The sequence below is a fragment of the Ursus arctos genome, unplaced genomic scaffold (genome assembly GCF_023065955.2).
Source record: "Ursus arctos isolate Adak ecotype North America unplaced genomic scaffold, UrsArc2.0 scaffold_4, whole genome shotgun sequence".
NCBI classification, from domain to species: domain Eukaryota; kingdom Metazoa; phylum Chordata; class Mammalia; order Carnivora; family Ursidae; genus Ursus; species Ursus arctos.
In genome coordinates this window covers 86,225,106-86,281,823 of record NW_026623056.1, presented here as the reverse complement: position 1 = coordinate 86,281,823, position 56,718 = coordinate 86,225,106, and the positions used below count along the sequence as shown (strand labels likewise).

The following is a 56,718-nucleotide window of genomic DNA, read 5'->3' as shown; positions in this document are numbered from 1 at the left end:
CAATCTGGTAAAAGGAAAAAAAGCGGTCCCGCAGGACGGGTGGGGGGGCTGTAACTCTGAGACTCGCCCGAGACCACCCTGTCCGTCACTGGTATTCTTTCACACGGAGTGTTTGAGAGCCGTAACCTGCATCAGGCCCCGTCTCCGTTTCTGGAGCTTCAAGCATCAGCAAAACACAAACTCTTTTCGGGCCCCCTGTAGTCATGTACGCAAATAATTATTTTAAAAAGGAATGTGGGGGGGGAATGTGTAAGGAACAATGTGTTCTTACAGTTCTGAGGACGTGGTTGTTTTGATATGAAGGCTCAAAGGAAGTCTGGAAGAGAAGAGGGCATTTAAAATGGGCTTCAGGTGATAGAGTTTTGGATGAGCAGCTCTGGGAAACGGGAATTTAAGCTAAAGAAACTCACAGCTGACAACAGAGGCACAAAGGGGGAGTAGTGGGACCTGCAATGGGAAAAGATGGATGGGGCAAAAAGCTGGATGCATTTAGACGTGAATGAGCAGGTCATATGGACATGTGTGTCTCAAAGGCAGTTTTCTCATTCTAAATTAATTGTAATCCTGCATATATTAGTCTGGGAACTTGGTTGAGACAAGATGACGGACTCTTGTGCTAACAGCAGGTTTCTGGGTCTTCAAGACCAAGGGACTTTGCAAAATGAGTGCTGCCCCGTGTAACCCTGCAGAAGGGAGCCTGCCAGCTTCCCCCGGGTGGCTCTCCCTCCCCCTACCTTTCCCCTCTTCTCTCTCCTTCCCTCCTCCCTCTCCCTCTGCCCCCCTCCCTGGATATCATTGCACTTGAACTTAACCAGGTTTCTTCTTCCTTTTGCAAACACAAATTTAGAATTTTGTTTTTTTATATATATTGGCTTTTAGAACATTTTGGAAAGTTCAAAGCTAGAGGGGGTCATTCTATACCTGGATTGCTTACCTTATACATCATATTGCCATAAGCAGATGTGGTCATAAACACTTGTTAAACACATAATTTGACATTTTCAAGAAAGGTTGTAAATCAGAAGCCAAAACTAGATGCAGCAGGCCTTTTGAAATGGGATAATTTTCCAAGCGGGACAATTTATCAATGAGCTTCCAAAAAGACGGCCAGGAAACAAATATCTTGGGATGCATAGCTTTTACTTAATAAAAGGAACATATAGATTCATCTGAGAAGCGAACTCCTCTTTTTTTTTGGAAAAAGAATGACGTAGGTTCTTATATAAATGCTGGATGATGCTTTTAGCCAATTTTATGAAAGGTATAGAATTTGTCTGTAAGTGGATGTCTCATGTTGACAGGAATGACTGGAATCTCCTTAAGCCTGAGTTTTAAAGGAAACTAAGAGAATGTAATGCAGACATGTAGCTTTTAGATGTTCTCTCTTAAATCATGGCCAGGATTTAGAAAGCTTGGACTGAGAATGACTAATGTAGGTAATCTGGCTGTTTCAAAAGTTCAGATTCCTGGCCCTACCTAGGCCCACTGATTCAGAGTATCCAGCGGGGGGCGCCACTGGAGGGGCTGCATTTTCTCAAGATCCAGGTGAGTGATAATGAGTCTCCTTTGGACCCAGGGGTTCAATGTCTCTCATAACCACCAGGTTTCTCCACATTTCTGACAAATGCTGTTGGTTCACAAATGAATCCTCTGACCATCTCCCAGAGTGCCAGGATTCTAGACTGTAGATTAGAACAACAACAACAACAACAACAACAACAACAACAACACAGGTTTAGATACTAAACATACATGAAGGAGATGGCTTTCTTGGTGAAAATTGGGGGGGGGGGCTTGACATCAATACTTGCCTGGTAAGCCACATGGTGGCCCAGAGTGGGAATCTGAGATGTGTCAAATATTTTCAAAAAAGAAAGGAAAGAGGGGGGCTCCTGGGTGGCTCAGTCGTTAAGCATCTGCCTTCAGTTCAGGGCATAATCCCAGGGTCCTGAGATCAAGCCCCGCATCGGGCTCCTCTGCTATGAGCCTGCTTCTTCCTCTACCACTCCCCCTGCCTGTGTTCCCTCTCTCACTGGCTGTCTCTCTCTCTCCCCGTCAAATAAATAAATAAATAAATAAATAAATAAATAAATAAAATCATTAAAAAAAAAAGGAAGGAGGGAAAGAGAGAAGGAAGGAGTGAAGGAGAGAAGGAAGAAGGTAGGAAAATGTTTGGAGGAGACCTCAGACTTTTGCACCAAGATTACTGCAAGTGATTCCAGCTATATCCACTTTAGGCCCCAAGCATTGATTTTAGCACAACTGCCTTACTCTAAGGGGACCACAGTTATTTGGTCTCCTGAGAACTTTTTTATAGTGAAAATTAATATAAAGGGAGTAAATCTTAATCTGACTTCAAAAACAAAGATTTCTCCGAATGCACTTTACTATAGCTTCCTTTTCTAAGTGTGACTGCTCTGGAATAAAAATCTGAAGTCAGAGTACGTTCTAATAAAACATTATTAAAGAACAGGAAAGAGGAGTTCACTGAAAATTTAACAGCAGAAATTGAAAGTTCAATACAGAGTTAGGAAAAGATATTGAGCAAATTTTATTGGAATAAAAAGAGGGAAAATAGGAGAAAAGGAAAGTAAGAAATTGAATGCACAGGACCTAGGCGAGCACACTGCTGGTACAAGTGTAAAATGATACATCTTGCTGCGGACTGAATCTTTGGGTCTCCCCTCCCACCCAAAAATTCCTATGTTGCAGCCTTAATCCTCAATGTGATGGTGTCTATGGGTGGGATTTAAGGGGGTAATTAGGTCTGGATGAGATCATGGGGGTGGAGCCCATCATGGGATTGATGCCCTTATAAGGGGATGATGAAAGTCAAAATTCTTTCTTCCTCTCTCTCCCTCCGTCCCCACCCACCACCCGTCCCAGGTCTCCAAGACAGGAGGAAGCAGCCATCTGCAGACTGGGAAGAGTCCTCACCAGATACCAGATCTGCCAGGGCCTTTATTTGCAGACTTCCTCGCCCACAGAATTGTGAGAATTTAATGTTATTTAAGCCACTCCATCAATGGTACCTTTGTTAGATCAGCCTGAACTAAGATACAAATACTTTAGGAAACATCAGCAGTTTCTTTAAGTCAAAGATTATGTCTATCCTATGGCCCAGCAATTTCACTCTTTTTTTTTTTTTTCTTTCAAGATTTTATTTAAATTCAAGTTAGTTAACATATAGTGTAGTATTTGTTTCAGGGGTAGAATTTAGTGATTCATCGCTTGCATATAACAGCCAGTGCTCATTACATCGAGTGCCCTCCTTAATGCCCATGACCCAGTGACCCCATCTCCTCACCCACCTCCCCTCCAGCAACCCTCAGCTTGTTTCCTAGAGTTAAGGATCTTCCACTCTTAGTGTCTATGTAAGAAAAAATGAAGGCAAACTTGCAGGAGAATGTTTATAGCAGCTTTGTTCATAATAGCCCAGATTGGAGACACCAAATATCCACCAATTGAAGGAAAGATAACCAAACCGTGCCATATTCATACAATGGAATTCTATTCAGTGATCAAAAGGAAATCTTGCAACAGCATGGTGAAGCATTATGATGAGCACAAGAAGGAATTATTGCAAGTGATACACAGAAATGGGATAATATCGCAAAGAAATCCTATGGTTAGAAGTGATAGTGGTATTGATACACATATATATGCATACATATATGTTTATTGGGAAAAGCAAATAACTATATGATATGGTTAGGAACCAAGATTTCCAGCAAAAGAGAAAAGACTAGAAATCTAGATATATAAAATCTAAGAAGATGAATTCTCTAAATTGGCAGTATTGGTATGTATTCAATATATAGTTTATCTTAAAAAAAAAAAAAGAATAGGATTTCCTAGGGCAGTCCACTAAAAAGGCCTAGAAGAAATAACCAAACCAGAAGCAATGAGTGTGTCTGTGCCTAGATTATGGTCTCTAAATAGCATTTCCCCTGAAAAGAACCACCTCCCTGGAGGAATGGCTGTTCACAGGTCTAGAACAGGAAATTTATTAGACGAGCTTGAAATACTTTATTATACCAGAAAGCAAGAAAATAATCAAAGACTACTAGGATTATGGAATAAGGACATAGGAGCCAATTCGAAGACCTGTAGCCAAAGTGAGACAATTTAACATTGGAAAATTGCCACAGTGGATTGAAACACATTAAATGCTAAAATTCACCCATACATAATGATATTAACAACAACAAAAAGCCTCACTGGTTACCTTTGGGAAACAAGGCATGAGCCAAATATTTATCCTTCCTGCTCTATATGAACTATATGCCTTGGGATAACTAAATAGGTTTTCTTTTTAGATGCCCCACAATTCAGAAGGAATGATAAAATAGAAGTACCACCATTTCACAACCCCTAGTAAAATAATAGACCTAGGTGCAATTATTAATGGATGCTAAAATCGTTAGGTGAAGACTGATAGGGAACTTTATAAAGGATCGTTTAAGATGACAACACGTGAACTGAAATAATTAATATAACAAAAAGGGATGAATGTATATAATGCACCTCTTGGTGTGATGCAGCACAAAGAACGTAATACCACCTACGAAGGATTCTTCCAACGAAAGCAAAATAAAACCAAAGAACTTGAATCTGATTAACTCTGTACATCTACCAGCTTAGAGGAGTACAAGATTTTCCTAAAAATTAAGTGATATCAAAAATGAGAATTCTCAAAGAAAACTGTTCTGATTTCTTCAACAACTATAAAGTAAGGAAACAGAGGAAGAAAAACGTACAGATGTAAAGAAACCTCAGAGACCTATCAACCAAATGCAACTTGTGGATTTTGTATGGATTCCAACCTGAACAAACCACTTGGGAAAATAATTATGGAATGACCAAAGACATTTGAATGCTGACTGGATTTGATATTAAAGAATTATTAGGGGTTGCCTGCGAGGCTCAGTCAGTTAAGCGTCTGCCGTCGGCTGGGGTCATGGTCCCAGAGTCCTGGAACGAAGCCCTGTGTCAGGCTCTCTGCTCAGCGTGGAGCCTGCTTCTCCCTCTCCCTCCGCCTTCTACTCCGCCTCCTTGTGCCCCCTTGCTCTCTGTTAAATAAATAATTTCTCTTTTAAAAATTGCTGAAAGAAGATATAAATAGATGGAAAGACATCCTATGTTCATGGATTGGAAGACTGCTAAGATGTCAATGGTACCCCAAATAATCCAGATTCAGTGTAATTCCTATCAGAATCCTAATCGCATGTTTTGTAGAAATAGAAAAACCTGTCCTAAAATTCATATGGAATCTCAAGGGACCCTGAATGTCCAAAACAATCTTGAAGAAGGACAAAGTTGGAGGACTCACACTTCCTGATTTTGAAACTTACTAGAAAGTTACAGTGCTCAAAATGGTGTGGTACTGGCATAAGGACAGACATAAAGACCAGTGGACTACCCAGAAATAAACCCTCATTTATATGGTCAATTGATTTTTAACAAGGATGAGATGATTTTTCAATGGGGAAAAGACAGTCTTTTTCAAAAGATGTTGCTGGGAAAACTGGACATCCACGTGCTCAAAAATGAAGTTGAAATCTTACACCATATACAAAAAATTAATTCAAAATGGATTATGACCTATTAGATATAAGAGCTAAAACTATAAAACTTTCAGAAGAAAACAGGAAAAAAATCTTCATGGCATTGGATTGGTCAAGGATTTCTCTTGGATAGGATACCAAAAGCACAGGCAACAAAATAAGTTCAAATTTACCAAAACTAAAAACTCAAGACTGGAAAGACAAGCCACAGAATGGAAGAAAATATTCACAAATCATGTATCTGATAAGGGACTAATATCCAGAATATATTTTTTACAAAATCATATCCTGCAAATCAACAGCAAAAAATAAACAAGCAAGCTAAAAATGGGCAAAGGACTTTAATAGACATTTCTCCAAACATACAAATGGCCAGTAGACACACAAAAAGAAGCCTAACATCACCAGCCATTAGAGAAATGCAAATCAAAACCATAATGGAAACCCTTCACTCATTAGATGGCTAATTAAAAACAGAAAAACCCAGAAAATTCGTGTTAGAGAGGAAGTGAAAAAACTGGAACGCTTCTGCATTGTATCTTTGTGGAAAATAGTTTCGCAATTCCTCACTTACATAATTACCACATAATTCAGCGATTCCACTCCTAGGTATGTTATCCCAAAGAATTAACAGCAAAGACGCAGATACATATCCAACAACATTCATAGCAGCATTATTCTTAATAGTAAAAAGGTGAGATCACTCCAAATGTCCAAGGACAGATAAATATCAAAATATGGTACATACATACAATGGAGTATTCAGCCTTAAAAAGGAACGAAATTGATAAATACAAAACATGGATGAGCCTTAAAAATGTTATGTAAAGTGAAATAAGCTGGACACAAAAAGACAAATATCCTGTGATTCCACTGATATGAAGTACCTAGAATAAGCAAATTCATAGACCGAAAACAGAGGTTACCAGGGGCAGGGAGGAACGGAGAATTATTGTTTCCTGTATACAGTTTGTTTGGGATGAGAAAGTTCTGGAAATGGATAGTGATGGTTGCAGAACAATGTCAATGTACTTAGTGCAACTCATACTTAACAGACGATTAAATAGGAAATTTTATATTTTTCTGCAATAAAAAATGAGTTAATATTTGTAACACACACACGAAAAATATTACGGAAGGTGTTTAAGTAAATGGGGGTATAAATAAAACAAGATTGACCTTGAGTTGAAAATGTTGAAGCAGGGTGATGGGTACATGGGAGTTCATTAGAATAGTTTCTCGATTTTTTAAAAAGATTTATTTATTTGAGAGAGAGAGGGAGGGGGAGAGAGGGAGCACGCGCGCACGAGCAGGGGGAGGGACAGAGGGAGCAGACTCCGGCTGAGCAGGGAGCCTGACACGGGGCTCCGTCCCAGGACCCTGAGATCATGACCTGAGCCGAAGGTAGATGGTTAACTGACTGAGCCACCTAGACGCCCCAGTTTCTCTATTTTGGTATAATTTGGAAAGTCCCAAAACAGAGTTTAAAATATCTGATACTGAAAAAAATCAATTTAAGAACACAGCAAATTAGTGTGAAGTGAGGAACTATTGTTTGAGTGATTACAGTGAATAGTGTAGAATACTAGGATTACATATTTTATAACATAATTATGTATTATAATTACTACTTAATGATATATAAGAAGTTATTGTGCTAGACCCCTGTGTTTCCCTACCAGGAAAAGAGGTAACAGGTGTAGTTACGTGAGACCGTGTCACTTCTCTTGCTGTTGGCTGGTTAGTCAACTCGCACCCCTGGAACTCAGGATCTCACAGCAAGTTTCCATTCGGCAGTCCATGAACACCTCTCCCCCAGAACCATCTGCCAGAGGTTCTATAGCAAACTGGCAACAATGCTCTGCAGTAGCTCAGCTACCTCCATGAGCACATTATAAACACAAACTACTTTAAGTCGGCCTTGGTTTAGATCACAGTACTGACTTTCAAAACACTGGCCACAACTGTCAACAGCATTTACCAGGAAAACCATAGATTAGCAAGGCTGTTGACTCACATACTTTGTGAATATAAAACACCATTACATTTTGTTATGAAGATTACAGCAGAATTCTGGATAGTTGCATAGTGAAGACACTCATAACCTAAGTATTAGTCTGGTTGGGGTAAAAGTTACTGAGTCAAATTTAAACTTGTTCTATATAGTGTTACCATGATATTGAGTCCCGACTGCTTTGCAAGAAATTCACAAGGAAGCCTTGGGTTAAACTTGTACATGTGTGAAATAGAAAACTGCCTTTACTCACAACTCATGATTAGAATGTTTGCGTACAAAACTAACTTACTGGAGTTGTGACTCACACTCCAGTCTTAGAAGAGCTAATTCCTTCTCTGTGACTGCACTCATTTAATAACCACCTGTGTCTGAATGGCTTGATTTACCAAGACTCTCTCCTCTGGTCTTGACTTTCTCCCTATAGGCCAGGATATGGAAATTAACTCTGTGATCACAAAATTTAATTTTAAGTATCACATATACAGATGTCCTTCTACACCAGGTGGATATTAACAGCATTCCTTTTCTGAACTGTGGCCAATATAAAAAAGACAAATATATGGAAAAACATAAACCCAGTGGGTCTCTCACTCCTCTCCAGTATTTGAGACAGTGTACAAAGATTTAACCTACTGTGAATTTCCTGAAAGCTAGTTGTCTGGGTGGTGTTTGTGGCTACATTAGCACAGGCTTTTAGCTTCTTTAAAGCAGTTAAGACAAAGAACCCAATAGAAAAGAACAGGCAAACAACATGACATAGTACACAGAAAAAAGAAATTACAATGGTCAATAAAACATGAAAGCATGTTCAACTGAGACAAAGAATGCAGGCTGTCATTTTTTTCACATGTCAGATTAGTAAGTTTGATGGAGAGAAGAAAAAAACACACTCATACATTTTTCATGGGAGTTTAAATTCATTTTTGCATGGTAACATTTATTAAAAGTTACATAGCATACACCCTTTGACCTATCAATATTCACTGCAAAGAATTTACACTCTGGGTATACTTGTCAAAGTGTGTGTGGTGTGTACTGATTTTCACGTAGTGTATTTTGTAATGTCAAAACATGAGAAATAAATGAGTGTTAGGAGCATATGCAGATCATAGAATGTTACCAAACCTGTTTAAAAAAGTAACATGGAAATGTCAAGATAACCAATTATATAGTGTACCACCTTTGTGAAAACTTGAGATTACAAATATATAATCAAATATAAAGATACAAAATTGAATATAAACTGAATGCATATATATGAATGTGTATATGTATGCAGCTAATATTTTCTGGAAGGACACACAAAAAGCAACAGTGGTTAAATTTAGGGAAGCAGTGGGTAAGTCTTTTCACTTACATTTACATTTCTAACTTGGGCACCAACTCTGCTTCCCTTTCCCCTCCTTGCTCGCCCCAGTGAGAAAGCGGCCATGCAAATCCGGAGTTTGCTTCAGGAACCCACTGAGTTCAACATCTGTAAACAATCATCACCGGAAGGTAAAGATCAATGGTTCTCAGCTCTGATGCCACACTGGGAGGCCTTAAAAAAATACTGGTATCTGGGCCCAAACCCAGACTCTGACTTAATTTGTATGGGGTGCATCCTTGCAGGGGGAGTCCTAAAAACTCCCCAGGTGATTCTAATAGGCAGCCAGAGGTGAAAACCACCAGATGTATCACTTTAATTATTCTTCAACGACAAGTAATGAACTAATGGGCTCTTGATCGAAAGAATTAAGCGTCTGAGACCATAGGCAGAGTCCCCAGCAGTACCTGCCCACATTAGGAATTTGAGGCCTAAACAAAAGATATAACAATACGCCACACACCACTCCTGCTGTGTGAATGTTAATGACAGTGGGTCCTGTTTGCAGGGATTGTGGACTATGCTAGTTTACTTCCTCACACTGTTTTTGTTTTAAAGTAATAATTAGTTTAAACACCACTGTCCTCCCACTAGCCTTTTACAAATTTAACTTAACAACAAAAGATAGATATCTCTACCTAAATATGATACATACATGAAAGCCCATGTTGTTGTTCTGTTAAATTTTGTTAGCTACATTTTCAAACAATCGTATTTTGACAATATTTTCTTAAAGGATGAAAAATATGTAAGTACTTCCAAAGAATTGATATAGCAAGCAAATTTACTATTCCTGTGACTAACTTTCCTATTAAAAGCAAGGTAACAGCCATATAAAAGATATATTTTTGCAAGAATATAGCTAACTCAAAGGACGGGAAAAACAGCAAATTCCAGAAAGAACTGCTACATAAATATTCACAAACTCAGACATGCTCTACATTGTGGCTATCATTTAAGCAAGGTTTCTTTAGGCTAAATGATTTACAGAAGAAAGTCTCTTCTTGAGTGTAAAATACACGTACACACGCACGCACACACTCTCTCAAGATGAGCTCAGTTTTTAGAGTCTTAATGGAAACTGTCTTGGTCTCCTGAACAGAACTTGTAATTAATACAGATTTTAAAATGAGCTCAACTTGAGGGTCTTCAGTGGACAGTTTCAGTTTCCAAAATATAATCTGAATATAGAATTCTTTAAAAGTAGTATCTGAAGAGTTAGCCATCATATATATTTTTATTTTATTACAAGATATTTTAAAATTTGGGCAGATACAATTAGGACAGAAAACCAGCTTCATACCAAAAATACACTTTCAATTACTTTATCAAGCAAATAAAAACAAACTTCATTTATTTGCTTTTTCTAGAAGTTAATGTACAGTAAAAATTTAATATTGTATATGAAAGACATGTAATTAAGCATACATACAAAAGAAACATGTATTGAATGTTCAGAAACAAAAGTAAAAATAAATAGCAATGATAAAACTTTGAAAAAAAATAATGCACATTTCAGTTGTGGAAAATATGATTCTTAATTATATATACATAGTTATACTTAATAGAAAGCCATCTCTTTAAAATTGCACAAACAAGGGACCAATAAAGCGTAATTTTTATGGCATGTAATACTATAATCCCAGGGCAGTTTGCTGCTTACCTCCAGGACATAAAACACTTAGCTCTTAATATAATGAAAAGTATCTGTACTGTTTGAGAAAGATTGTCTTCCTCAACTCTCACTAACCTGTAGTAATCCTACAAAAGGCTGTACAGGAAATTTCACAAAAAGAAATATTAAACAATTATTGTGCCCACTCCATGCTGACTAAGCAGCCAAAAATGGGCTTCAAAGTAAACGTGGTGGAACATTTAATATTTTTGATGCTTTTTTATACTAAAGATCATTTCTTTGTTCTGTAAAAACACTGCATTTAACCATGATTGGCAATCTCAGCACAAGGAAAATCCTGACAAAATGGATGGAGAGTTTCTGCTTACCTTAATTCCACGAACAAAATATTTTAGGAGATAAGAATTTATAGAAAAGAAACATTAATGATCAGTTCACTTACAACTTATCAGGAGCGTAATTCCATTTTTTAAAAATCCTGTTTAAACTTTTCTGTAAGAAAAGCAAAGGTAACATTTCCATTTGTATATGGCACGGCCCTCACTTCAGAGAAAAATACACTTTGGGAACCAGAAAAAAATTGCACAAAGGTTAAGGGCAACCTGAAAAGCTCTTGGTGAAAAACACTTAAGTCCTCTAGGGTAATAAAAAAATATGTGCAGACTTAATTACAGTATTTACACTTCAAAACAGAATCATGAGTTAGCTGTTCAGCCGTTCAGTAAGAATGATTCTAAGGAATTTCAAAAGGTGTGGTAAGTGTGCCCACAGTACTTGTGACCACACTTGAATGCATAGAATACAGTAAAGATCATGGTTCTTCAGTCTGTCACCTGTCATATCTATAAAACAAAAGTGTTTCCATTCTGAAAGCTATACAACCACAGGACTGAACAAATATTTTTATTTTCTCACATAAAACAGACTTTAAGTACTACTGATTTCACTCATTTGTTCGACAACTTGTCCTAAAATTTCATCAACCACATCAACGTCATAATTCACTTGCTGAAGATCGAGATCAGGTACGATCATGGCCAACAGCTGTCCTACGTTAACTCGAAGAGATCGAAGCTTGAGGCTGCAAACACAAATATTACGTCTATTAGATGAACATTATAACACAGTTTAATATTCACGCGGGGCCTCAAATTTAAGCGAAACAAGAATTCACTTACTTTAATGATCTGTGATTTAACTTAATAATTAAGTATCTCTTGGTAAGTAGAGTGTTTTTCATAAACCTAGTGGCTCTGTTTGGTTCTAACTAATATGATTTTAACTTGCTATTGGAGAAATCATGGACTGCTAAAATACATATAATTACAAAGTGTTATTTATAATATAAAATATTGTCACCTGGAAAACAGCAGTGATATACTAGTGAGAACACTGGTTTACAGAGTAAGAATGCATTTCCCTGAATTTCAGCTTTTGAAGAAAATAAAAACTGACCTGTTTTCTAAAACATGTTCTATGAGATATCTACCCTTGTGTGAAAGAGAAATGGTTCTGTGGTCAAGTAAGCTTACAGAATTTTGGGCTACATAATTTTTTTTTTAAAGATTTTATTTATTTATTCATTTGACAGAGAGAGAGAGACAGCCAGTGAGAGAGGGAACACAAGCAGGGGGAGCGGGAGAGGAAGAAGCAGGTCCCAGCAGAGGAGCCTGATGCGGGGCTCGATTCCAGGACCCTGGGATCATGCCCTGAGCTGAAGGCAGACGCTTAACGACTGAGCCACATAGGCGCCCCTGGGCTACATAATGTTAAACAATTTTTTAAATCAAGACTTTTCTGAACCTTTCACATATGCTAAAGTTCACTGATGATCCATTTTACTATGTGTTTATAGGGAATGGTGCTTTACTGAAAACACTGGGAATCCCTGGATTAGATGATCATTATCATTCCTTCTAAATTTATACACATGTATATATCTGAATATCAACATCCTACACTTTTTTTTTTAAGTCTAGATGGGACCCAAACTCACGACCCTGAGATTAAGACCTGAGCTGAGATCAAAAGTCGGATGTTCATCCAACTGAGCCACCCACGCACCCCAACACCCGAAACTTTTTGAAGACCTATAACCATTCAGCAGCCTTTGCTTCAAAGACTGAGTGAAACATGGGAACTGAATGTTAGTTGCTCTTATTCTGCCCCTCTCCCAAATATAAGCAGCCCAAGTTTAGCTTAGATACTGATCTAAGATACTTGTCTGAAGAGGCAAGATGTTCATCCCTAAGTTGACAATGCACAGTAATGTGATTTAAAACCTGTTTTGTGAGCTTGGATTGTAAGATTCCATTGGTCCCTGGATAAAAGTTTACATCATTCCCACTCCAGCCATTTTTTTGTTTAAGCTTCCTCACTCATCTTTGACCAGAGGCCCATGGTTCAAACACTTTTCTGCTTTGCTTTCCAGAAGTTGTTATCCATCCTATATCCTTACCAAGAATGTCCCGAATTCTTGTAACCACAAACTATCTGAAAAGTACATAAAAGACTCGTATGACCCAGTGATCCTCTTCATCTCATTTCCTTTAAGTCTTTTGATTGTCCCTAGCTAATTTTCCTATCCACGGGACCTGCCGCAGATTCTTATTTTTAGTGTACAGAACAGCACTGTCCAAGAGAAATACTGTGAGCTCCATACGGAGTTTAAAATGTTCACACAGCCACGGTCAAAAGCAAAATGCAGCTGTAAATTGAATTGCAGTTCTATATATTTAACCCAGTGTAACTAAAATATTATTTCATCACAAAATCAAAATACTATTATTGAGGTATTTTATATTCTTTTTCTTACTAAGGCTTCAAAATTTTATTTTTTATTTTATACGTAAAGCACATCTCAATTCGGACTAGCTAGATTTCAAGTGTCCATAGCCACATACTCCTATACTACTTTGGAAAGCACAGGTTTAAAAGATCAGTTTAAATAAATAAATAAATAAATAATCGATCATCAGTTACCCAAACGTCAGTAAGAGAATTATCTGAGATTGTTTAAAAGTTTCCAATTTAATAAGCTGCCCTGTGGGCCAAGCATCTTCATTTTTACAAGCACCACAGATGTTGTGGTTCCCATTGTGAGAAACACCACTTGGGATTTTCTTCTGACTGTAACCCTCTAGACTTTTATGTACTGCTCTACTCCATCTCCATGAACAGCTTTACTGAAACCCTTCAAAAACTTAACTTAAAAAACAAGGTAATAATATAATTGATGTCAAGTGAGGATGGTAGGAGATGATTTTTCAACAGCAGTGCCTTTTAGGTTTGAAGTCATGCTGTATGAGCAGGAAGAATTGCCCAGTTTTAGGCTTTAGTGACTACTTGCGGATGGTAAGTCATCAACACACCAAGAGCACCACCATCCCTTCCCATCTGAATGTCTGCCTCCCCCATGCTCAAAATCAAAACAAAACCCCAAGCCCATTTTATATATTACTAAGATAGGGTATTGTCTTGTTTTACAGAACTTCTTCCTACTGATCACCTGTACTACAAGCAATTTCTAGTAATTTTGTGATTACCTAAAAGTTGACATTGGGGATGGCATGTAGTAAAATGAGGACAGAAAACCATAAAGAAATGGCAAGTACAAAATTAAAAGAAATCCAGGTGAAAAATTAAGTTTCATGAAATAGTCCCTTGTCTTCTAGTCATGGCCAAATTCACCACGTTCTTTGATATCTAACTCAATTTGCACTTTTCCCCATGTAATATTACCTTTCTCCATCAGTGTAATTTACAGACTCCTCAATGTTACTTGAAGTTGAAACATCTGCTCCTAACTGCTGATTTGTAGATTTTAATTGTTCAATTTCAGTTTTCAGTTCTTCACATTGTGAACGGATTTGTGATTTTTCCATTTCCAGTAATTCAACCTGACAAAAAAAAAATCATAACTGTAAAATTAAAATAAACTTAAAAATTAATAAAAATAAAACTTAAAAATACTAATGCTAAAATTAAACTTAAAAATACTAATAATGACAAAGTACAAATTTAAGCTAAGAAATGGCGAAAATCCTGCTTGATGAAAATTACCATCAAAAGAGGGCAAAAAACCTACCCACAATAGCTTTCTGTAAACAAAGCTTCATTTTAGTTTCACCTCCACTCTTGTCACATTCAAAGAATATGAAATGTTAATTACCACTTGACTGTAAACAAATGGTACCAAAAACTGGAAAACCAAGATAAAAACGCCTAAATTACATCGACGTCACAGTGGCTTTCATTTCTTGCGCATTCATCACCTCTAAGTTATAACCGAAAGCTCATATGGATTTTTATATATTTTGTCATCTAACTCTAAGCCAATACATCAAGATGAATGTTTGAATGAGCTTCCAGAAGGAGCAGTACAGCACCATCCTGTTGTTTCCAAATTCTTTGGAAGAAAAACCCTATCAAATACATTAATACAATTATATAAATACATGTTTCTAAAAGGGGCTCTCCAAATCTGAATGGAGGGTATACAGGGGCTACTACCGGTCTCCTAACATCTACCATTTTTCTCCTTCCTTCCTCAGTAGAAGGACCCCTGAATAAACACTACACCATATTAGCCAGGTGACTAAGTTCTGACGGTGGAATATCAGCAACTTTTAAGAACCTCGTCCCTCCTCTTTCCTGCTGCTTGGAACATATATATATGAGGAGTGGACCTGGATGCCACCTCTGACCATAATGGCACGCTGAGAAGCGAAGCAACAACGCAGGAGCCTGTGGTCTTGGATGCCTGTGGAACTGTCACGGTTCTATAGTGTTTTCTGTCACCTGCCAATGGACCTAATCATAACTAATACAGGGTGCATCTATAAAATGAGGACACCATCACCTACCTTGTACGGTTATTGCAAGGTCTATTACTAATGGATGTGACGTTCCTTATATTTAGCAACTGACTGGCTCAGTGGGAATGAGAACAGTATTTGGACCAGGACAATCCTTCATTACACAGCAATTTCCAGTATGCTACAGGAAATTACCATACCTGGTCACCACCCATTAAATTCTAGCAATGCCCATCTCCTCAACACACATTTATTTCCATGTGCCCCAGGAGGACCAGTCCCCAGCTGAGAAGCAGCAGGGCAATACGTAGTCAATACTTGGAAATATTAATTTATTCCAATCTAGCAACTGGCAGTTCTTTGGTTTAGACACCGTGGGACTCCGACTCTCACCATGCGGAATCACACACTCACCTCACTTTTATACTGGTCCCTCTCCACAGTGCACTTGTCCAGCTGTCTAAACACGTCATCAAGCTGCACAACCATTTCGTCCACTTCACTTTTGCTCTCATTACTGGCACACTGACTGCATTCAGCCTTCACGTGCTGCAAAGCACTACACTGTTTTTTCAGCCTTTCTATTTCCTCCAAAGCTTGCCGATACTGAGACACCACATGGTCTGGACTTTCAGATTTGCCATTAATACTTTCAAGTAAAAACACAGCATCAGTTTCGGTAGACTGATGGCAAGTTTCCTTCTTCACGTATTTGTCGTTCATTTCCAGTATCCTCTGCTGTAACACTTTGATTTGGTCAGTAAACATATTACACTGTCTTTTATAATTTTCTCTTTCTTGGGTAACTAGAAGCAGCTCATTTCTCAGTTCATTTAATTGGCAACTAGCATCACCCGCAGATTTATCAAAGGTTTCCTGGGTTTCCTGTGTCTTCCCTTCGGCTTCCACACAGGCTGGCGGCACGGCAGTGTCATTTCGCGCATCTATCTCATCCTCAAGCGCTTCTTCCTTTTTAACAACTACACTCGGGGCTTCAGTCTGGGTGGCCGCAGTAGTGCCCTGATCACACCTGGATGATGAGACGCCTGATGAACCAGTCTGGGCACAAGGTTCCTTATCAGCCACAGGCTCGACCTGATGACCACTTTGCTCAATGTGACTCTGTTCTGACTTCACTTCGATGTCATGATCTACCGCAGGTTTGGGAGTACTGTTTTCTTCTAAGATGATGACATCTTCATCATCATCATCTTTATAAGCTGAATTTTCAAATGCTTGATTACTCAATCTCCGAGTCTTGGCATTCAAAATGGAGGAACGAGTAGAAAGTCTCCGTTTCAGGCTGGAAATAAATTTAATATATAAAAAATAAGACTAAAAAATACAGAAATGAACAAAATAGATGACCTTGAAGTAATCAATCTTGAAATTCTAAGAAATGTCCGTGCTCATTTAAAAAAATGGTTACACAGTAGTGCTCGATTTAAGGTAGAGAGGACTTTCTCCTGTACAGCCAAGGAAACAATTAGACTACTTAGCTTGCTTAAAAGTAGCAGCTCTGCATACTGCCAAACATCTCCATCCCTTCACTTGATGTCCTCTGGGCACCTCAATATATACACGGCCAAATGGGAATGCCACCCACCCCCCCGCCCTGGTTCTGCTCCTTGTGGTCCAGCGCTTAGGGAAGGGCTCTGCTGTTCCCATCTGCTCATCATAATATTTATCAATGCTTGATGATCAGAGGTGAGCCACAAACCAAACCAGTACACCCTATCCTTCCATTTTCTTGGCATTGAAAACTGCCTCATTTCCTCATCAACTCAGTTTTCCGTGAATTTACCACCAATTGATACTTTTGGCCTCCCTAAGCGGGTTATCTGCACTGGTTTGTTGTTTGGGCCCTAAGTGTGAGCCCTCCCCTCCCCTCCATCTCAGGAAAGGTTCTTCTGTTTCTTGGCTTTATTCTCTCAAATCGAGGGGGCACAATCTCCAATAAAATCTTGAGAAACTGTACACAGGACATAAAAAATGTGAAAGGTTACATGATGAAAGTGTCTTTACTCACTTCTCAATTTTATTGCTGGCTTGGTTTTTATATAGACTTCCAGGTTGGAAATTACTTTCTCAAACTTTAGAAGCAACATTCCATTGTTATGTACCATTTGGTGTTCCTGGCATTCTGATTCCTGATCTTTTTGAAGGTAACTTGTGTTTCCCCCTCCCTAAAAAAACTATTTTCCATGGTGTTCGAAAACTTCATGTTTCTTAGAATGGATCTTTTTCCCGATGTTTTTGCTGTGTATTTAGTGGAAGTTAAGTCATACTATTTTCTCCCCTTTGTTTTTTCTGATATCCCATCCTGAAATTCCCTTATTCAGATGTTGGCCCTCCTGTACACTGTCTTTTCCTTTTTCTACCCTCTACCTACTTACCTTTTCTAAGAAATGTGTTTGTTCCACACCCACCCACTCCCAGTAAATCCCACAGGGTCTCCTCTATTCCCTAGTGATCTCTGTTTGTATACCTAGTGATGTCTGCCTATCTTTACATTTCAGGCTGAGACCGACTAGAAGCAGTGAGGGCTGGCCCTGTGATGCCAGGGGTGTTCCAACTGTCAGCACCACCCAGGGTTTTTCCCCTGGGGCCCCCATGAGGGGAAGTACGGTGGGAAGAGTTCTCATCATTGAGTACTCACTTTCCCTTACCCCTCCTCTTTCAAAACAGTGGTTCACCCACATCTTCAGCAGTGAAATTGCTCCAGAAGGAAAACATCCTACCTCCTGACAGAGGAGGAAAAGCCACATCACCAGACTTGGCAGGTTATGAAGAGGTCTAAAGAACTACTCTTCCTTAAACTCTCAAACAAGCCTCCTGTTCTCACCCATTTTTCTGCCTTAAGAAGTACCCAATACTTCTGAATTTGGAGCATGCCTGGGTTCCATGGAGTTAATCACTTAACTGGGAGCTGCCCTATTATTTTTCTTACAAGGCTAATTCCCATGTCTTTCTCAAGACTTAGTTTAGGTGCCACCTTTCCACAGTCTTTGGCTTTATTTAAAGCTTATATTAAAAAAAAAAAAAAAAAGCAAAAGAGCTTGTATTTTTCTCAAATTCAAATTTCAAATTCTTCAGGCTTTAAAAATTAATGAAAAATTTCTCTATTTTCTTCTTCCACTTGGATGGAATAAATCACTTTAAAGAATAAATTCCAGGGGCACCTGGTAGCTCAGTTGGTCAACTGTAGGACTCTGGAATTCAGCTCATGTCAGGATCTCAGGGTTGTGACACTGAGCCCCCCCCCCCCCCCCCCCCCCCGCCCTGCTGGGCATGGAAGCTGTTTGGATTCTCTCTCTCCCCCCACTCTCACTCTGCCCCTCTCCCTTAAAAAAGAAAAAAAAAAAAAAAGAAGAAGAAATTCCATTATCTTTTATCTGTAAACTTCACAGACTTCACTTTTTCTTACTTTGTTTGGAACCATCTTTAAGAAGAAAAGCCAAGAACATTAAGGGGACTATTTAAAAAAAATTCACACAAGTTCTTGTGTGCTACACAAGTAGCAATCCAGCCCCAAAACAAGCCCCTAAAAGGTAGGCTGCAAACAGCAGACTATTTTAGAACATGCCCTCCTGATGTATATATGCATAAAAGCAGTTATTTCTAATCCTTTTGGAGGTCAAAAATCCCTTTGAGAATTTAATGACGGCTACAAAACCGCTCAGAAAATCCCATCCTCTCATCTCAGGAAACCTGGTTTCAATGTTTATCTTTTAACAAAAAAGACCACGTGTAGTCAGTCTGATTCCCTAGTTCACTGGCACCATGTTTTCTTCTCCACCTGTATTCATTCTGTTCCCTCTGAACAGGCCGTCCGCACAGAGTACTGCTTTCAGAGTTTCAGGAACCAAACCAAGTACTATCTCATCCCAAACCTTCCCCGACCATTCCAGTCAAGAGAGCTAACTGTTCAATTTACATATCACTCATACCTTTCTTTCTCCAACCACTCATCCAAAATACACAGCCTGCCACAAGCAAAGAACTCCTGGGTCACACTTTACATTATAGTGTTGTACTATTAATTGCTTTATGTTTTTCTTAAGATACTGGTAATTTTAAAAGCAGGAATTTCTATACTATACAGAATTTCAAAGGGGTGAAAATTTGATCAGATTCCACAATGAATACAACTGGAATTTTAAAAATTGATTTAAGTGGGTGGCATGAGTGGGGTGAGGTAAGTTTAAATAATAAAAGTGAATTAACTTATCCTTAAGACTTTTTACATGCATATATAAACTACAACTTCTTAGAAGTGCATTACTGCCACAGAAGTGTCAAGTAAAGGCTCTGTTCAATATTCATTCCCCATTGGAAAAACATTTTAGCCACTGACTTGTTGCTTTCAGGTTCAGACTGGGGTGAACCTCGATGATTATTTATAAGTCTTGTTGCATAAGTATTTGCCACTTCTGAAAGATGTCCTCTTGGAACACTTTCCTTCACAGGAGAAAAGCTTTGACCTGACACGGGGGTTGTCCGAAACAAGAGTTCAGCATTAATCTGTTGGAAGAAAAAAAATCGACCTTAAAGGACTTTTTTTTAATGTGCCATGCCCCAAAACACGAGATATTCTTTTCCCTTTGCCCTGTATCCCAAAAAACATTGAAAACTATCCTAACCATGTAAATTCTTTAGGCTATACTAAAGAGCCACTATCAGGCCAATAAGCCAAATCCAACCTGCAAGTGAGCACAATGGTTTTGCATTTTTAAAGGTGTAAACAAAACAACAAAACGAAAAATACACAACAGAGACTGCATGTGGCCCACAAAGCCTAAAATACTTACTATCTGGTCTTTTACAGCAAGATTTACTGACCCTATACTATATAGGACTTACTAAAATACAATTAAAAACTTATATTTTTAAAAGAAAGAAACAGAAAATAAAGTCAAAGATACTGCCTTTAGAATAAGCCCACTATTCTTTTTCACCCCGTTCTGTTCTCACCTCCAAACCCTCAGCCTTTGCCCTAAGACAACATTTCAATGTAACTAAAAGCAAACATACACATCTGCAGCAGACCAAAACTTCCTTACACAAGAAGTACAACTGCCTACCCATATACTCAGAAAAAGATCCTTAACACCACTAAGCACTAAGAAAACGGTCAACAAAAAGAGAAAAACACTGTAGCTTTGGTCCAGGTTAGTACTAGAACATGGCTCCCCAGGGCTTCCTGTGAATTTTTCCTTAACTGCCTATGTGACAGAAAGATTCATTTTTTTTCCTTTTTTTGGTGGGGGGGGGGGGGCGCAAAGGGAGATGGGGAGACAGAATCCCAAGCAGGATCCACGCACAGCAGAGAGCCCAACTTGGGGCTCCATCTCACAACCCTGTGGTCATCACCTGAGCCAAAACCCAGGGTCAGACGGTTAAATGAATAAGCCACCCAGGTGCCTGGCTGGTAAGATTCTTAATGCCTGCCTTTCCTCAGAAGATGCCCAACTAAATAATAAAATTGAACAGTTTGAATGAAGTTGTTGGGCTAGGAAGGCAAGGAGGGGCATAAGAAAAGGAGTATGTGAACTGAATGAACAAAATCACTTCAATATGTTATATAACTGCTAAGTTTTAAAACTATTTGTTAAACTAGCCACTACCCAATAATAATACACAGCTATAAAATGCAAGGTTTCATTAATTACCCGAGGGATCATTTCCGGTTGTCTGATCCTGAATTTTTCCTTGTCTCTAAAACAAAAAAGGAAAAAGAAAAAAAAAAAAAAAAAAAGACGAAAAGTGAACATATTTAAATTTAATTATTATTTTTCAATGTTTCTCAATGACATACTTGGCATTTCACTACTGAGTCACTCACATATGTACACTGAACTCTGCTTCAGTTTCATCACCATCAGTGGTAAACCCTTAAGCAGGGAAATACTTTCTACCTTTTAGATCAGTGATGCCCTATATGTCTGCCTTAAGCTTCCCAGCCTCACCAGCATTATTCTCAGACCTCTGAGCGAGAACATCATACACGCTTCTAATTGGTCTCTTTACTCACAGTCCTGCTGCTGGATTTAACTTCAAAAACTGTGCACTCTAAATCAAAACCACCTGGAAGTTCTGCATGCCCTGGGCCTCTGTGTGTGGACACTAGCCTATAGGTCACCAGAGTTGACTAGCCTTCATTACCCAGCTTCCTCCTCCCTCCTCTATTCTCCATCATGCCCATTCACGTATTTGCTCTGAAGCTGAATGAATCAGTTTCCTGTACATCTGCATGTAATCCATCCTTCAAGGCCTATTACACAAATATCATTCATGAACTTTCCTGATCCAGATTTCCCTTCCCATCCCCACCCAGAAGTCATCTCTCCTTACGGACTTCCCAACAGGACTGGATCCTACCTTCTATGGTACTTGTCAACTTCTCATTGGTAATGCGCATGTCTCACCTTCCCTGTTAAGACTATAAGCTCCTATCAGGCAGTACTCATTTATGATTCATCTGTGTGTGGCCCAAAAAGACAAACTATTCTGTTTGCAAACTATCTTGCAGATAGGGCAGGATAAATAGCAGGTGAAAAAAGAGCAGGTATCTGAGGTATAAAGTTAACAAAAGCATCTGATATTACACATCCCCATCAAAATCTTTTTGGGGGTCATAATCTTTTCTGGGTTGTACTAGCTTGATCTTGGAGAAGCATCAAACTAATGCTGCACACCCACCATCGTTAATAATTTGGGCATTATTTCCCCGCCAATCACTAATACAACACTCACTTCTTTTTGTAGGTTTTTTCATAAGTAGGATGCACCAAATCCTCATCCTCAGGCTCTTCTGGAACATCACAATTTCTAGTCAGAAAAATCACATGGGAATAACACGTCACCAGCGCCTATTCATACATCTTAAACAGTTCTTTCTGCCTTTCCAAAAAGGGTTCTACCAACTATATGGTACCTGAACTGTGGGTCAGGGTTATTGGAGCAATACCATTTTTCTGGAAGTTGATCTATTCCATCTGGTAATTTTCGCCACTTTAGACAGGAATCACATTGAACCCATGTCTGATCAGGACGTTTCCTGTAACAAAATGATGTAATATTAGTATGAAAATGCAGATGCAAAGTATACCTCATTAGATCTTCTACATCATTTCTACTGCAAAATGCCTTTATTATTTAACTCTGTTCCTGAAATGCCTGCGATATAATTATTGTTGTGCAGCTAGTTAAATTTTTAAAAACAACAATTCTGGTTACCTTCAAAAGGTTAAAGCTAACAGGCCAATTTAAACAATGAGACTTAAAGGTCTTGTTTAATAGCATACTATTCAATTTATTCTCTGGTAATAAAAACGCAAACAACTTAAGAAAAGATTCCAAATGCCTTGCTCTGAAATTTATATTAAGTTAGCATTTGCAATGTCCAACCTAGTATATTTATGAGCACAATAAAATACTCAAGTCAGAAAATAGACAAGCTATTGTTATTAATTTAAGCATTTTTAATAATTCTATTACACTTTCAGCCTTTACCATAAGCATATCTGAATATCTAAAATTTGTATATTCCTTTAGTTTATAAAATGCTTTATAGTTTTATCATTTGAAAATTACAATGACCCTAAGAAGAATTTAGGGATTCATTTAACATTTCACTTAACAACTAACAAGTCATTGAATACTGAATACTTCACCTTAATGCCAATAACTTTTTAAATCTAAATTTTTAAAAAAGCATTTACATAGTTACATGAACTTCAAACAACCCAGAAATTTATTTATTTATTTATTTATTTTTAGAGAGCGGTAAGGGGCAGAAGGAGAGGAAAAGAGAGAATCCCAAGCAGGTTCCAGACCCAGTGCAGAGCCTGATGCAGGACTCAGTTTCACTACCCTGAGATGATGACCTGAGCCGAAATCAAGAGTCGGTCAACCTACTGAGCCACCCATGTGCTCCAGAAATTTATAAAGTAAATACAAACCCCTTGTTTCAGGAGCTTAACACTGTTCATTTTTTTAAACCCTGGCAGAATTTTCTGTGCTTGCAGAATTATGCATGCGTATATGGACACTTTAAAAAAATAAAATGGGAAATACATTGAATTGCATCTTTTTTGTTCCTCATTATACATCTTGGTCATCTTTCCATCAGTACACAGTTGTTATTCATTCATTCACAATATTGGTACTGTGTGCTACCACGTTACTGAATGCTTGTTAGGCATATTTTTTAAGTCTTGTAACTCTAGGAGGTGAGTGCTACCACTGTTCCCATTTTTACAAGCAAAAAAAAAATGGAAGCTTACAAAAGGCCAAGTAACATGTTCAATGTCACATCATTATTTAAGCAGAACTAGAATCTAAATTCAGGTCTGGCTTTAGACCCGTGATCCTAACTATTACACAAGACCAGAGTTTTTCAAACTATGAAATGCAACCCATTAATGGATCATGAAATCAATTTAGTGGGTCAAGACTTTTATTTTTTTAAATGAATTAAGTATCAGCATGCAACATATGGATAAATACTGCTTCGTGAATCTTTTGTGTGTATATATAAATGTATACATGCACTGGCTCATTTCACGGTGTGCTGATTGGAGTTGTACAATTTACTTCCTTTTTTTTTTTTTTTAAAGAATTTATTTATTTATTTGACAGCGAGAGAGACAGCCAGCGAGAGAGGGAACACAAGCAGGGGGAGTGGGAGAGGAAGAAGCAGGCCCCCAGTGGAGCAGGGAGCCCGACTTAACGACTGAGCCACCCAGGCGCCCTGCACAATTTACTTCTTACTCTGGCTTAGTTCAAAGTTTGTGTAGCACCACTATACCCTTCAGTATCACATCTTGATATCAGAGTTGGTTGATATTTTTTAATGTACTTACTGAATATCTTCAACAGGCAAATTTAGAGGATATTCTGCATTTTTCTTCACTTTCATTTCATTCCAGTAATCATTCAGCTTTTCTCCTAACGCTGCTATTGTCAGTCTAAAAAAAGTAATCAGAACCAATTTAAGGAAAAAAAAGATAAAGCTCAAATCTTTGTCAAAAACACAGAGAAAGTACAAATGACTTAGTAAGGATCTTGTGGACACTAGAGGGGAGGGGAGCTTGAGGACTCCCAAAGGTACAGTTAGTAAAGAATGCTCTAATGGCAATTTTCTACAAGGACATTTTTAAGTTCCCAGAGCAGAGCCAGGATCATCTTTGAAGATACAAACAGTACTATTTTATGTCCTCTGTTGAGAAAGTATGTTGCAGACCAATTACTGGGAGCACCACAGGCTCTCTGAATTCCAACCCCAACTGATAAACTTATAAGCTTCAATTCAAATTAGAACTCAAACTTTTAGTTTATAGAAGTATGCAATCATCACCAGCAAGGATATTTCAAAATAGCTTCTGTCGTACAATTAAGACTGTTACTTTCCCCCCAATAAGATATTAATAAAAAGCAAATCAGTGGGACCTAAGGCCACACTTCAGCAATCATTTGAGTTAAGCACATACTGTGCCAGAACTACACACACACAAGCTACAGTCAGTGTAACACTCTAAACTGAAAACAAAGCTTTCAAATATCAAGGCTTCAAATTCTACACTGGCAGATGAACCAGACACTTCTATCCCCACCATGATCTCCCACTAATTTTTTCTCCACTATTACATCACATGTAAGTGTCCAAATGAGAATGAATCTTCCTTCCCAAACATACCCTCCCTGTATTTCACTTTTTCAAGTCTTCTTCCTCTCTGTCTCTCATCACCACTGCTCCTTAGCCCAAGAGACTGAGCCCATTTGTGTTGAGAATATACCGAGGAGTGAAACTGCAGGGTCATGGGGTGGGCACTGATGTTTGGTTTTACTCAATAATCTAACAGTCCTCAAAACTGATCGATTTTCATACCCACCAGCCATGTGCAGGGGCTCCAAATGCTCTACATCTTGCCAACATTCTCTGTCTTACTCATTTTAAATAATTTTTCCACTTTGCCCATTATGATCAATTCTTTTTGCATCTTGTTTTAAAAACTTGCTTACTAAAGGTTTTGAGAATCTTGTTCTCATTTTCTGTTTTTGCCTTTCTTATTTAGGTCTAAAATCCATCTGGTATTGATTTTTTCTTCATTTAAGGTAGAAGTCATCTTATCCATACAAACAGCCAATTGACCCAGCATTTTTGGAAAGATGATCATTTTCCCACTATACTATGATGTAATCTTTGTCATAAATCAGGTAACCAAACGTATAAGTGGGGGGTTATTTTTGGCTTCTCTATTTCAATAGACTGCTTATACTTTAATTAATACCACACTTAGTTACCATAGCTTTACAAGTATTGGTATTTAGTAGGTTAAGTTTTCTTGCTTTGATGTTCTTTAATGATTGTCTTAACTATCTTGGAACTTCTGACTTTCCACACAAAGCTTAGAATAAGCCTATTAGTAATATCAACAGCCATACAAACTGGCAAAGATTTTATTTTTTTAAAAAACTGGAATTGTAGTAAATTATTTTAGAGAAAAATGGACATCTTATAATAATTCAGCCTTCCAATTTTTGAACCTGGTATGCCTACTTATTTGGGGCTTAAATTTCACTCTACAATATACAATATTTCATAGTTTTCATTGTTTATGCTGCATATTTTAGTTACTCCAACGTTCTTGATTTTTTTTTTGACACTTCTCATGAAATTTTTAAATTTCATATTCTAGTTTTTAGTTGTTGGTAAACAGAAATACAATTAATTTCTGAATACTTTTTATCCAGCAACCCTAGAATACATACCATTAAACTTGTTCCTTTATTATTTCTAGATTTGCAGATTATTTTGGACTCACTATATACTCAATACTTATTATCTTGTACAAAAAAGTTTTATTTCTTCTTTTCCAACCCTTGTAACTTTTACTTCCTTTTCTTTCCTTATTATACCGTTTATTTCCTCAAGAACAATGGCGAATAGCGGGAATCCTTATCTCATTTTCAACCTTAAGGGGAAAGCTATTAATAATTCACCATTAGGAATGATGCTTGGTGTTTCTGTAAATGCTCTGTATTGCTAATATGCCCTTCTATTAATGATTTTGTAAGTGTTCTCTTTTTTTTCCTAAATTACAAATGGGCGCGGTGCCTGGGTTGCTCAGACTTTGGCTCAGGTCACGATCTCCTGCTTAAGATTCTCTCTTCCTCTCCCTCTGCCCCACCCTACCCCCCACCTCCACCCTACTCACTCGTGTGCGTGTGCTCTCAAATTTAAAAAAAAATTACAAACGGGTGTTGTGATTTATCAAGTGCTTTTTCTGTACCTATGAAAATAACCTTACGGTTATTTTTCTTTTCTAACATCAATGTGATGAACTACTTTGATTTTGGAATATTAAAATGTCATCTTGGAATATAATCCAATTGGTTTTAATGTATTAATTATCCTTTTTACATAACACTGGATGGTATTTGCTATTGTTTTAATTAAAATTTTTATATCTCGATCATGAGACACATAAATTCCCTGCCTTGTAATATATTTACACGTTCACTACAAAAGTTATATGCCCTCATAAAGCCTTTAAGATTGTGTAAGATTGTGCTACTTCCTTCTTAAATGTTTGAATGTGGGAAGTTTTCTAAAAATTGATTCAATTTTTTTAAAGGAACGTGCCATATCATCTAAGACGGTAAAAAATTGCTCATGCTATTCCTTTGATGATTTTGCATCTGCCTCCTTTTCGTTTCTGATCTTGATGACTTCTGTTTTCTTCTTTTTTCCCCTTTTATTGCCCCTTTACTAATCTTATCAAAGAACAAACTTCGGGCTTTTTGATATTCTTCAGTTATGAACTTATTGTCTATCAGCTCCAAATCCAGTCTTCTTTGCTCAGTTTTGTGATTCTGAAGCTTGATCATGTAAACATTTATCCTTTGGCAGCCTGAAGAATGCTGAACTGGATTAACAGGTCAAAGAACCTGCTAGGTGACAGCAAGACATTGTTCTTCATGTTCTGGTACGTATTATTATTATTATTATTATTATTAGGGAGCCCAGAGGCCCCCAGAGGAGCTCCAGCTGTGCTCTCTAGCCACGCTCTGCCCTCCAGCAGCCCACAAAGTCCGGCAAGAGACCAGTTCCAGGGTGCCCACATCCTTGGGCAAAGACAGGTCCCTCTACAGAACAGCTGCAGCCCACCCACAGCCTCTAGCAATAGCAGGTCACATCTACAGACCAGCACTGGCCAGGCCTTCTTTTTCTGGCAAGAAACTTGCAGGTAGCTTGTTCCTATGTTTGTCATGACCACTACAAGATCTGAATCTCCGACTCTAGGGGCAGGAGGACCTCTCCTAGTTCCTAGTCCTTTTCAACCTTGAGGGAATAGTTAGTCTTTCATATCTGCTAGTTATGCGCACCTACTGTCCTCTTTCACCCCTTCTAGTAATCAACCTCTAGTATCCTAGTTAATAATAGTAATCACCCTAATTCACTAGTAATCACCCTATTATCCTTATTCCTTATATTAAATTATCCCTGTTCAACTAACAGGAGTAGCCTCTGCCTAAGGAGTGAACTCGAGAGTATATGCTGATTTTCTGTATTAAATGTGATTCCTAATTCACTGATTTTGCTCTTACCTTTATTATTTTCTTTATTCTACTTTATTTGTTCTTTATTTGAAAAAAGGGTCTATGACATTATCTTTGTCTTTATCACCAATGTTCACATGACTTATGCATTCTACTCCATCATATGTGCTCATTAGGGGAAAGTGTGCTTCCTAAATCTACAAGTGAAACTGATGGTCATATTCATTCTGTGACTTCTAACCACTTTTAAAAGATCGGAGTATTTCTGTCTAAAGTACACAGGACTAAATTACCTTCAAGTTCCCATCTAATAAGTACAAAGTTTCAGGATATTACACAGTAAGTGTTGACACCAAGAAAGCACAAACATCCTCTATTTTTACTATAAATCTCAGAAATACTTCATCAATAAAGACAGGGGAGGATGAATTTCTACTGGTGATGGAGTAGAATGTAATTCCTAGGTTGGGAGAAGATGGCTAAATGTGTTTTCTATGTAAGCCTCTAACCTACCAATTTTCTTAAAGTTCTATAATATAAAAACATCCGCAAGACAGAAAAAAAATTCAGCTTAGGAAAAGAAATGAAAGTATTTCCAAAATAAACTGTAAGAAGTCAGGAACTTAAATAGGTAACATACCTATACTCGTTAGTATAGTCAAAATCTTGTTTGTTATGAGTTGGCTTTAGGAAATTACATTCTATAATTCCCACTACTCCAACACCCATATTGTTTGCCTGAAAAGGAAAATGAAATCAGTGTTTTAAGCATAAGACATGATGCTCAAAATAATTATCTTCCACAAAGATTTATAATTTATATGAAACATTTTCCTACAGTTCATGTCATTCTAATGAAATTTAGATTAAAAAATAGTGTCTGGTAGGTATATTTTACTTTTCTAGAAGTTAATTCCTAAATGTATTAGAGCCTTCCTCCAAAACCACTTCCACTGTTGTCAAATATCCATTTAGACAAGTATTATCATCCCCACTTTTATACAAAAGAAAAAAAGACCACCTCTACTGGGATGCATTTCTTAGATAGTGGAAACCACAACTCTTTTCTATAGCCACAGTATCTAGCAGAGACTCTAGCAATAATATTCCAAAAGTTTGCTAGATAAAAATTAAAATCATTTATCCAAAGTCACATCCAGTTGCTAATGGCGATGAAGTAAAAATGCTGCTAGCTAAAATATTGAAATCAAAGTATATGAGTCATATATTCTGATTATACGTGATTAGCAAGTATATTTTGTTCACAATTGTAGCTGAGTCTACAAAGGGAAAAAGTGAAAGTGAAAATTTTCAGAAATATAGATGAAACCATGCAGATTTAATCATAATCCCACTCTGTTAAAAACCATCAGTGGCTCCTCATCTCATACCATTAATAAACCACAATACCCTTCAATTTGTAGTTCTTGTTCACCTTCTTTCCGGCCTCATCTTCTTGTCTCTTCCCCATCACTCTCCTGACTTAGTCACACATGCCCCAGCAGAGTTAGCTACTCCCTTAATGAGGTCACATTCTCTGAAGCCTCTTTCCCTTCCTTTGCAGAGATTTTTGTCTGCCTGGAATACCCTTGCCAGACTTTTCAAAACAGTGACATCAACTGAGAGTCCTCTCAATCACCACTTTCTCCAAGAAGCTTTTTCTGATGCTTCCAACTTGTACCACATTTTCCCTCACCAGAGCTCTGAGAGCATGCTCTGTATCTTATCATCTTCTTATTCTGAGCATCAAGCACGGCAATTCATACCAGGTATCTGACACTTATTTAGTAACTGTTTATTGAATCCACAGAATGCAAATACTATGCCCAGTCCATCACCTGGTAAAGAAAAACAATGTAAGAGTTGGCTGTAAAAGCCTATTTTTTACAAGATCAACCTTAACCAGAAATTACACACAACGCAAATTTAACTGGGTTGGAAAAATGGGCTGTGTATCTTAAGTCAGATTCATAAATGATAAAAGAAAAAACTATTTTACATTCTGCTGCAGATACATTGTTTCCTTTGAATCCCAAAGCACTTGAGAAACAAAGCTTATTACCAAAAATGCAGTTCTAATTTTACCAAATTCCCCATAACTTTAATTATAGGATATTTCTGATGAAAATTACTAGTCCAATTATAAATGAAAATTAACATTTTAAATAAAAGTTATTGACACCTTATATCATGGTTGCCAGATTTCTGTATTTAGCTGTTAACTGAAATTAGTGGTTACCCAGAAGAATCCAACAAAGTTTGCTTACTTTTGCAAAAATGCTATATTTTGGGCTCATGTCATGTAAAATATATAACCGAGTTACAACCCCTGTTGAGCAATATTCAAGAAAACCCACACTATTACACTGTGTAGAGCTCACAGCATTCTACAAAGAACTTAGAATGAAACAAGATGAATAGAAAATGAAAACCATAAACTTGGAAAACAAGATATGCCTAGACTTAATACCTTTAACAACCTTGACTTTTAGAATTTATCACTGAATTCTTAACACATACACTCTGAAAAAAACTTTCTATGAAAACATGTAAAGGATGAACAGCCTAGCATAGTGGGCAATGCTCGTCATCCTAAATTGAATTCTACAACAACGGAAGTGGTTTAGGAGGAAGGCTCCAATGTATTTAGGAATTAACTCCAAAGTAAATCACCTATATGATCCTATTTTTCTGGCTATTGAGTCAGGATGAAATAAAATAACCAATTTCATCCCAGGAATAATCAGGGATCCATATCCAAATGCAATCAAAAGATCTGCGTCTGGATCTAAGAACCATACTCATTGTAGGTCTAGCACAAGTTACTTAACTTCTTAGTCCCATTTCCTCATCTGTAAAACAGAGATAAAATATTCTGTCCCCCTCAGAAGATTATTTGGACCAAATGAAAAATTAATATAAAAGTATTTTAAGTTCAAGTGCCATACCAACATTATTAAAAACACTGACATTTAAAAGTCATTAAGCAACGCATATTATTTCACATCTGACCAAATAACATAATATTTTAACTTTTTATAAAAGATAGACATTTCAGATACAAAACTTACCCTTAACTGACACCCAACTTTTTCATAAGCTTTGATGAGTCTATTTCTGTGATACATCATTATCCCATAATGGTCTTTATTTCTGCAGTTGAATCCGAAAGTAATTCTCACCGTTTTAGTCTTAAATGTTAAGGAAAATTCTGAACATACCACCTTATTCCCCTCAAATCACCCTTTCCAAGTCATTCTTTAATGAGTCAGAAAGTGTATTAAAAAACAGCAAAGTTGGAGAGGAGTAGACTCCATATCAGGATAGGAGGAGAAAGGGGGAAGAGAAATACACTTTATAAATGTATCTTTATACAGCATTATAAAAAGGAAAATAAAGGACACCAGGGTGGGTCAGTCAGTTAAGCATCTGCCTTCAGCTCAGGTCATGATCCCAGGGTCCTGGGATTGAGTCCTGCATTGGGCTCCTTGCTCAGCAGGGAGCCTGCTTCTCCCTCTGCCTGCTGCTCCTCCTGTTCCTGCCCTCCCCTCCCCCAAACCAGACAAGAAATAAATAGTCTTAAAAAAAAAACGGATAATAAAGGATACTAAAAATTTAGGTCGATAAACATCACGTTCGATGTAGGCAAGACTCTTTGAAACCAGCTGTGTCTTCACTTTCTGTCCACGTAAGATGATCTGCATTCTTGGCTTTAGGTATAATATACTGCAGTAAGCCTGCAAAGACACACAACAACATCTGTCCTTTCCAAATAATTACCTACAAATTCATTCAACATTACTGATATGTGTATTTAAAAAGAAACCAACACTTTGCTTTGATATAAGAACCCATGAACTCTTCAACAAAAGAGACTATAAAGCTGTTCATTAGTTAATATTTGATTGCTTTTCTTTAAAAATAAACTCAGGGGCCCCTGAGTGGCACAGCGGTTAGGCGTCTGCCTTCGGCTCAGGGCATGATCCCGGCGTTATGAGATCGAGCCCCACATCAGGCTCCTCCGCAATGAGCCTGCTTCTTCCTCTCCCACTCCCCCTGCTTGTGTTCCCTCTCTCGCTGGCTGTCTCTATCTCTGTCAAATAAATAAATAAAATCTTAAAAAAAATAAAATAAGAAAATAAAAATAAACTCAATATACTACAGCCAGAAAAATGGTTTGCAGAAAACAATCTACTGACCTATATAAATATATTACAAATAAAATTTTTTAGGAAGTTACAAAACAGCATATGTGAGATCTCATTTTAATTTTTAAAGAATGTACATATGTACAAAAAAGGACTGCATTTTCTGACTCTTCTGTCAGGTTCATAAATTACTATTGCAGTTTAAAAGTAATGATAAATTTTATTTAGGCAAAATAACAAGCAAAATCTAATATAGACAAAAAGGTCTACTGTACACCTGAAAACGAAAATATAAATACACCAACACTTAAGCCAAGTAGACACACTTAGTATTTTTAAAAAACTGAACTGTAACAATCAGCACTAATCTAAATGTATTTTCAATTCTAAACGCATGAAAGTTTAGATATTGGAGTGCCTGGGTGGGTTAGTCAATTAAGTGGCCGACTCTTGATTTCAGCTCAGGTCATGATCTCAGGGTCCTGGGACTGAGGCCAGCATGGGCTCTGCGCTCAGCGGAGAGTCTGATTGAGATTTTCTCTCTACCTCTGCCCCCACCCACACGGCATGCTCTCTCTAAAATAAGTAAATCAATCTTAAAAAAAAAAGAAAGTTTATATACTTTACAATTTTGACCGAAGTCTGTATCCTAAAACATGTTTAAAAAAAAAAAATACTGTTCTATGCCTGCCTCCAAGCCATCATGTACCTCTAAAGAAATGAATAACACAAGACAGATGAAAGGTTCAACACAAAACTAAAATTTGAACATTTCTCTTTATTTCCTGATTTCAAAATCAGTGGTGTTTTGTCATTTATAAAATTAACGATATTTTAAAACCTTTTACTTCATGGTATACTAAAATCCACACCACCTGCTCTGCCTGCCTCTAGACCCGTTTCATAACTGAGCAAGATTTTCTTAACAACTAGGACATACTTCAGTAAGGTTTTGGGTCTATAACTGCTAGGGTCTCAGAAAGTTATAAATGTGTAAATGTCACATGTATCCTCAGATTGGGGTTATGGAATCATCTTAGCACAAAAAAGAAAGGGAAGTTAGTACTATATGTCTTAGAGTGACTAAGAAACAATATTCTTATTATCATATCAACACTTTAAACAGTATTAATTTCTTCAATCTCAAAAACCTATTTCTAAGGTCAAATGTGGAGAGAGATTTATCACAAAATTATATTAATGTGTATGATTTGTAGTCTACGATTTATTTGCTTTCGGATATAAATTAAGGTGCGTGTTCTAGAATATTTTACACTAAAAAAGAGAAACACTGAATTTGTTGTTTTTGCCTGAATTAATTAATATGGCTCCTACAGGACATACTGATTCTAGTATTCCTAATGCAAACAATCTAATCACACCAGGAAAGAACCTCAAGTGCTGTTAGACCTGATGACTTTAAAATTAAAAAACTGTTTTCTGAGCAAATAAATCAGCGTGCTCATGAAAAGTTAAATAAATTGGTTCCTGTCTGAAGTACTTTTACTTAGAGATCACTGACAGCATTTATAACACAAGTGGATAACATAATTTCCATTATTTGATGATCTTCTCATGTCCAGAAAGAGAGCTGAATACATACCCTCAGGGAATAGTCACTCTCGGGAGCAATTTGGTCCATCCTTTCTTGCTTCTTGTACCCTTTCTTCCCTGTTGTCTCATCTAAATCTTCAGGAATTCTGATGTCATATTTATCCTTATCAAAATCAAACTCTGTTGCATTTTTGTAGCTATAAAAACAATTTTTTGAAAGAGCTAAATTTTAACTTCACAGCAAGATAAGCAAATATACTTAATTAACAAAACAAAACACCTACCCTGGTTCAGGGGAGGGAGGAGCTGAAAGCAAGGGAAAAACAAAAAAGGAATCCAGGAAGATGCAGAAAAATTGCATACATTCACACACCGCTGGCAGAAAGTCAAATGGTAGAGCCACTCTGAAAAACATTCTGGCAGTTTCTTAAAAAAACCAAACAGGCAAACTACCATTATGATGAGGTCGTGGAATATACGTGAGGTTGAGTGGGGTGGAGTCCAGAACCGACGACCAAGAAAGAATTCTTGAGGCGTCTTCGGTGCAAAACTGGTGGTTTATTAAAGCATGGGGACAGGACCCGTGGGCAGAAAGAGCTGCTGCCCTGGGTTGTGAGAGGTGGCTGATTATATACCATGGGGCTGGGGGAGGTGAGGAAAAAGGGAGGCTGAGAAAGCACTTTCATATGTCAAAGAAGACTCATATGTCAAGTTAAGGTGGTTGACCCCCTTAGAAGGTGTTAATAGTAAGATAGTGGGTAGCTTCCCTGGAGAATGTTACTTTCCTCCTATCACGTGTCCTTATCAATGGGCTGCAGGTCCGGAAAGAAATTCCGTTTTATTTACATTTCCTTCTGCCTCAGCTTCCCTCAATTTTATGGAGGGGATGGTAATGTTAGGGCTTCAGGAAATTGAATTACGGATCTCTGGAAGTTAGGCTATTGATAAGAAAGCTTCTTCCTTGTAAATCACTAGGACATGTGTAAACTGAGGGAGACCCAGGCCTCCCAGGATTGTGATCTCTGTCAGTTAATCATTTGTTTTTTTTTCCTTTCCTTAGTTTTAGGGCAGCCAGGAGTGCCGAGGAATGTCACATACATGGGGGGGAGGGGGATTTGCAGGGTGTCAGCTTCTGCTTTGTCTTCAGGCAGCCTTCTGTTCCCTCATCAATATGACCCAGCAATTACACTCCTGGGCATTTATCTTAGAAAAAGATAGATTATATTTCCACAAAAACCTGTACACAAATGTTTACAGCTTTATTTGCAAAAACTCAAAATGATAAAAATCTATATGAGCTTTAACTGGTGTATGGTTAAACACATGATGGTCCATCCATACAATACCACTCAGCGAGGACAAGGAAGCAAACTACTGACACATGCAAGAACCCAAATGAATCTCCAGAGAAATATGATGAATGAAAAAAGCCAATCCCAAAAGCTTTCACACTGTAGGATTCTACTGATATAACATTCTTAAAATGATGAAGTTACAGAAATGGAGAACACGTTAAGAGGTTGTCAGGGATTAAGGAGGGAGTGGGTGTGGCTATAAAAGGCCAACATGAGGGATCCCGGGTGATGAAAATGTCTGTCTCTTGACTCTATCAATATTTGTATCAATACTACTGTACTAGTTTTGCAAGATGCTGCCACTGGGAGAAACTGGATAAAGAACACATGAGATTTGTGCACACAAATGTACAGGTATCTCAAAATGAAAAGTGTAAATTTAAAAAAGAGGGAAGTGAGGATGGGAGGGGCTTGACAGCAAAACAAGAAAAAAAGGGAATATAGATCAGAAAAGATTTAAAGTATTTTAGGCTTACCAGTCAATTTGTGGTTTATTCCTATCATTCTATGTGTCTAAATATCTCAACATTATACATTCATCCTAAATTTTTTAAAAAAACCTTATTTACAAATGATTTTATCCTCACAAAGATAAAGGACTACAATCTTTAGCAATACAGAGGTCTCATCTACATTACTTTTCTCACCAGTTGTTAAATTATGCCTGGCTTTAAGTAATTCACAAAGATTTCTCTTCCTAACTTGTGTAAGTTAGGGCTTATTAGCTGGGATACTTTCTTCCCCTTCCTTTTTGAGGAGGAGTAGAATAACAGAATATGAGAATTGAGCTCTATGGATACTGAATGGCAGGGCTAGGAAATTTAGTTTTAATAATATGAAATTATCTCAAATTGAAGCCAAAGTGGCCTCAGTAAAACACTCTTAGAAAAGACAAATCGTTACCTATGCCAAAAAATGAGCACCTTCCAACGTATTTCTACTCCGTGTGACAATGGATAAATGTAATAAAACCACTCCTGCAAAAGCAATTTCCTTTCCAAATGAGAAACCACTCGCTGAGTTCTACATTTACCTTCTAAGGTTCCAAATGATGATCCTTGTCCCCTTCTTACCCATAATAGCATCAAGTTCTGCCAGTAATTTCTGTTCCGTAGAAAACAGAGAATGTTCCAGAATTGCTGCAAGGCTTGCTTTTGATTCTGCTAAATTTATCATCTGTCGTATATCTTAAGTTAAAGACTTAGACCGACAACATATTTTTCACAATTGCAATGTAAAAACTCAAACAGTAATAGTAACAGATAATTATTTCCTAAATTAATTTCTAAGTTTTAAAACTAGTTTGATTTCAGATGAACACCAAGGAAGATGAAGTATGAGCAAATTTATTATGATTCCTAACTAATTTAATGGTTCCTAATATCTGAATTGTTTATAAAAACACAGAAGACATTTTCCTAAAGATACCTTGCTTTTCATGGGCTTAGGGAAAATTTCAAGGCAGACCACACATCTTATTAGACATAATACAACTGAAATAAAGGGGAGAGTTACAGGGCTGAACACAGAATGCAACCACCTTATGTTAAGGGTTTCCATGGCACAATTCCCACAGAAGAGAGAAAGGGACAAAGGCTTAGCCTCAGATGTAAGAGGCAACGGGTAGGAACAAGAGCTATCATGGAAACTGTGATTAAAAAACAAGAACCCGGAAGAGGGCAAAAGGAGGGAATGGTTCAGTGTATTTTTTCAGAGTTTCTCCACAGTTTCTATTTCAAAATCAAAAGGATATGGTGTTTGTTGAACGCCACTATTGGGACAACCACATGTTCTGCTTTTATGACTTCCAAGTAGGTCTGAGACAAGAAGCCCACGCTCATGCTTTCTCCATTTTTGGTAAACACGATTGCATCTTTACCCAAACGCATAGAACCTGACTTGAAGCCATTCCCATACAATCCAACTGGGACATGACCATTCATGGTGACTTTGTCACTGAAGCCAAAGCTAAAAACGGAAAAAAAAAAAAAAAAAGGATTTTAAAAATATAATATAAATATATATATATATTATAATCTTCATTTTTTTAAATTCAAAAATTGTAACATCAAGTAAAAAGCCTGGGTATAAATGTTAGCTTCATCCTCTCTAGTTGCATAATCTTAGGCAAATTAGTTTTAATCTATTTTGATGTGTTTCCCCATCTCTGAAACGAAAACTAAATCTGCATTGTAGGGTGTAAGAATTACATACTAAAACAGAAGCTCATTGTCTGGCACATCCTGCCAGAGTTTGCGTTTGGACTCCTGGGACCCTTGAGATTTCACTCCATGAAATTTCTTCTAAATGTGAACAACTCCCTTGATTTCAGCAAGCCTACTATCGTATGATAACTAATGGCATCGACTGGAGTTTTTGGCAGAGTAACAAATATTTAAGGGACAGTAGAAAGGGCTCTGTTGCCACATTTTCTCTACCCTATATCTGTACTAGGTACCTCAGTTTCCTTTTCATGCACATTTGGCTTCATACTGACATCCTATTCTGTGACCCTAGCACCCAAGGCTTTTATGACTATCTTATCTTCCTTTCTTCCTTATCCTCAGAATCCCTTTAAAATGACTCCCCACCAAAAGCCACGTTTTACTGGAAATACTGGTTGAAACTAATTAACACTAGAGTATAAATAAGTGTTATCAGGGCACTACAACTCTAAAGGAATGGTGGAGTTTTGGGTAAATCAGACATGGGGGTAAGAATGGCAGGGATTGTCTAATAATCAAAGTTAGGAAATGATGAGAAGACTTAAGAGAACAGAGTGGGCTGTGGGTATAGTATTTATTAAAAAAAAACAAAAAGTATGGGCAGTAAGTATGACACACGAAACCCCTGAACTGGGTAAAAGCAATGTTTTTAAGAAATGTGACACTTCTGGGGTGCCTGGGTGGCTCAGTTGGTGAAGTGCCTGCCTTTGGCTCAGGTCATAATCCCAGGGTCCTGGGATTGAGCCCTGTGTTGGGCTCCCTGCTCAGTGGGGAGCCTGCTTCTCCCTTTCCCTCTGTCCTTCACCCCGCTCATGCTCTCTCTCAAATAAATAAATAAATAAAATCTGAAAGAAAGAAAGAAAGAAGGAAAGAAAAAGAAAAAGAGGTTACACTTTTACATACCTTAGCATTTTATGTAACTTATCTGAAGTCATACCATTCCCATTATCAGTGAATGTCAAGCATATATGGTCATTTATCACCGTTTTGTCAATCCATATCTGTTTAGCATTCACATCAGGATCATAAGCATTATCTGGGAAACAAAAGTTTTGAGAAATTTTGATTTTGCATTTTAAAGAGCAATTAGTTCAGTATAATCCTTTAACAAGCACCACATTTTTTTATAAATTGAAATGTTTAGGAACTCCTAAGATTTGAGAACATGAAACTAAACTGTACCTTGCTATACATCATTCACTGATCATTACAGAATTAGCTCTTTCCAAAGCCCTCCATTTGTCACCCTGGTACCCACTATACCTAAAAAGTACAAACTAAAAGAACGTGCCAAAGAGATGATCGAGACAGGGAGGTCTTCCTCTGCCCAAAGAAACCGCCTGGCTATTGAGAGAGAAACTGAGAGCTGAGTGTCAACTCGCACTACACGCTGACACGGAAGGAATGCAGTGCAGTTACTGAATAAACAAGAAAGCAGTTTTTTTGGGTTTTTTTGCTAAGCTGGATACACAGATGAAGGTTTACCTTCTACGCAGTTCTTCAAATTGTGGCCCTTTCCAAACTAACCAAAGTTTCTGGTGGCTTTTACATTTCTATGATCTCTCTACAGATCCCTATTTAAAATGAAAAAAATGTCAACAGAAGCAGCAATAACATCAGCTTGTGAACTACCTAAACTCTACCTGAATAACCTTAACTGACTACAAAACACTTGCTGAGGTATATTTTGAAGTCTTTATGACTAACCATATATAATGGTTCTCAAACCATCCTTCCATAAGGCAGCCTACAACCATCTTTCTAATCAACCACTTCGGGAAAAATAGTGTTTCACTTAAATTTGATACAGAACAAGGAGCACCATGACTTTCAGCCGCTCTAACCCAAAGCCAGACAATCACTATACATGAATGAACAATCCCAGGTTGGGTGGCTCTGTCTGGGTTGCCATAAAAAAAGAATGGCTCTGAATAACTGCAGTGTTTTTTATGGGGTTTTTTTTAATGAGTTTTTTAAAAACCAGCTGAATAGCACATGTTAGCTGGGAGACTTTGGAAAATCTAACTATGCCAAAGAAAAGAAGGGTGCTCAAAATTTCCTTTTTTTATCTTATACATCTAAGACAGAACCCTTTCTTGAGGGGCACCTGGGTGGCTCAGTCTTAGTTAAGCGTCTGCTCAGGGCATGATCCCGGAGTCCTGGGACTGAGCTCCGCATCAGGCTCCCTGCTCCACTGGGAGCCTGCTTCTTCCTCTCCCACTCCCCCTGCTTGTGTTCCCTCTCTCGCTGGCTGTCTCTCTGTCAAATAAAGATTCCTGGTAAAGAATCTAAAGTATTTCTAAGAATTCCAAAGAATATACCTTTCTTTATTATCTGTTTCTCAAACACATGCTTAAAATAAAAATCAGAGGTGCCTGAGCGTCTGATTTTATTCAGTTAGGCGGCTGACTCTTGGCTCAAGTCAATATCTCGAGTCCTGGCATGGAGCTCCACCTCTGGCTCCATGCTCAGCAGAGAGTCTGCTTCCTCTCCCTCTGCCCCTTCCCCTGCTCTCTCTCAAATAAATAAATCTTAAAAAAAAAAAAAAAAAAAAAAAATTTCACATGCATGAATTTTCCAGAGGGGAAAAAATCATGACCCATAATGCAAATCTGATCACAACCTTGCCTCTTCTCATATTCACTGAAACACTATTAAAATACAATTCTACACCTAATCATTCTATTGGAGGAAACAAAAATGTATTATCACAAATCTAATGTAACATTAATCCCCCTACTTGCTACATCAGAAAAACAAATCGACTGTTAGATGTACTTTCCAGCTATTAAAAAACACAATTCCCACTTTTGCAATAGATCAATTTCTTCTATAATCAGAATAAAACTATTTTCAACACAAAGGTTTTGTGGATTTAGCAAAATAATACTACAGAGAAGGTTGAGCAGCAATTAATTTGACATCCATTTGAATAGCTGTTACACTAGATAACCTTTAAAAATGGTATCATTCAAAATACATTTTTATTAAACACCACATTTGCATATTATTTTTCAATGAAAAGTTTTTTAAGATTTCAACTGCAAGCAACAGATTATACATGAAATGTCAATTTTACATACCTATTAATTCAGCAACTGCACTGAATGGCCAAGTGTGACTAGTAGAATTTGTATGTAAAAACTTCGGGCAAAGCTGAAACAAACCAATGATTCATGTAAATTAATTCAAGTCTTTTGAGAACAGAAACCAATGTAATTTTCTGTCCTTGTATTAAACAACACCGGGGCACCTGGCAGGCTCCATAGGTAGATCTCGGGGTTGTTAAGTTCAAGCCCCATGTTGGGGGTGGACATTATTAAAAATAAAATCTTGAAAAAAAATTAAAATAAAAAATAAAATGAACAACACTGAGGCCAAGCAAAAATAATAGCTGCTTGCTTCAGGGTATACCTGGAAGATAGAACCTCAAAGATAAGATTCTTGAAAGGCTGTGCTAATCAAACTAAATAGTTCACTCATCAACACCTGCTTCAAAACCGTTACCTCCTTGGGTCCACCACTCCAAAGCCATGATATCATAAACCACCCAATCAGAAAGTTACCCTGCTTGCAAGGCCTACCTCAAAATTACTGTGAGACACAACTAAGATTTTGCCAAGGGGGTGTTTTTTCCTGACTGCATTAGGCTTAATAAATCTAGTTTCAGTTATTAATCAACAGGCTTTTCCAGTGGTCTCCTGGAACATCAGTATTTGATACTTTTTATATTATTTACTCCAAGTTCATTATAGTTAAACTTTGGCAGTGGAGTAATATAAATCTATCAACCCTTTACACAATGTCAGATAAAAACTCAAATCCAAGGATTTTAGGTCTGATTTTATTCACAGTAATACAGTATGAAAGACTATGCCAATCAACCTCATGTTACAGGAAACTCTAAATTCCTGAGTGACACAGATATCAGATGTATAAAAATGCACAAGTGGCCTTCAAAGGCTGAGGCCTGAAAATTTCCATTGAAGAGAATTTCTATGCAATGGGGATTTTGTGTTCATTTTGAACAGATTATCTTATATTTAAGGAAAAAAAGAGAGGGAGCACTTTTAAGTATTTAATGTGAAGAACTCCGGAAACGTGATGAGATTATAAATCTGTGTTTGTTGTGCTCAGCTGCTGCCACAAGGTGTCAGAAAGAGGTCTGCTTTTCCTCTGTCCATACCTGGTTATAGACAATTCCGAAGCATTCATTCACCGTTAGATTGAAGTACACACGAGAAATGAAATTCTGTAGAAGAGCAGTCTTCAAACTGGAGTATGGCACACATTCAAGTAATACGAAGTAATTCAGCCTTTTTACAGCATACGTTACTAAGAGTTTTTTTTAATAAAAATCAATTTCCAGGGGCGCCTGGGTGGCTCAGTTGTTAAGCGTCTGCCTTCGGCTCAGGACGTGATCCCAGCGTTATGGGATCGAGCCCCACATCAGGCTCCTCTGCTGGGAGCCTGCTTCTTCCTCTCCCACTCCCCCTGCTTGTGTTCCCTCTTTCTCTAGCTGTCTCTCTCATTGTCAAATAAATAAATCTTTAAAAAAAAAATGAATTTCTAGATCTTCATCTTGCACAGGGGCCTTTCTCAAATTAATCTATCTGAGACGGTGCCAGGGGTCAACCATCAGGAGGCTCTTTATGTCCCAGCCACTGCCTTTGCATAATTATCACCCTACCGTTTATAGAATGGCATACTTCTCACCTGTTACAAATTTGCAATGGGGCATGGCTTTGGAGTGTGAAACTTCTGGCTACCAAAGGAGAAGATATCCTTAGACTATCCGTCTTTGCTCTATTTTATGCATTTCTGTTAGGTGTGAAATCTGGAATTGGAAATGGGGTATTTTGAATTTTAGATGTACTGGCAGAATGTGGTAATGGGAATGTCAATTTTCATTTAATTGTCTTCATCCTATTTATCAATTCCAAATTGACATGGTACACATTGTTCTTGAGTAGAGCCCCAGGAGAGCAAAGCAAAGAAGGCATCAGTAAGAAATAACTGAATGGTAAACAGTGTCTTTTTCAACTATTCTGAATTCTCATCTCTAGAACATGTCATTAGATGTGGAGGGGAAAAAACACCCTTGAACGGCCAAAGCAGTAATACACACAGAGACACATATAGAGACACGCAAACACACACACTCGAAGCAGAGTATGTTTAACTAGGTGTGTGACCTTGAGCAAGAAACTTAACCCTGTGCCTCAAGTTCTGTCATCTATAAAAATGAGGATGATAATCGTATCAGCTTACCGTGGTATTAAGAATATTAAATGAGTTAATATCTGTAAATGCTTAGAAGACCAACCGGAACATAATAAACACTGTGTATGTGTGCTTTTTAAGTATTCCTTAAAGGCACAACTAAGCTCATATGAAAGTAAAAATTAAGGAATGGGCACCTGAGTGGCTCAGCTGAGCACCTGCCTTCGGATCAGGTTCCGTTCCTGGAGTTCCAGGATCCAGGGGCATCAGGCTCCCTGCTCAGTGGGGAGTCTGCTTCTCCCTCTTCTCTGCCCATCACCCTACTCTCTGCCCCTCACTCTACTCGTGCTCACTCTCTTTCTCTCTCAAATAAATAAATAATCTTAAAAATATTTTAAAAAGGAAAATCTTTAAGGGCTTTGAGTAAAGAAGGAATTAACAACAAAAATAAGATTTGAAAATAAGGATGCAATGAGTGAGGTGCTTAACTGGAATACAAAGGGTTTTTCTGTTTGTTTGTTTTGTTTTTTAAAGGTTTTGGTTTTAAAGGTGACTCAGGGATAGGAGATTTGGAAGTCGCTGCTCCTCCCCACACCTCAAGAAGAAGTTGGGGGCAGCAGGAATCTGTCTAATGGGAAGCTTGTCTGTTTTGGTCTAGATGCTTTAAAAAAAAAAAAAAGGTATAACAGGAAGCTCTGTAAAAAGGGGCATGCCTCCACTTGGGTTAAGTGTTTCAATTTATATAACCTGCAGAAACACTACGGCGACACAGCCTCAACCAGATGGCATAGGATTCCCCTAGGGCATTATTTGGGAGAATATTTGAGTACAAAATCTAAAATAAGGGAACAAGCATTTCAGAGAACAATCCACCAGGAGAAAATGTTGGCAGATAAGATACAGTAATATTAGACATCACTTCCCACCCCCCAAACATTAGGAAATACACACACACAAATGAGATGCTCTGAAGACTACACAGATTTTTTTTAAAGAATTAATATAACTTTTAGAATCAACAAATACTCACACATTTTAAAAATCAGCTAAATATAAAACTTTTTTGGAAGCCTGAACACCTGGAGTGTTTTCCTGTGCTCCCACCTGAAACTGCTTTCTAATGAAGGGGGAAAAAAAGAGGAATAAACCCAGAAGAACAAAAACAATCAGAGAAGTGATGGATAATAGTAGATAAAATAGTCAGTAGTTTGGGGGCGCCTGGGTGGCACAGCGGTTGGGCGTCTGCCTTCGGCTCAGGGCGTGATCCCGGCCTTATGGGATCGAGCCCCACATCAGGCTCCTCTGCTATGAGCCTGCTTCTTCCTCTCCCACTCCCCCTGCGTGTTCCCTCTCTCGCTGGCTGTCTCTATCTCTGTCAAATAAATAAATAAAATCTTTTAAAAAAAAAATAGTCAGTAGTTTGGAAATTGGAAAGCACAGAGTGACAACTGATTTAATAGCCTGTAAAGAGCTGAGTCTGAAACCTGTAAGAGATGGGCAACAAAACAAGAAGCAGACCAGGAACCTTGGCAGAACACCAGAAAGCCTTAGGAATTAGACTTTTGTGACTCCAAAGTCAAAGGTGCTAGAGGTTGTATTAAAACAAGATAGCTTCAAAGTCTTTAAAGAAGCAGTAGAGATTCCCCGCCTCCCCCTGCCGCCCCCCAGTTCCTTCTTTCACCCTGCAACTATTCTAAGCAAGCTGGCAGAAAACTGGAGGTCTGTTCTCTGGACAAAGTGATGATAGCAGGCTCAGGGACAACGAAAACAGGTGGGTTAAAAGCCAGTCAGCAAACAGCCCAGAAATAAACCCTCACATACATGGTCAAATTCCTATTCAATAGGAAAAAGACAGTCTTTTCAATATAGAGTGCTAAGAAAGCTAGATATCCTTATGTAAAAGACTCAAGTTGTACCCTTACCTTACACCATATAGAGAAAAAAAGAACACCTTAAAATGGATCAAAGATCTAACATAAAGAATTAAAACTATAAAACTCTTAGAAGCAAGCATAGGGGAAAATTTTCATGACACTGGATTTAGCAATGACTTCTTGGATATGACACCAAAAGTACAGGAAATAAAATCAATTGTACTGTATCAAAATTTAAAACTTCTACACATTAAAGGATACAACTGGGACCCCCAGGTGGCTCTGTCAGTTGGTCATCTGCCTTTGTCTCAGGTCATGATCCCAGGGTCCCTGGATCAAGCCACGTGTCAGCATCATATTCCCTCCTTAGTGTAGAGTCTGCTTCTCCCTCTCCCTCTGCACCCCCTCGCCCTGTTCGTGCTCACTTTCTCTCAAATAAATAAATAAATAAAATATTTTTAAAAAATAAAGGATACAACCAAGAGAATGAAAAAGCAATCTATGGAATGGGAAAAAACATCTGCAAATCAAGTATCTCATAAGACGTTAATATCTAGAACACATAAAGAACTCCTATACGTCAACAAAAAGACTAAACACCTAATTAAATAGTGGGCAAAGGACTTGGATTGTATACAAATGGCCACTAACACAAGAAAAGATGTTCAATATCACTAATCTCTGGGGATATACAAATCAAAACCACAATGAGATACCACCTCATACTTATTAGAATGGTCCTATAAAATTAAACATAGAATTGCTATATGATCCAGCAATTCCACTGCTGGGTACATAATGAGAAGAAATGAAAGCAGGATCTTGAAGAGTTATTTGTACATCCCTGTTCAGAGCAGCATTATTCACAATAGCCAAAAGGCAGAAGCCACATAAATACTCATCAATGAATGGATAAACACTGTGGTATATTCATACAAGGGAATATTATTCAGCCTCAAAAAGAAAAGATCCCTTGACATATGCTACACCTGGATGAACCACCCTGAGAACGTTATGCTAAGTGAAATAAGCCAGTCACAAAAAGACAAATAATTCATGATTACACTTATATGAGATACCTACAGTAGTCAAATTCACACAAAGTAGAAGGGTGGTTGCTAGAGGCTGTGGGAAGGGAAAATGGAGAATTATTTTTTAATAGGTATAGAGTTTTAGTTTGCAAGATGAGAAGAGTTCTGGAGACTGTACAACAATGTGAATGTATTTAACACTACTGACTTAAAACTTAAAAATGGTCAAGATGGTAAATTTTATGTTAACTGTATTTTTTTTTAAAGATTTATTTATTTGTTTATTCGACAGAGATAGAGACAGCCAGCGAGAGAGGGAACACAAGCAGGGGGAGTGGGAGAGGAAGAAGCAGGCTCATAGCGGAGGAGCCTGATGTGGGGCTCGACCCCAGAACACCGGGATCACGCCCTGAGCCGAAGGCAGACGCTTAACCGCTGTGCCACCGAGGCACCCCTATGTTAAGTGTATTTTACCACAATAATAAACAAAGAGATAAATACCAAGTCAGCAAACTGAACAACGTGACACTCCCATCTCCTTTCCCTAGCTGAGCTTTCAGAAGAGCTAGCAGCCAAAACTGTATATGCCATAGCAAGAGATTAGATGCAGAATTCCTCTCTGGAAAAACCGAATGATTTCTAAAAGTTCCATCTGCTTCTTTTACAGTCGTGCCAGGCCTTTCTGGATAGCATCTTATTTTTGTTGTTCCCACTTTTTAAAAATTACTTAAAATTTTTTAAGTTATTTTTTTAAGTTTTTATTTAAATTCCAATGAGTTAGTGTAGTATTAGTGATTCGACACTTCCATACAACATCCAGTGCTCATACAAATTTAAACATTACTTTAAACAAACCTATTTTATTTTCTAACACTTCCATTCTTGAGGCTCTTAGAAATACTGACATAGGGTGCCCCCAACAAAACCTAACTGATTCCTACCTATCTGATCACCCAACACTGAAGCCCACCAAAGGAGCTCTACTCATGCATGAACATCTTCCAGTCAGCTGTGTGTCTTACTTGGAAATGTAAGCAGGTTAGCCATCTCCAGACATTTGAGACTGTAAAAATTAGAAGTCAAAAACACAAAGAAAAAGGAACAAAGAAAATAGAGGCAATGAAGTGAGCAAAAGAAAACTTCAAAAATACTTTGATCAATATGCCCAGCAATAACAAATATTCTGTCCAGGAGAGATGAATGATTGATCGAATATATATATAATATATTATTGTATTGTATTATATTGTATTATATATTGTATAATACAATAATATATATAATATAATATATTATACACTATATATTATACATAATATATACAATATGTATATTGTATATATAATATACAATAATATACAATATGTATATATTGTATTATAATACAATAATATATATAATATAATATAATATAATATAATATAATATATATGGCATTTTACTTTATTTTATATTTTTAAGTAGGCTCCGTACCCAATGTGGGGCTTGAACTCATGACCCTGAGGTCAATAGTCACACACTCCACTGACTGAGCCAACCAGGCACCCCTGTCCACGGAAGATTTTAAAAAGACATTCAGAGGGGCACGCGGGTGGTAGAGTCGGCTAAGTGTCTGACTCGGTTTCACCTCAGGTCCTCATCTTAGAGTCTGCTTCAAGACTCTCTCTCCCTTTCCCCCTCCTCCCTGCTCGTGCTCACGCTTGCGCACTCTCTCTCAAATAAATAAATCTTTAAAAAATATATACATTTATATATAATCAATGTAATTATTAATTCTAATAGTTAAATAAATAGTAAGAGAAAGGTAAGAGAAGAAGTGGAGGAAATCTCACAGAAGAGGAAGAAACAATGAGAAGGAAAAAAAGGAGACAAAAGAAAACAGAAAAACAGAGGGAAGAAATACCTCAAATAAATGAGAAAACTTTCCAGATTATTAAGAACTTGAGTTTCCAGCCTAAATGCCCAATACAATACATAGGACTCTATTACAAAAAGCATGCTTTTAAATTTCCAAGAGAAATCACCCCTAATTTAGAATTACAAATCCAGCTAAATGATATGTAAAAAGCAAGCAATGGTAGCATAAACATATTTCCAAGAAATGACATAAAATTTTTTCCTTCCCATGTACTCTGCTCTCAGGAAGCTATACCTGTTTTGGAAGCATGGATGGGCTCCACCACTACCAGGAACAAAAATAGCAGATATTTACTGAGCGCTTACTGCATGCACAGACCTCTTATATGTATTTGCTCCTTTAATGTTTAAAACCACCCTTTCGGGTGACCGCCCATCCTTCATATTGGAAACTCAGGCACAGAAAGAATAAGTAATTTACCAACGTTACACATCCAGTTGTCAGTCAGAATTGGAACCTAGGCAGGTGGGCTCCAGAGCCCATGCTCTCAGACACTATCTATTGTGCCTGCCAAGGGAGTAAACTCCAAAAGAGGAATATGTGGGACGGAGACACACTGAAAGGGGAAGGAAATTTCCAGAAAGATGATAAAGAGAAGTCCCCAAAACACAAGTGAGCCAACAAAACTGATAAAAGAGCAATCTAAGCAAACAAAATACAATTATTAATTTCAGAAAAACAAAAAGCTGTACAACAAAGAAAATGCAATCATAGTTCTGGTTGGCTCATTTGTGAATAATGGTAAGAGTGACAAATCACACAGTAATTCAACAAAGAGATAAATGCCTTGGAAGGATGGGAGGAGGTGAAAACTGTGTGTGCACGTGTCAGCTAAATCCACAGCAGGACTACTGGAAAACAACGAAACGGTACCAGCATTTTACTTAGAAATACAAAAGCAAAAAACAAAAATTTAAATGTTTTTGTCACTCTGCATTCCATTCTTGGATCTCTTGCCCTCCTAAGTTAAAATTCTGCATTCATTATTATGGTTCACCCCTTGTGTCTTAGGTTCAAAACTTTCGACAAATGCATAAGCTCATTAATTCCTAGACTCATAATGAAAGCATTTCATAGCTACACCCAGACAGTGAGCATGGCTGTATTCAAATGAAACTTTATGGAAACTGAATTATCTATGTCACATAATTTTCATATGTTGCAAAGTATTATTTTTATTTTTTCCAAATGTTTAAGAATCATGTTTAAGAATCATTATTAGCTTATGCACCATACAAAAACAGGTGGCAGGCTGGATTTGGCCCAGGAGCTGTAGTTTGCCAATTCCTGTTCTAAAGCAAAAAGATGGATGGAGATATAGTCCAGAAGCTGCAGATGGGAGGTTTCCTTCAATGAGGTTCCAAACAGCTTATATTACCCACAAAAGAAATATTTAGCACATGGACAGCTGCTTCACCCAGAAAGCCAGCTAACAACAATACTGGTCTCTTTAACACTGTTTTGAACCTTATATTTGCTCTCTTTATCACCTCAATCTTGAAGAACCTGAGACAGGAACACTGGAGAGGCCAGGGAAATGAGAAGAGAATCCACGAGCAGAAACAGGAAAAAACCAGTTCACTACTTTTCCCCACTACAGGGAAGTCGGCCCTGTACAGAATGTGACCCAATCTGAGAGGAGGAAGGGCTGGGCATTAAATTGAATGAGGTATTTTAAATTAGAAGAGGCCGGACTTCACAATACCTGAGGCTAACTGGAAAGCCTTACATCTACCCAGATTCACCCACGTGTAAAAAAGAACCATTAACAAACAATATTTAAACCCAATGGTAAGAAAAATAAAGTTGTTCTCTATATTCAAACTACTAAATACTATCTCATTCAATAGGCCAGTTATATAACCAAAGGACCTTTATTCATTATAAGACGCTTATAGATCAGTAAAGAGCTAAGAGAAAATAGAAAAATGGGCAAAGGATACGAATAGGTGTTTTTTTTAAAAAGTTAAATGTGAATAACTTTTAAGGAAATGCAACATAAACCCAGATACATTTCACATTCATCATACAGGAAAACTGCTTAAGTCCAACAATACCAAGTGCGGGTAAGAATGATTAAATGAAAGAAGTCACAGGGCAATGCACCATTTTTAAAGCAATGGTATTACCACTCGATTGTTCAATTTAACCAGACTACCGTAGCCATTCTCTGGCAAGAGTCACCAACCTCAAAAGAGGAGGTACACTTCTGCATTACACCAACTTTTTAAGGATAATCAGGTAGGAAAGCCACGCCCACATTTCAGGAGGTGAAATTTCAATTCTTCTGTGTGACCGCTCCCTACGACTTAAGACTCATAGATACGAGAAATGCTGGAGGATTTCCAAGAACGCCCCGAAACAGACACGACTGAGAGGTTAGAGGAAACGGGAGAACCCAGGGACTTGGTGATCTGGGCCCGTGGGCTTAACTGGAGGGAAGCTGTAGGAATGTGAACGAGTCAGGAAGACCCGTCCCAGCTCGCTTCACCCCGTCCCACAGCCTAGAGGTCAAAGCCGCCAGGCATTTCTGGCACCGGACTGCCGCTCCCGCTCCCTCCCCCTCCGGAGCGCCCCGCGGGCCCGCAGGCCGGGAAGGGTCAGGGGCCCCACGGTTCGAGGGGCGGGCGGTCCGGCCACCGAGGCCTCGCCCTCGAACGACAGCTGCGAGGCAGCCAGGAGGGAGCCGGGAGGAGGAGCCGCGGCCCCGGCCCGCCCCAAAGCCGCGGGGGCAAAACAGAAACCTAGCGCGGAGGAAACGGAACGCAGCCCGGCCCGCGCCGCCCGGCCCTGCCCGCAGCCGAGTCGTTCCGCCGACGGGAGAGAGATGGCCGCCCCCTCCCCCGGCCCCGCCGCGGCCCCAGCCGCCGCGCCGCGCCAACGAGTCGCCACCGCCCACTGGCGGCCCCCCCTCACTTGCCCGCCTGCCCGCCCTCCTGGGACACGGCCCGCTCCACCCCTCGCGGCTGCTCACCGCGCTGAGGCGGATCCCGCTGGGTGGCTGCGCCGCCATCTTGAGCGAGCTACAAAGCCAGGACCGGCCTCGGCCGCAACCCGACTGGCAGGCGGCCGGGAGGACTGTGGAGCCCGCTGGGCCCGCCCACTTCCGGGGCGGGGCACGCGGCCGCCCCACCCGCCCGCTTCCGCCTCAGGCACGGTTGTATTAAAAGTGTGGGGAAAGTAAATTGCCAGGCTGGTTGAAGCCGGGGAGAACTGAGCTCGAAGCGTTGGGCCCTGCAAGGGGAAGGGCGCATGCGTGAGACTGGCGGGCTCTAAAGGGTTGCTCACAGCCTTAGCTAGTTGGAAACTCGAGGGCCTGGGGTTTGAAGTCTGTCCCCATGTGCACTGGGCCCGGGAGAGGTGAACTCGAGGTGCCTGACCTGGCTGGACGTTAATTGCACTAAAAAAAGCCATCCCATACCCAGCTGTGTCAATGTGATTTGAAACCTTGTTGACGAAATGTAGACTTTGTGCATTTTGGGTCTGCCATGGAAGTTATCCTTCAGCCCACTGAAAAGAGTCCTCCTCGGGTGCACATTTATGGAGTCCTTCCGTTCATGCACGACGCTAAGTGTCGACTTTTTTTTTTTTTTTTTTAAGATTTTATGTGTTTATTTGATAGCAAGAGCGTGAGGAGGGGGAATAGCAGGTAGAAAGAGAGGGAGAAGCAGACTCCCCCACTGAGCAGGGATCCCCATGCGGGACTTGATCCTAGGACCGTGGGATCATGACCTGAGCCAAAGGCAGCCGCTTACCTGACTGAGCCACCCAGGCACCCCTCAGTGTCTACCTTGAGCCAGGTATTGGGCTAAGTGAATAGGATATAAAAATGAGTAAGTATAGGGCTGTTCCATACTGCAGGTAAAGAGAGGATGGAAAGGGTTTTTTAAATATCCATTTAGGTTTTTTGTTTTTTCTTTTATCTCTTTGTCCTGATTTTGGGGAAGTTTAAGGACATGACAGGTCTCCAACACTTGTTTTTGTTTTGTTTAATTTTTTTTTAAAGATTTTATTTTTTATTTTTATTTGAAGAGATAGAGACAGCCAGCGAGAGAGGGAACAGAAGCAGGGGGAGTGGGAGAGGAAGAAGCAGGCTCATAGCGGAGGAGCCCGATGTGGGGCTCGATCCCATAACGCCAGGATCACGCCCTGAGCTGAAGACAGACGCTTAACGACTGCGCCACCCAGGCGCCCCTCTTTTTTTTTTTTACTAAAAAAAACCCCCAAAACCCAAAACCCAGTTAACCCATTCCTCCCACCCACTCCCCACCTATTGCGTTTTTTACTGTAACACATTTTCTTTGTAAAAATTCAGATAATATGGAAATATAAAACCTGAGATTTACCCCCAATCTCTTCACCGGAATGTAAACAATATGGTATACCTTAGTCCAAGCTTACTATATACTAAATATTATTTCCAATATAGATGGTCTTTCCCACTTGCCACGGTTCTACTTAGGATTTGTCAACTTTACCATGGTGTGGAAATGATATGCATTCAGTAGAAACTGTACGGGGGGGGGGGGGGGAGGCGCACCTGGGTGGCTCAGTCCGTGAAGCCTCTGCTTTTGCCTCAGGTCATGATCCCAGGGTCCTGGGAGGGAGCCCCACACTGGGCTCCCTGCTCCCTGGGGAGCCTGCTTCTCCCTCTCCCTCTCCCCTTACCGCGCCACCCTCCCACCACTTGTGTTCCCTCTCTCTCTCTCTTTCTCTCTCACACTGCACTCTCACTCTCAAAAAAATAAAATCTTTAAAAAAAACTGTACTTGGAATTTTCAAATTTGCTCTTTTGCTGGTGTGAAAATTAATAACCAGAAACCTCACTAAAGTGGAATTGGAGGTTCCACAGGGTGACCTCTCCTGCCCTACCAATCCCTATCATTTGCCCACCTAACAGGAAGAGACCGATTGACATTACCCGGACTTGGCTTTCCTCCTTGGTACTACTTTACTATCCCTGGGGGAAAGAAAAAAACATTTACACCTTATCTCCCACACCCCTGAAACAGCTCAGCCAAGAAGTCACTATACTTTGAACTCCTAATTTACTCCAGTGGACTTTTTCGTTTATAACAGCCTTCCCAACATACACCTTTCCTCCTTAAAAAAGGGTACCTCCCCTCTTTCCCTGGGCTCGACTATGAGTTTTGCCAGAACTTGTTTGTCCCGGGTTACAATTCTCTTTTTTTCTTGAGTTAGCCCATTTTTACTAGTAAAATAACTGGTGGTTTTTATTTTACTTTAGATTAACACGGGACTAGCAACATCTCATATGATCCTCTCTCAAGCTGCTGGGTAGTAGCAAGCTTTAGTTCCCAATCAGCCATTCTATCAGGAGAATGAACAACCAACATACACTTAGAACCATTGCACCCAAACGAACAATCTGGTTTTCACCTTCAGACAGTATTTAATAAATTACACGAAATATCCAACACTTTCTTATAAAATAGGCTTTGCATTAGATGATTTTGTCCAACTGTGAGCTAACATAATTCTTCTGAGCACATTTAAGGTGATGCTAGGCCAAGCTATGATGTTCAGTATGTTTAGGTGTATGAAATGCATTTTCAACTTGCAATATTTTCAACTTATGATGGGTTTATTGGAAGGTAACTCCATTGTAAGTGGAGGAAGATGTACATGAATGAGAAAATGTTTAGGGGTGCCTGGGTGGCTCAGTAGGTTAAGCGTCTGCCTTCAGCTCAGGTCACGATCTCAGGGTCCTGGGACTGAGCCCCGAATCAGGCTCCCTGCTCATTGGGGAGTCTGCTTCTTCCTCTCGCTCTGTGCTCTCTCACTCTCACTCTTGTTCTCTCTCAAGCAAATAAATAAAATCTTTTAAAAAAATGTTCTGTTGTCACTCTTGCCACTCACCATTGGGCAAATGACATAATGTGAATCACCTAGGTCAGAGTGCTAGTTAATACCACTTGTAATGCCCTGGACTGGATAATTTCTCGGTTTCCTCCAGCATTAAGATTGTTACGTAAAAGGCTTTTTCATCAACTCTTTATTGAGACCCTTCTTTGTGTCTGTCAACGTCAGGGCTCTAAGGATGCAGTGGTGAACAAAACAGAGAAGTTAGGATTTCAAGGCTGTGTTTGTTAAATTGTGGCCCATTTGTGAGTTGTGAAATCGATTCAATGAGTCTCTACGAGAGCTTTGTGAAAAAAATAGAATTTTAATTTAATGGTACAGTGCAACGTCAATCTAGGGCTATATCCAACTTCTTCACTTATTAGCTATGTGCTGTTCAGCAAATTACTTTGATTTTGAGATGAGATTAGCCTGGATTATGGGGATGGTAGCTAGATGCAATCCCAAGTGTCATAAAACAGAGGAAGAGGGAGATGGGGTCACAGAAAGGTTATTTGATCTCTGTAGCAGAGAGAGACTTGAAGATGCTCTGCTGCTGGTTTTGAAAATATAGAAGGGTCCTTGAGCCAAAGAATGCAAAGAATGCAGTTCTAGAAGCTGGAAAAGGCCCGGTGACTCCATCCTAGAGCCCCCAGAGTCTACAGACGAGACACCTTCAGCCCAGTGAAACTGATTTCAGACATCTGGCCTCCAGAACTGGAAGAGAAGAAACTTCTGTCATTTTGAGCCACTAAGTGTGTGGTAATTTGTTAGGACAACAAAAGGCGTAGTCAATATATTCATGTACGAGCAAGTACTTACCCTAAACATACAATTCTTGTCCCTCTCCCCCCTTTTCTCACACAACTGAGCACACTGTGGAATTCTACCTTCTCAAGGCTTACTCATATCAAAAAAAATTTGAGGCAAACATGTACGGGCTAAGCTTACACCAGGTTGGTATAAAAGGGGATTTTACAGGAGAGTAAATATGTCTCACCACACCCCTCTGATGTTTGTATCAGACAAACCCAAGCTTGCATGGAAATTTTTATTTTAAAAAAGTCAAAGCTGACTTGAGGTGATTTTTTTCAAAAGGATTTATTCATTTATTTGAGAGAGAGAGAGAGAGTAAGCACAAGTGGGAGGGGCAATGGGAGAGGGAGGGAGAATCTGAAGCAGACTTCCAGCTGAGCATGGAGTCCGAGGTGGGGTTTGATCTCTGGACCCCCAGATCATGACCTTAGCCAAAACCAAGAGTCAGATGCTTAACCGACTGCACCACCCAGGTGCCCCGACGTGATTTTTTTTTTAATGATAAAAACGATCTTCTTTGGGGAGGACTGTAGACTGAATATTCGTCTCCCCCCAGATTTCATATGTTGAAATCCTAACCCAAACGTATTTGAAGGTGGAGCCTTTGGGAAGTGATTATGTCACATGGTGAAGCTCTCATGAATATTAGTCCCTTTATAATAAAAGAAGCCCTACAGAGCTCCCTCGACTCTTATGCCATGTGAGGACAAGGCAAGAAGAACCAAGAAGGTGCCTTGATCTGGGACTCCCAGCCTCCAGAACTGTGAGAAATAAATGTTTGTTGTTTAAGCTCCCAGCCTACGGTATTTTTGTTCTAGCAGCCCAGATGGACTAAGTCAGGGGAAGAGAAATTTTTTAAAATCCATGCAGGGGTTGGAATATTAGCCACATAAAATAAAACCTCCACCTGATCTAAACCGACACAACATGAAATCTGGTTGCTCTCACAAACTTCGGTTATGCATCTTGAGTTTTCCGTACAACAGTGTATCATGGAGATCTTTCCACGACTACAGAAAGAGCTTCCTCATGTTATTTTGCAGCTTCATAACATCCCCCCCCCTTTTTTTTAAGTATTCTCTATTCCCAGTGTGGGTCTCAAACTCACAACGAGATCGAGAGTCACCTGCTTTACTGACTGAGCCAGCCAGGTACCCCAAGAACATTCCATTTTATTGATGTATTGTAACTTCTTTAGCCAGTCCTTCTGCTGGCAGGAACAAGTTGTCCCTACACTTCTGTTATCACCAACAAGACTATGATGAAGAACGTGTACATAAGTCATTTTACACATATGTATGTATATCAGATAAATTCCTGAAAGTAGAATCCTTGGGTCAAAAGATACAACCGTTCATAGTTTTGATAGAAATTGCCAAATTTCCTCCACAGAGCTCATAGCAATTTATGTTCCTTATAGCAGTGTAGAAGGGATCCTGTTTCCCCTATTACTAATATCTGCTGAAGTGGTCAGTGAATAATGTTTCAGAGCAATTTTAATTTTTTCTTCATATTTAAGTTTGGGCACCTTTTTACCTGTGTTAAAGCCTATTGTTTTTTCATGTGTGTAGAACTCCCCATTCATATCTTTTGCCTATTTTACTATTCTTTTTTATTGTTCTTTGAGTATTAGAGAAATTAGTCCTTGTAATAGGAGTCTCCAATATTTTTCTCGGCTTACCATTTGTCTTTTACTTTGCTTATGATTTTTGTTATGCAGAATTTTTAAAAGATAACTTATATAGTCAAAATTATTGAACTTTCTCTTATGACTTCTGGAATTTATATTCATCTAAGAAAGATCATCTCCATTCTTGGCTTATATAGATATCTTCTCTTGATTTCTTCTAGTATTTTTATGGTTTTTTCATGATTTCAATCTTTGATCTGTTTGGAATTTATTTTGGTGAAAGATGGGAGGTATACATCCAATTTATTTATTTTTTTTTCTGTTGGTTACCCAGTTATCTCTATACCATTTATCAAATAAGCCACCTTTCTTTCCCCTATTGATTAAAGAGTCATTTTTATTATAGACTAAATTCTTCCTCGCATTTGTGTCCATTGAAGGACTTTCTGTTTTGTTCTATTAATCTGCTGTTCATTTCTGCACTGGTACCAATTATTTTAGTGCTATGTTTCAAGATCTACTCAATTTAGTTCTCTTCTTTACTCTTCTTTTTCAGAAAATTTCTGGCTACTTTTGCCTATTTTTTCCATATAAATTTTAGAATGAGTTTTCCTGGTTCAAAGAAAATCTAAGTGTTGCTTCTGGGGGATTGCATTAACTTAGAACTTACAACTTGACGACGTTGGATCTTCCCCCTCAAGACCTCATAAGCCTTTCCTTTCACTCCACGTCTTTTTCTTTCTTTCTTTCTTTCTTTCTTTCTTTCTTTCTTTCTTTCTTTCTTTCTTTCTTTCTTTTTCTTAAAAAGATTTTATTTATTTATTTAACAGAGATAGAGACAGCCAGCGAGAGAGGGAACACAAGCACGGGGAGTGGGAGAGGAAGAAGCAGGCTCATAGCAGAGGAGCCTGATGTGGGGCTCGATCCCACAACGCCGGGATCACGCCCTGAGCCCAAGGCAGACGCTTAACCGCTGTGCCACCCAGGTGCCCCTCCATGTCTTCTTTACTCCTTTGGAAATATTTTCTTCAAGGAGTTCTTATGAAGTTTTTTTCCTGCATATTTTATTATCGTTGTTTTTGTAAGTGGGATTTCATCCATCTCATAACTGG

The 56,718-nt window shown here is 38.6% G+C and overlaps 1 protein-coding gene across 2 annotated transcripts; it reads right to left on the bottom strand.

Annotated features, from left to right (window-relative positions):
• Positions 1 to 10,168: 10,168 nt before the first annotated feature.
• MORC3 (MORC family CW-type zinc finger 3) lies at positions 10,169 to 50,383 on the bottom strand. 2 transcript variants are annotated; one of them, XM_057306624.1, is made up of 17 exons: positions 50,273 to 50,383; positions 40,336 to 40,408; positions 38,156 to 38,288; positions 36,782 to 36,995; positions 36,061 to 36,209; positions 33,722 to 33,869; positions 31,579 to 31,707; positions 31,042 to 31,161; positions 28,611 to 28,708; positions 24,271 to 24,375; positions 22,341 to 22,463; positions 22,160 to 22,234; positions 21,076 to 21,121; positions 19,761 to 19,927; positions 15,818 to 16,706; positions 14,328 to 14,485; positions 10,169 to 11,667 (listed from the first exon to the last, which is right to left on the bottom strand). In XM_057306624.1, exons 1-17 carry the CDS (start codon positions 50,309 to 50,311, stop codon positions 11,514 to 11,516), a joined length of 2,820 nt encoding a protein of 939 aa, XP_057162607.1. In that variant the 5' UTR covers positions 50,312 to 50,383; the 3' UTR covers positions 10,169 to 11,513. The 2 variants fall into 2 exon arrangements, with proteins under 2 accessions (XP_057162607.1, XP_057162608.1); XM_057306625.1 differs by lacking the exons at positions 40,336 to 40,408; positions 50,273 to 50,383 and adding an exon at positions 38,738 to 38,855.
• Positions 50,384 to 56,718: the final 6,335 nt, after the last annotated feature.

Coding starts and splice junctions, on each gene's coding strand:
- MORC3 (XM_057306624.1), bottom strand. CDS start 50,311: ATGGCGGCGCAGCCACCCAGCGGGATCCGCCTCAGCGCG. Junction 22,235..22,340: donor AACCCTGACCCACAGTTCAG/GTACCATATAGT, acceptor TTTTCTGACTAG/AAATTGTGATGTTCCAGAAG. Junction 21,122..22,159: donor GAAAAAACCTACAAAAAGAA/GTGAGTGTTGTA, acceptor TTTTTGTTTTAG/AGACAAGGAAAAATTCAGGA.